The following is a 72089-nucleotide window of genomic DNA, read 5'->3' as shown; positions in this document are numbered from 1 at the left end:
GTCTTGGGCACTTACCATGAAGTGATTTCTAACAGCACATTGCAGAAAAGCTAGGGGATTTAGGATAACCTGGTTGATGCCCTAGGTTAGAAAGAGACTAGTCAGCAGCTGCTTGTTCTCTTGAGACCTTACCTGATTAAATGGAACACAAATATTGCCCAAGAAGTACTAGATTCAAATAATATGTATCATCAGTTGTATCGGTGTCCAAATGAAGGGAGTTTATAGTGTTTGCTTTATCCTTATCCTTTTAACTTTTTATTTCATCTTGTAAATCATGTCAATTGGCAGAGCTGTGCAGGAATGCAAAAAGTAAATGTAAAAATCTGCAAATGTAACAATAATATGTAATAATTAATATGTAAATACTCCAGTACAGGGATGAGTGTCTACATAAAGGGCAACCTGTTTCTTTTTCCTTTCTCAAAGTCCTCAGCTGTTTTGTTTTTTTTTTTCCCCTGGAAAATAAAGAAAGGGTAACTTGGAGAGGTAGGACCAGCTGTAGCATTATAGTGTTCCAGATTTGTAAGGGTATTTAGGCACCTAATTACCAACTTGGCAGACATGAAGTTGTGTCTCTGTTTATTTCTTAACATTTATTTATTTATATGACAATTGCCATAATATTTGTTAAAAATAATAGCAAATACATATTTTTTTTAATTTTCATGTAACTGCCAAGTATCTCTCTTGCATAAATACATCTTATAAGCTGTATTATCAGAGTAACTGTCTGAAATCATTCTATGGGAAGAAATTGGCCCTTACATGAAACCTATTTCAAACAATAAGAGGACGACCATGAACGGGGAATGTTTCCATCTTTAACACAAGCCAATATTTTCCAACCTAGCCATCAATTTTGTGCACATCCAGCCACACACAAAAGAGTGCCCATGTGTATGTTTGGATGAATAATCAGTATCTGAAGCTGACAGTACTTGCGGCAGCCATCACCTGCATGTGAAAGTCATGGTGTTTAAACAAGGGATCCTGAAGAGCTCTCATCATCGAAACAACCTTTTACGCCTGCATATGCACATGAATCTAATAGTCACAAAGGCAAGGAGAGCAGGGGACTGTGAGACCACATACTTACAGCATGGACTTGGCTCTGGTTGTCCATGGTCCCAGGAGTATTCCCCTCATATTTTTTGGGTGCTACAGGAACCTAAATAAATTTGAAAACTGAAGTTCTGAAGTAAATTCAGATGACAGATACTGAAAGCTTTTGCCTTTCACTGACTTATCTAATGCGTCAGGCAGCCAGCATAATACAGAAAGAAGGGTGTTTATGCAGCATTTTTCCCAGCTTACACCATTTTTTTCATCCTATGTCTGAAATGCTATGACACTCTTAGTTGTTTCTTCTCCCCTTAAAAAGGTTTTGAGACATTTTTTTGAAAAAAAATATGCAAAATATACAGAGATTAAACTCCAGCCTCCGAATTGCCTTATTTTATATCTTTATTTTGGTGGCTGAGAAAATGAAGGCTATCGGCTCTTGGATTATGTAAACTGTCATGGTACATTTAGTTTCATTTTCTTCAGAGTGCATGCATCAACTTATCCATAAAGTATTGATTGCAGGGGGCTGAAGCTGTCTGCACAGTGCTGGCTGATTTTATAAGAGATTTTATTCGCAATTCTGCCACAAAAGCAAGGTGTTGCTGTTATTTATAATAGAAAGTATGCAATGCTAAAGACATGCAGGTGTCTGTGGGAGAGTGGCTTGCACGCAAATGCCCAAGTTCATGTCTTTAAGCACAGTATGTGTGAAAACATGAGGAAGACACTGCACTTGAGTCATTCCTCTAGGGCAAATTGCCTTCGAAGCCTTCTTTTCCCTGCTACATCCAAACCACTGCTTACTCTCTCTTTTCCACACATCTGTATCTACAAGGGATTTTCCAGGTGGAAGAACGTACCTATATGCCAAACACTTGTTCTGTGAACAAGCAGTAAAGGTAATGTTTCGGGAATGTATGATACACCGAGCTCATTCCCAACAGATCTGGCAAACACGTCCTGGAAGCATCAGCCTCATTGAGCAGAGCTACACGGCACAGCTACAGAAGCCCTGAGCATCTCAGTGCATGCCTGGACCACGGCCAAAGCAGAGATGTAACACATCTGAGAGGACCAGGCATGTGGTAGAGACTTCACACAACTAAACATCTCAGAGGTCTGGGAAAAGTCACAAAGTCTTCGATACCAGCTGGACAAAACTCGGTCCGCTAGCCCTTGCCTCCTGTCTCGTCGGTTCCCCGGCCCTCAGCTCTTAGAGGCGGCAGCAGACCCCACCTTTCTGGGTGTGTTTCCGATAACTAATTAATGGCGAGGGTGCGGACGGGGTCCGGGTCCCGGGCTCCAGCCGGGTAAGGGCGCTGGTCTCCCACCGCTCCTCGCGTGCTTGTGACTCCCGTACCGGGTGCTCGCGCTACAGCCTGCAAATAGCTTGCCAATGTTTCAAATAATTTTTTAAACCTTCTCCGAACACCATAATAATTCCTTACGTGCATTCAGGACAGGTCAGCTATTTTACTACTGAGACGTGATAAATACGATCTTCCCTGACTTCCAGAAGGCGTTAAGCATTTCCGAAGTTTCATAATGCTCGAAGAGATTGTCTTATAACCGAAATGGACATCGCTGCCAGTTGGATTTTATTTTCCTAAGGAGCGGTTTGCTGCCTTCTGGCTCCTCGGAGCGGCCGGCCTCGGCAATGCCTCCCTCTGCCGGGCGAGGCCGGGGCGCCGGCAGGCAGCCGGGGGCTTTTTTTGGCTGACCCAGATTTTGAAGCACTGCGGAATAGAAATGTAGAGCTCCTATTAGTCCTGACTGATGACTGGATTAGTAAACTGATTATGTAGCGAGGTATCTACGGGTTTTGCTGTGTCTCTGAGGTGTGTTTCTGTACTTTGTGTCTTGCACTTTCTTTACACAGAGGATACGAAATTTTTTCTGCATCTTAATTTGTCACGCCTGTGTCACAGCTTTTTTAAAGGATTTCTCAAAACCAGAGGAGTCTAGCTGATTAATAAAACTCAGGTATTCTTTAATGAACATATATGTAAGAATTTTAATAACGCCGTTTTGCAGCAGCTTCTTGTGCTCTTATTTTAGGGAATCAGCATTTGCACCAAGACAGACAGAATCAGTCACTTTCTCAGATTTTGTAGCCCATCCTCCCTACACTGGAGATCCCTGGAGATGTCATTACTGAAGTGATGAGACATTCTGGTTTAAGTGCTCGTGGCCTCTGCAGAGCAAGGGGCTGGGAATTAAGTATGTGCCTTATGCATAGCATTGCAGAACAGCATCAATAAATGACTATTCTCCTCCTTAATGTTTGCTTCTAGATTCATGGGGACTAGAAGGAACTAGTGCCAGGCCAGAACTCATGATTTTTAACTCCTGTTCGGGCCTGGATTGGCACTGCTGAACTCAATTGTGCCTCTGGAAAATGGACATAATACTTACCATTGGGCTCTTGTGCTGATCAGCTCCTGCTCAAGCAGTTTTTTGAATAAGAAAGTGTTATATGGGAAGGAAGGTTTATGTTTGTAATGGAACAGGGCTTCAGTAATGATCCTTGGCTAAGATGAGACATCTAGAGAGACTTTACCTGCCCTGTCCAGTGAAATCATGGGTGGTTTGCCAGTGATCTCAGAGGGGGAATTATTTTGTTTTTCATGCTAATTCTTCCGCTTGCAAATGCTTCTATTTTTTTCTTTTAGTATATGCAATGTGGTACATCAAATATGTCCATGTTTACAAGACGTTCTACAATTTGTTTTTTTGTTTGGATCACACACATTAAAAAACCAGAGCAATCATCTGATAGCAAGGTAAGTCTTTGTGTTAAGGTTAGCACTAATATATAGCAGATCTCCCTGTGCTAAAAACACAGCTACCATAAGCTGAATTATTGTCCCTGTGCAGTTTTCATAGTTATTACTTGGTAGGTTGCCTCTTCAGTGTCAAATTAGAAGTCATTCGGCTAGAACCATTGCAGTGGTGCCTCTTGAGGTTTGTAGGCCCACATACTTGAAGTATATTACATATTTTTCTGAACAGTTGTGCTTGCACAGGGGTCTGCATTAGAACAGCATGAAATCTGCTGCTGTTTACCTAGGTTTCAGCTAAACCTCGCTGGTGGGTTCACTTTATGCAATGTCAGCAGCACTGAGAGTCAAACTCTGTCTGTGTTTCAGACAAACTGGAAACTTAGAAGAAAATTTTAACTCAACCTCCTGAATTCCTTCCAGTGTCTTTCTCCTTTCCATTCCTTTCTTCAAGGGCAAATTTGCATTTAGCTTTCTGATATTTTGTGAACACCAAACAGCATCTTTTCATGCTTTTCAAGAGCCATTTTATTTTGCAGTTTTGCTTCCCCTTCTGCCCTACCTTGCACACACTCATCCACATCACATGCTTGCTGTGGTATACTGAAAGCAGGATGGGAAGCAAGTATAGATTTCATTCACCTTTTTGTTTTATATATTTGTGGGCACAGAGGATGAATTTTCTGTGTTAAAGTGCTTGTTTAAATACTGGCTGCAGAGACCATGAAACAGAGGACAGGGGACAGAAGGGCTGAGGAAAACATTCAAGAAACCCCCTGCCTTTTTCAGGTGAAGAGGAACTTTAGGGAAGAAATGCTTACAGATTATAAAAATGAGTCTTATACTGGGCATAAAGGTAGAAAGTCTTTTTCTGTACCTTACTGATTAAAAATTGGGCTGGTTGGTGAAGCAGAGAAGTGTTGTGGTCCTCATTTTACTGTTAAGGAATCTACAGCTCCAATAATTGAAGTGAAGGTGGAGATATCTAACCAGCTTAAATTTGTGTAGAAACATGGTAAAAGGGCTAGGCACCAAATTAAAAATTGTGGGATTAAGCAAAATAATGATAAGTTTTCTTTAAATATTCTCCCTGCCTTGGTTTATATATGGATCTTCTGCTGTTAATTTTGTTTGGTCTCACTTTTTTTTTTTTTTAAATTACTCTTGTAATAAATCATATGAGCAGCTATCATTGTGGTATCTTGTCCTTTAGACTTGACTGAAAACTGGCCTGGTTTTTCAGACAGTGCCTTTGCCTAGAAATTATCATTACAATGTCTTCTGGCAAACAAGAGGGAGGTTTGAGTAGGATCAAAGAGAAATCTATGTATGGGATTAAATAGGAGAAGAGTTCCAGTCTTCCCATAGGATTCTTAATCTTAGAAAGGAAAAAACTGATGAGATTAAATAGAATTATACAGAAAACAGATTTAATGCTTTTGTCTAACACGACAGGAAGGTAAAATTTTAAACACAGACAATTATTTTTAGCTAAAATTTATAAAACTGAGCATTATATATATGTTTTATATTCTACAATGCATGTTAACACAGAGTCTCCAGGGAACCTCTTAGAGTTTAAGATTCAAAGTAAAAAACTGTGACTGAAAATCTAGCCTTGATCATGGTTATTAAAACTGATATCATGAACCTGAATTGGTCCTTGTACAGCTTAATTCCTTTGTCTTTGTGTAAGAAGATGAACTACCATGAACTTTGGTTTGATACTTCTTTTTCTGTTCTGGAGAAAAGATGAGAAAATTTCCCTCTATTACAGCTTGTATTTGCAAAGCATGATGGATAACTCAGTTCAAAGTGACTGAGCAGCCACTAAAATATTTTCATTACATGTTTGGTGTAATTTTTTTATGTGAAAGCATGACAGATTGTAATAATCAGCAGTGACCCCTTATAACCCCTTTGCAATTAAAAGGACAGGCATACATGTGACAGTTCCTTTATTTGTCGGACATGAGAGTAGATAAAAGCAGCACCTTCTCTAATTCCTTTCTCTATGCATCCGTATCCATACACATACATACATGCATGTATACATGTATATGTGCATGCATTTTACTTCAGAAAGACCTTTCTATAGCCCTGCCCAACTTTTTCCTTGTATATATGTTAATGAATTTGTTTCATTTTGCTGCTGGGAAGTAATATTACATCTGGATTATAAACAGATCTATCCAGAGTAGGGATGGGGTGGTTATACTGTCTAAAGGGCAGCTGTGATGAGTAAGTCTGCTTAATACTGATGGACACTCATGGACCCATCCTTTGAGAGCCTCCCTTTGGATTCACCCACACACCACTGCATCAGATACAGAAAGCGGAGGGTCTGTGGAGCAGCACTGATGCTGACAGAGCTTGAAGTGTTGTGCAGGGAAAGCCTTGGGTTTCCTCAAACCCCAACACAGACTAAGCAAGGATAAGAGGAAACCAGGCGCTCTCTCTGAAAGGCTTTTGCAAAGCCTCATGGGAGAGCATGGCTGCACCTGTGACTCTGAAAGCTGTCTAGAAAAATTTTCATACGTCACGTATGATGAGCTGGCCCAAATATTGGAAGTTATACCAAGCATCCTGCTCAGGCTTCCCAACAGGGCAAGTCTTGCTTGCATGAGAAGATGCTGGGCAGAGCCTGTTGTAAGATTAATGAGGGTAAGTGGTGGCTCAACAGAAATGACAATGAGAAGTAGCAAATAAAATCCTCTCCAGGCCTTTCCTGTCTGCACAGTGTAACACAAAACCATCAGCTACATAAGAAATGAAATAAATTCTTTCTAGGTCATTTTATTTTTAAAGATTAACTTGAGATCAGAGACTCGAATCATGCTGTGCTGATGCCTCTGTGTTTTGCAATATAGTTATTGGTACAGATTTTTAAGGACTAAATTGTCAAAATAGTTCAGTAGTTGTGTGGAATCTAATCATTTTGTACAGATTACAGTACCTCTGTATTTGAAATGGATTTTTAAATTCCAATTGCTGGAACTGCATCTTTAGCTGTTCCTAGATTGTTTGTAGATGTTACGAATGCCTTTGTATCCAGACAAAATGATAATGGCTTTGAGCATAGAAATGGACTTGCAGCTGGATTCTCAGGAGAGCTTTCTACACTGGGTAATAGCTCACATATTGAAATGTGCTCATCGAAGAGGTATTATGGGGGCAGTAAAGGGAACTAAGATTTGCCTGCAAAATGGAGATGAGAAACAGGAACAGGTAGAAGGAATCTAATTTCTCATGGAAGTTCTGGTAAAAATTGAAACCCACTATTTTCGTCACTAATTTTAGGCCAGGATCTGCAACCATTGCTGAAGGTACCCATTACCTTGTTTCCAGTGCAATCCCATTTATTACAGTATATGTCAAAGAAACATGGAAAATTTTTCTTCCCAGGGTAAGCTGCTGCTTAACATAAGTGTCAGAAGTGTCTAGCCTTTATTGATTCAAATTCTAAGTTCTTTATATGATATAACCATCCTAAGCAGAAACAGCTAATGTGCTGAAAGGCAGTACATTGTATTTGCAAAAAGAACAGCATGAAAGCATCTATGCTCCAGTGATATCTTGTTTTCTTTACTGTTGCTACGGAGTTAAAAGCCCATCTGTCCTCCTTATTATGTTAAATTCATTCAGGAGTCACTTAACTGAAGTATCCTTAACTTAGTGCTTCTGCAAACTAGTACATCTACATAGAGAATAGTTATTAAAATAAACATCTCATTATTAGCATCCTAATGCAGCACCATTGTGAGTAATCAATGAGGTCTCTGGCAATCACGGGAATTATACAATATAATTGAGTTATTTATAATAAAATTGCTAAAGAGTTGCTGACCTTCCCAGTTAAACCTTTTTTCTTTTTTTTCATACAGCCTGCTGATCTTGCTCTGAATTCTTAACACACCATGTTTTCTTTCTTGTCCTAAGGTAACTTCAGTATAGAAATCTATTAAGCTAAGCTCAGGTTTACAAAAGAAAATTATCATGGAGCCACATTACAGAATCATGTTGCGTTCCTTAAGCTTTAAAACCATCACTCCAGGTAAGAATTTTATGCTATCCCGCAAAATGAAATAGAAGCTGAAAAGATATGAGAATTTTTTCTGTGTTGCTTCCACCTCATACTAGCAGTCTGTATTTTGCCCCTTTTACCTTAGTCTCTTAGTCAGCCATGCAGTAAAGCAGGTTTGAATCCTCTGCACACCCATTACAGAGAACACGTAAGAATCAAGGTAATGCTGAAGCCTCAGCTCTGAGAAAACAAATATGGGAATAAGAAGCTTCCAGCAGATACAATAAAGGCATACAAATGCCTTTGCTTTGCAAGTGTATGCACCCCTCTCCATTTGTCCCAGCTTCTCTACTGGGGGTTATGCACATACAGAAGTCCTGGTAGAAAGCTACTGGTGGCTAGTCCTCATCTGCCTCAGTGCCAAGACTTCCAGCTTAGCTTAAACTGATGATGAAGATGAAGATAACCTTGCAGCTTTAAGACGAAAATGAGTGAAAGAGCACCCATGTTCTGCAGTTTCAGAAATGAGGGCAGTGATCTCTAGCAGGTGAGTGCTGATAATCATCTGGAGCTAGCAAAGTTATTAACCACATCCAAGACAGAGTGTTTGCCCAGTCCCTAACTGGAAAGGGAAGGGATATGCATGCAGCTGTGATTTTGCCCTCTAGACTGTCTGACAATGTAGAACATGGATGTACTGGATATCTTTAAATGTATTACAAATATTTTCCTCTCTGCATAAGATGCTCCAGAAATTATTTGGACCCTCAGAGTCAGGTTGTCATTAGAAGTCATTGTCCAGGTCTGCATCAGGACAACTCTGTTGTGAGACCACCAATATATGTGGGTTTGGGTGAGTATCAAAGGGATTGGAGTAGATGCTGTAGTTTTAATTACGTACTTCTGTGCACTGTTTCAAGAATAACAGGTTAGAAGCCATGCAAGCCACCAGCATGAAAATTAAAGGAATCATGTTTAGAAAGCCTATTCCGTGCCAAGAAAAAAGTCCAGAGAGTAGCAGTTAAAGCTTGCTTATTTATCAGGCAATTGAGTTGGTAGGTGAACTGACTCCTAGCTACACTGTAGTTGGGGAGCTTTTCTGTTGACTGACAAAACTGAGCTGAAAAAGCCACCTCCGAAGTCACGTGGGAAAGGGTTGCTTTTTGCAAGCTCAGTAGTCCTTCCAAACAGAAGACTTAGGGACACCATGTGTCTGTGGGAGGAGGGTAGGAGAGGTAAAACATGACCATGGCTGGTACAAAATAAAAGTTAGACCTAGATCCCCTAGGCTTGGAGGGTCTTCACCCTGGCCTTAGAGACAGACAAGGACAAATCATATGAAGACTTGCAGGAGGTGCTGCCTTGCACCTTTTGTTATGCATAGGAGTGATGATGGAGGAGGGGTCTGGCCAGCTCTTTTTCCTCATTCGAAAAGCTGTACTGCTGTGTTTCATTTTACTTAACCACACAAAAATGACAGAAGGAGGGAGGCAGGAGAAAAGCATCCACATCAGACACAGCAGAAGGAAATATGAGAGGAGGGTGGAGAGGTGGGTTGGTGTTGTCTGGTTTATGGCCCTTCTGTGCCATCCGAATGGTACAAAAGGCTAAAAACCAGCTCGAGCATCTGTGTCACTGTCTGCACCACTATGATAATGCAAATCCACAAATGCTTAGAGGAATAAACAGCATTTCAAGTTTCCTGAGGTTATATAAAAGAAATATTTATTCTATCTGAGAAAGAGTATGCAGGGAAGTATTGCAGTTAAAAAAAGGCATAATGTGTTCACAATGTGAGGGAGCAGAGCAGCACAATGAGCAACCTTAACTAGGTTGTTTCCAAACTTTTGACTGCCTAACCATGCAACCTGAATGCTCTGTTACCACATTCGTCATGCACACAGTATTATATAGATGTATATAATACCGACTGTCTGGCTAGATATAGATATCTTATTTTTATTGGAATTTTATCCTCAGTCTCCTTTCTGCTTCTCTTTTCACAGTTTTTCTTAAGCAGAATGTGAAACTAATACTTTAAAATTTCAGCTGCACTTTTGAACCCATGATATTTGAAAGCAATTTTTTCTCATCACAACCTGAAACTGATATGTTGTTACATAGGAAATGTTGCACATCTCAAAACTCTCCACTTATAGAAGATGCAGTACATATCCTGTCAAAGATGTGGGATGCATGTGAAAAAAGGTATCAGGATTACTTGGCTCATTGGAAATTATCATTGCAGCTCTTTTCTCTACCTCCTTTTTTCTTCACACAAATGCCAAAATTGTCTCTTACAAATGTTGAAAATTCATAGTCCATCATGTAGATCCTGGAGTTTATTTTGAAATGTGAGCTTGTCTGTGAAAGCTATATTATGTATTTTGGTATTTATGCTACATAAAAATACTAACGTGAAGTAAATCCAAGCTCAGGTACATAATTAAATCTAAGACAGCAATTATTAAAGCTCTCGAATGATCCCCAAGACCAAATCCTACCTGCTCAATGAAAGCCAATGACACTGGGCTCCTCCAAGTCTTAGATTATCAAAGCATCTTAGCACCCAAATGGTCTCACAGATTTAGGTACCTAAATCTACCATCTGAGGATGGACAATTTCTCTCTACTTTTTTAGAAAGGCAGATGATTTTGGGGCCAAAGAGGAAGGACAGAAGGTGAAGCACAATCCTGTAGCCCAGTGAGGATGAGGTCTTGAATTTGTGGGTGTTAAAGGAAATTACAAAACAGTCCCCAAAGCAAGAAGGAGAAGCCTTGGCTCCTCCTTATACAGAAGGGGATATCAGGAGAGAGATGCTGCTTTATGTCACTTCTGAGCAGGATCAGGTGCAAGATAGGCTACACCAGGGAACTTTCTGCTGAAAACCCAAGTACCCTTAGCTTTCTGGATCCAGGGGAGGTTAAGCAAGGGTTTTGTGAGTTACGTTCTTGGATTCAAGTGTATAGATGTCACAGAAAACCTACCCAGGATATCTAACTGCCTCTGCTGAATCAATTTTGTTCCTCAGTTTTTTTCCTGGTTTTATATATATATATATATATTTCTTATATATGTATACATGTTAACCCTGCAATTGCTGCCATGTTATGTATCAGTTTAAATTTTGACATAGGTGAGACTGAATTCCTCTCTACTTTCTCTTTACTCCCAGAGTTCAGTAAACTCTAGATAGAAAGCATTTGGCATGCAGGGAAAGCTCTAGTGTTGATTCTGTCTCCAGTAATCACCCATCCATCTAATCCATCATGCTTGACCAGATCATATATAAATCTGATTAGCTCACATAAGAATGTAAAAGAGTTTCTTGCTCCCTTTGGTAAGCACATCAGTCCAATAACCTAGACATCAACAGAAACAGGCTTTACACTTTATGGAGGAGAATCAATAATCCTAAGGATATGCCGACTATAAGTGTATACAACCGCCAGGAAGGCTGTAGGCAGCTGAAGAGAGAAATCCTTCATCTCTTAAGCTGGTCAGACCCAAAGATTTGTTTGGTTAGCTGATCATGCTTTCTTTGAGAAGACGTATGTGCTTAATGCAACAGCTCAATATGCAACATTAATTTTAATTAACAAATTGCTTGTGGACCGATAGTTCTATCATATTGTTACTGTAGCAGAGGTTAGGAAATTGTCTGAAGGAAGTAAATTTGAAGCAATTCAGGCACAGGTAAATAGCCTGTTATTATCTCTGAACCATTGTCATTATGGTCACTTCTGAAAAATCATGTGTTTCCCATGGTTCATTAAATCTGTTTTACTCCCTGAATAAATGAGCTACTTTGAGATGTCAGCTGTGAAAACTGAAACAACCCCAAGCAGAAGGATTTATTCCACTAAGAAAGATGGCAATCATCAGCAACATGAAAGACCTTCCAGAAAACATCTTATACAAAATTCATGGTTTTATTAATTCATAATGTTAAATGTTTTTAGCGGCTACCTAGTCATAGGATTTCATCAAGATGTGCATTCATAAACAAAGGGAAAGCATTAGCTTTTCTTTAGCAACTTTGCTCTGATACCTTTATTCTTTCAGAAAGAATGTAACATTCTCAAAATGGAAATTTTCTATTTCAGCAGGTCTGGCTACCAGATTGTCAGAAAATGTCTTCAAAACGGCCAGCATGAGGATTTCACCAAGACTTATCAACAACTGAGCAACAAAAAAAACATGTTATGGAATCAGAAAAAGGCAAGAAAGGAGCAGGGGAGCTGGCAGCATGCTCCCTTCAGCCAGGGGTTTGTGCTGCCCTTGCCACAAACGTATTTTAGAGCAGGCCAGGCTGGTTAATGTGATTGTAGTTCCTGAGCCGGCACTTACACGATAGCATGTTGTATTTATATCATGTTGTATCACTACAGAAATGCTGTGAAGAGAGGCAGCAGAGAGGAAGGCTGGTCCTGGTGACTGTACTGTGGTTTGAAGGGGAACATCCTAGAAAGAAGGGAGGAAAGGAAACCACGCCTTCCATAAGAGCATCCAAGCAAGCCAGCCTGCCGATCCCTCTGGAGGGCAGGGCAGGACAAGTGGTGGGAGAAGAGGAAAGCAGAGAAAAGCCTGAAAGAGGAGGAGGACTTCTGAAAGAAGCCAGAGGCTACCTGCAGTGAAGGGCAGATATACACCAAGCCTCAGAAATGACAGAAAGTTACCTTCTTAAGGATTCCAAAGAGAAGTCAGGGGAGAGGACACGCCCTCAACCACAGAACCACTGAAAGTTGCTAAATTTGAAAGAAAGCCTGGAGAAAAGGACCCATCCTTCTCAAGAGGAATATTGGTTTTCCAGCTTTTCATGTGTTGTTTTTCTCACTTTGTAGGTTCTGAATTTTTCCTGCTTAAATGGTTATCTTGTTTTACTGTGTGTGAGATTTTGTAATTTTTTTTTCCTAATAAATCTTAATTTGAAAGGCTGCAAAACCATTAACTTCAGGTTGACAGGAAGGATTTGCTTTCTATTGCATGGCCCTTCTGGTGCAGGGCCTGTGAGCAGGTAACCCTACATCACCAGTTGTAGCTGTCAGTAATGTCAAACCCTACAAAAGTAGAGGATACCTAAGGAATAGGTTGAAACGTCGTAGGGGAGCTGCACAGGCACAAAGGGAGGTAGCTCTTCCTCCTTCCCTCTCTCATTGCAGCACCAAAATCTAGGAGCACATATCTTGAGTATTGGTGATCCCTTGGAGCTAAGTGACACTACCTAGCCTCTTAGACCTTTTAAAAGCAGCTGGCCTTGGGCATGAACCTGCAGTAGAAAAGTGATGATGAGGAAATAAGGAACTGGTTGCTAGAAATCAATTAATGACTGCCCTGAAAGCTGCTTGTGACTTACTTGAGGGTGTTTGGTCAAAAGATTCATGTTGATGTGTATCCATATTACGCCCTCCATGATGGCTCTTTTGTACGCTCCCCAGCGAAGTATCAACCTGTCCACTACCCAACACTGCCTGCGTGGCAGCCTGCGCGGCAGCCTGTGCTCCAAACTGGCCACAGTCAGGATATTGAAGATGCTTTTTTTTCCAGTGCAACAGGGTATATGTGGGATATGTACAGCATATTAGATTGGTTTCCAGCCACCTGCTAGAATTTGATGGCAGGAAATTTGCACGGCTCTTGTTGTAGCCAAGTGACAGATAATAAGAGAAAGGTGCCATTGTTGGAACTATCAGTATCAGATTTTCTAATACAGCCCTGTTGTAATGAGATCATACACATTGCTCAAGCTGCAATCAGAACTTCCACTGAAGGAATGAGCCTAGATAATAATAAAAGCAGAAAGCATTTTAAGTAAATAGAATTTCCCAGATACTGCATAATGTTGTTTGTTATTGCTATCTTTTATGAGCCTTGAGAAATATATTGTATAAGAATGATTTCCTTCAATATAAGCTGTTATCATGGAGGTCTCCTATGTCAATTCTTATTTAAAATATATTTCCTTACAGTCTCGATATTATGAAAGCATAAATTAATGCGACCTCTTTGCTTCCATTCCATGTTCTTATGAAGCCTTGCTGTAGCTCTCCAAAGAACAGTTACTTGCTGCTTTGTACAAATGTAGCCTAAAACACTCCAAATAATAAGATCCATTTTGGCAGTAAAAATTCATTTTATGTCCAGCTTTCGCAGCCTCTGAAAAGCCAAGGTCTTTCAGTGAACATTGCACAGAGCATTTTTTTCTGAGCTCAAGTGAGAGTGAAGAAGCATGTAGATGATCTCCCCCTTCACTCTCCTAATGGAAAACCTCCATGAACCCAAACAAATGCCGCTTCTTTTGAAGAGCTTGTGGGAGCATAAACAGGGAGCCTGACAGCACTAACAGCCAGTGCAACAACAGCACCCTAACAAATGCAGAAGGGAGGGCAAGGCTATTTCCATGAGCTAGAGTACATTATTTCCCTCTTGCCTAAAGCTAGCCATTGGCAAAAAGACAAAGCCAAAAAAAACTCCTATGGTGAAATGCACATTCGTGATTAACATTTCCCTATTAAGACCATTTTCCTGTTTTGCACAGTTTGCTTTTTATTTTGATATGTATTTATTATTGCTGGCAGAGTATAAAAAACACTATTTCATTGTTTCACCCACATCAATTTCTGACCACTGGATCTTATTATACTGTTTTTTACTAGTGTAAAAGAGCTGTATGCTTTCAAATTTTCTTCCTTAGGTAGATAAAAATCTTGTTTACAGGCAAAGAGGAAATGTACCTTAAACATAAAGTCAAAATTTATCATTAATGTAATTGAAATCCTAACAGTCTAATCCAAGAATCATTATTAGTCCAGATATACTTATTACAGAAAGAGAAAGAATACATCTATGCAGGAAATGTCTCAGTAATAATAGTAGTAATACAGTTAAATTTTTACACACACACACACATTTAGTTTCTACCCCTTTTCCTGACATTATGCTCACCCTTCTGGTGTTCCTCTTAGTCCTAAGGTCAGGGGTTTCATTCTGGTGCTGGTGATGTTAACAACAAGTTGTCAGCACCTGGAGTCCCTTGCCGGGAGGAATATAATGTTCATGTTGATGTTTTCCTCTTTCTCTCTCTCGAGGTCACTTTTATAGGTTTGCTGACATGCTTTTACACCTAGCTTTTATTTCGTTGATCTGCACCTCCAAGTTCTAGCCAATTTTTTATGGTGGGTTTACATATGTTAGATACTATTTCTTGGTTCGCTTCGTTGTCCTAAAAAACGGTTTTGCCCAGCTCTAGGTCTGCATTTCTTTAACTAATCATTTGTGAGTTGTTTATAGCTGTGGGGTCTCCAGTGCTGAGCCTGTGCCCCATATCTTATTGTCCCAAGCCTGTACCCCTCCACACTGTACCCTGTGTCTCTCTTATCTTGCCCGGCCTGGATTTGTCTGTACTGGTAAAACCATGGTGGTACCACACAAAGATAAATAAAAGTAAAGCAAATCAGCCATACAGTCCTAAAGAGTTAGAGAAATTGCTGTCACAACTAAACCAACTAAAACAAGGCTGCAGGCAGGTCAAGGAAAGTTCAGACAGAGCAAGTCCTGACACCTTGCAAACTCAGTGCAAAGTTTATGGCATGTTACTAGCCATGGCAATACTGCATTACAGATCAGCATAACCACAGTAGGTTCTTGTATATCCTTTCATCTTTCTTAGAGACATGCAACAGACTTATCTTCTTTAGGCTTTTACTGTAAAACATGAACTTCAACCCCCCAAGTAATTCTGTAGTTCTTTTAAGTATCTTGCTTTCTTTTGTGATCTTCAGTAAAATGTTTATATGACAGTGGTTACAAAATAGTTAGATGATAATGTAACGTGTATAGGTTAGTGAAACTCATCGTAAAGGACAAGGTGTTGCCTGTCCAGACAGTGCTTTATGCTCATTTAGCCTCTAGCATTTTTAATTCTATCATCTAACATGGCTCAAAACAAACCTAGGTGGTGTAATATAGAGAGAAAAAGAAAAAGCTGGTAGGTGCTGAACCTTGTATAAGTAAAGGCAACCACTGTTGGGACTGTTCTCTATGCTTTATTTTAAAAAGCATCACATATCCAGACCCTGTCACTGGATTATCCAGCACATGTCCACCACTATTAGCTTTAATGAAATATCATAGCCTGATTTCCTAAGGAATGACATCTGAGATCATGGTATCTATATGAATATTTTATTTTGGTCTGTTTCCCCTTCCCTTCAAAAAGCTTTTGTACCATTTCCCGCATTTTGTCTAATTCAACACAGGGGTAAGTCATCTCAGAAAATACTGATTTCTTACTGAGGGAATCATGGGTTTCAATCATTATCAGGTGCAAGAAAATCCCATAGACAACCCAGACACAAGTCGGCATCTCACTGGTCTTCACTGGGCTGCTGCTTATGGAACAGCTTGCTGGCCAGTTAATGGCTTGCTGGGCAGAGTGTTCAGCCATTGCAACAACTTTTGTCCAGCTGAAAAAAGATTTTATTAGATAAATGAGAATAAATAGGGATAAGATAACGGCGTTTTAAGACCCTTGTAAGTTTCTACCTTCGACTTTCTTGCCACAGCATTCCCTGAACAGGACCACAATTTTTCCCTGACTCCCCATGCATCAACCCAGGAGGTGCAGAAGAGGTGTTGCGCTGTGTAACAGCTGGGGATAGAACAGCTGGAATGGGTCCTTCTGCAGCAGCAGCCCCGTGCTACAAGTCTGCTCCTGTCACTGTGTCACACAAAAAATGTTACAAGGATAAGGGAAAGGAAGAGGCAATGTAGTGCTCCTCAACCACCTACACCAATGCTATGTCCACTCTGGTGTCCATAGCAGGAGCTTTCTGCTAATTTTCCATTTGTTGCTACCATTAGCACATAGTGCAAGCATGGAGATAGTTGCAAACAACAGAACCATGAATAGGAATGGAAATGGAGATTAACTTCACTTAACAATCAGGTCAGAACACAAAGGACTGGTGCTGAAAATGCTAGCATTACCACCATTCTACTGTAGAAATATCTTTAGGGCTTTGCTGTTGTTACCAAAAGTATGACATTTTTGAGAAGTCCCTTAGTACAGACAAGTCTTGTGAGAGACAGCAGTTGTCTCTTTGAAACATAAAAAAAAAAATCTGTCTTAATTTCATATCTAGGAAAGATAGTGTACAGCCACGAAGTAGCTGGTGGATTCTTTGGTTCTAAGTATCCCTTCTGTTGGCTCAGGGTTTTTGCTTCCACCTAATTTCTACTAATTTTGTAAATTGCAAGATTTCCTAAAAAATATTTATTTTCTCTCTGGCAAATGCACAGACATCATACTATAAAATACCGTACTGCTGAACTGATCTGAGTGAGAAATAACAGTTCTTATTCTTCTGCTACTGTTTTATTTCAGTAAGATCTACAAATCCCAGCCGGAGAGAGAGGACAATACTACAAGGTGCTGTCTACATATACAGTGAGCAGCAGCTTCTGTTCTGATAAATTTATGATTATCCACTCCATTTATCTCAATGAGATGTGAACTTTTAAGTTTGCATGGTCCATTAGGGCCTCAAGTGAGCGAGGCATTTTAGCATGTGCTTAAATCCATCCATATTCAGAGAACCAATTAAGCACATGCTTAATTTTAATGATGGATCCTGTACTAAGGCCTATAAAGCTAAACTGCCATTAAACTTGGACAATGTCCCCTTTCTTTTTCTTTCAAAAAAAAGTAACCTAGGAAGTTATATGCAAGAACTCATGTTAGTGCAAAACAAGGCTTTTCAATTTCCATGTGCAAATACCAGGAACTGGTATTGAGGATTAGTTGTAATAACTTTAACCTATTCAGTAAACTAATATGCAGGGAGGCAGAAGGGTTAATTCACAAAGGCTAACTTTTGCCTAGTGAGACAGGGCAATTCGGAGTGGCAAAACAAGGCTTCTGCCTCTTCACTGGCTATAAGGGCAGCCTAGGGAGATTAATATGACTAGTGTCAAGCTAGCAGTCATGCAATACTTCTGTAACCAGACCTAGACTTCAGCAGTCTCCCATAGTAGACAGTATAAAAGTACAAAGTAAATTAGCTAATGTTACATTTCTTATCCTGACTTCTGTGCATTTTCATCTGCAGCTTTAATCGTTCCATTAACAGTGCCATAGATGCCTTTATTTTGTTTTCTAAGCACTGCTATCATAAGACCAACCAAAGCTATGAAGTTATTTCACACTGAGGTACGTTTGATGCCTATTGATGTCAAAATTAAAGGTTTCTGAAGAAACAGTGCTGTAACCTTATTATTAGTTCACTAATTGCTCATCCAATTTGGACTGGGTATGACATTTCATAATATATTCCATTTCACCCTCTTTACCACACTATGGAGGGCAGCTAAGTACTTTGAAAGCTTCAAGGAGGTCTTTCTATTTTTGAGGGCAAAGGCGATGTGTAGGCAGTTCTTAATAATGTAGGACTGAATCAGCATTAAAAAGTTAGAAATGAAGCAGCGGCATATTAAAAAGGAGGTTTAGAGAGAGCTGATTTTAGCAAAGCTATTGCTGGCATTTGAAAATACTGGAAAGTACCCAACAACACCACAGAATTTAAACAAGGAGACAAATACTGCAGCTTAACCCTGCAGGTAATGGGAACAGCGCGTAGAGTCTGGCCCATCCCTGAAAGACTAATTTTGACCTATATTAACTGCTTAATCTAGGGAGTTCAGTTTAACACCATTAGAAAAAACAGTGTACACGTTTAGCAAGTTGAACAGACATAAAAATACCTCAAAGCTCATGCTCAGCTTGTACTACTCAATATGGCTGTTAGAGCAACATTGGCCCAGGGCACATGACAAGTAGAAGAAGAAGATAAAGAGGCTAGCAATATATTTACAGATACTAAAATTATACTTCTGGAAAGAATTATGGGTTCCCTTCATGTGTGTACACATTGGCAAAAAGGTAATGATTTCTTTTAAAGCAGTGAATTGATGGGCTCGTTTTTTCGGGAGACAACTATAATAAAAAGGACTTTTTTTAGTAGCATTTGTGCCTGAAATTCAGCAGCATAGAGGTGTACAATTATTAGAGATGAGAGGAAGATGCATCCTTACCTCTTCCCATCCCCTGCCTCTTTGTTAACTTTCCATTCTGTACGCAGGTTCCCAACCACCGAGTAAATGATCCAGACCTACACGTATACTTGATTCTCCTTACAAATGTTGTATGAGTCTGGCAGCAGAAGCTTGTGCTGGCAGCCAGTGTGAGCCCACGTGTGCACTGTGGCGTACAGTTCCCCCCCAGGAACTGGGAGAGCTCCCACAATTCCCTTTTTTGCAGCATGTGAGATTTTGCAGGGTTTGCAATGTGGCAATTATTCTCAGGGAAATGGGAGAGATCTCATGTTTCCCTTTGTGAGAAATAGTTAAACATCTGCTGGGTCAAAGCGAGTGTACTGCAGAAATGAACCCAAGATACACTGGGCCAGAAAAGAAGTAGAAGGTCCCTCACTTCCAAGGACATTTATCCAATGCCGGCTTATTCCAAAGTATATAAAACACTGAAACAGTCCTGGGAGCAACTCTCGTTTTCTTGTCTGTTGGGTGACTGCCCAGACAACAAGGCTGTTGTGTGAAAAGTGGGCCCTCCTCCTTTGGCCATGTTTTAAAAGAAAACAGCTGTTGCCTCTGTATCTTCTACATGTCCTCCAGAAACCCTACAGATTAGCCCTCGTTTGGAGGAAGCTTTTGTTTCTAGGTCCCAACTGACAGGAGCTTTGCTATGAGACATTGAGGAATGCAGCAGTTCTCCATATACCTCCAGGGACATGAGAACATTGCACCTGGTATTTGGGCAACTTCAAAATTAGGATGCTAATCAGTGGGGCTGCAGGGTTGCAGTGGTGGTTTTGGGTGTGGCTTTGGATCCTGTCCCTGAGCCTGAAGGTAGGCAGGAGTTGTGCGACAGAGCTCTCCTCAGCATTTCTCACTGCAGGAACCTTCAGTCTTTGCCACAGAATCTCAGCTTTCTTCTTTCTTTCTTTTATATGTATCTGAAAGTGTCCTAAAAACATATGCCTTCAATCTCCTTTGAGTCATCAAAGAGCCTAAAACAACACTCTCAAGAGCCTGGGGATAGAATTGATGCTGTGCCAACATGAAATTTGACATTTTGCTAAGGTACCACATAAGTCAATGTTTTACTGCAGATTTAATTATTTTGCTGCTATCAGAAGTCTACATTTATTTTAATTTTTTAGGGCCTGTTCCTTAAAGAGACTGGATATAGCTGCATCTTGCTCTGCATTCTTCCTCACAAAAGAGGAATTCATTGATTGAAGTGCAGGTAGGAGCACTAAAGCTATACCACTTAGTCTAGAAAAGAAGTTGAGAGCATAAAAAGAAGAAATGGCTTTCTACTAACCATATTTGCCTGTCGGTGAGAGAGATGATAGCATAAAGTAGGGTGATGAAATTCTTTGTATACGAATACAAGGCCTGACAAGCAGAGGAGAAAACACTCCTTAGCATCTGCTATGACTGCAGGAAAGTGAGAACAAAGGAAAATCCTGTGTAACCTTTCCCATTACCCTGTATGCCCATACCCATACAACATTTGGATTCTATTACAGGTCTGTCTTCACTGCATGCAGACTTTGTTCCTTTGATCTTGGTGGACTTCTGTTCTTTGGATCTATTTTTCCTTGGGTGATAAAAGGTCCGCATGTTTCTGAGAATAAAATTTCATACGTGCCACTTGAGAGCAGGTGCTAAATAATGTTTATAACCTGAAAAGGGAAGTTTGATCCTGATAAAGGCATGAATTGGAAAAATGACCTTAAAGATATGCCCAGGAACATACAGGGGATAGATCTGCAGGCAGTTGAAAAGTGTGTAGGTAACGTGGACGTCTGTTAAAATACGCTGGTGTACCTGTGGATCTGGTCCAAGGTCATGATGGAAGAATCAGGGCAATAATTAGACATTCTGTTTTGCAATTAGAAACCATAGGTGAAGTAATGAAAAGCTTTCCAGAACATCTCTTACTATATTATTGGGTGGTTTCTTTCTAATTGGTTCTTAAAATTAATTCTGCTTAAGTGACTAACTAGACAGTCACTATTCAGCTTGGGAAGTGCAGACAGGCTGGGGTAACCAAAATAAACAGGACTGAATTGATTTTCATATTAATAGGAGAGTTCATTCTAGAGAGAAAAGGTTAATTTGCTTTTCAGTGAGTTTATGAAGGGAGTGCTCATGGCTAGGGTGATAATTTATAGCTAAATCATATGTTTAAAGGCAAAAGTGATTACAGAAAAGCTAGGGACAGCATTTGCAGTATTATGCAACAGAACTGTCAACAGTTCTCTGTGCTTTCTTCTTCCCCCGAGCACAAGGATTTGAGAAACAAGCCATCATGATAGCACTGTCAGTTGTGGTCTTATTTTTTCTTTACACAGCAGATACCTTAACAAATGCAGAACCAGAGACAACGTCGTCTCACCCAGCTTTAACGCTGCTTGTTCTGATAGTCTGAGAGTACTCCTCAAGGACAGGGGACATTTCTTGGGCTTGGCTTCCCCACAAATGTGCTGTCTGCAGGTACTGAATTTTCAGCTGGTTAGCATACTAATCCTTTGTGACTTTTGCAGAGATGCAAGTGAAGTGGTTTATGCCTGAGATGATGACTGAACATAGATAAAATCATTGTGAATATGGGTTGATTTTGTTTTTATCTTTTATTTCAACCAAGAAGAAACTGTGATATTTGTGCAACAGAGTATGAGGTAGGCTAACATTTCTCTGATACATCCAGGTTTAGTAGTCGAAATTTTGGCTAGCCACCTGCAAGGTTAAGTTGCAATAGCAGTGGTAACTGTGCTACTGAGTTAAGAAGTGCTGAGATAAATTTGGCTTGATGCAAGTGTGTGAATGGCATAGTGACTTAGGAGGAGATGTTAATATAATAAGGAAATGTTTGTAATGGCATTGTACTGATGTGGGTGAGGAGCAGTGAGAGCAGCTTGCCTGTCCTACGTTTAATGCTATATTAAAGGCTTAAACAAACATGCAAGCCTAGAGAAGCTCAACAAACAAATACCTAGCAAGGTTTGCCCTTTGGATTTTTTTGAAATAAAAAATGCTAACTCATCACCTTTAGAATTGTGATTTTTGCTACACCTGCCATAGTTTGGATGGTGGTAGAGTGAGAAGCCCAAATCAGACTGACATCTGAAAGGCCACACTTAAAAATTCTACCTCTTTTTGTGAGTGTCTGAACTTGCAGATTTCTAAGGGAAGATTGCCAAGAAAATAAGAGATTCACTCAAAATGTGTCATTTAACAGTACCTGAAATAATTAACCTATCAGTAATATTGCCACTGGCTTTCTTCTTTCGCCAAATTTTCTTAAAAAACTCAAAACTCCAATTTGTCTTTTAAAGTCAGATGGAAACTTTCTTCACTGTGAGAAGTGTTATGGTCACAAAGTCAGCAGCAGTGTACGTCAATTTATATTAATGACATTATTTCATGGTCAAATGAAGCCTATTTGAATTTAAAGTATGTTTCTATGTGGTTTTTATTGTTTCATATTGTATTAGCTGTCACTTTAATCAGAAACATATTCAATATTCATTTTTTCAATGTACTGATGTTTTCCCTTAGTCCATACCTGCCCAAAGGATTTAGATAAATAACTGCAATTGCTGTCAATGAAAGTTACCCATGCACTTCAAGGCCTCAGTCCTACAAACATGAGTTGTTCCATTAAACTGAATGAGCCTTTTTACATGCAGGAAGTTTTTCAGGCAGAGAGGTCCCGGAAAGATCAAGCCCTAATACATCACATTCATTCAGAGGAGAGCGTATACCTACATTGCGTAGCTTGTCCAAAAGGAAAATGATGTCCAAATGCACCTATGTCATCAGTGGGTTTTATTTTGGTTGGTTGTCATGAGAGGGGTTTTTTTGCAAGACAGAAGTGGATCGGTAGAATAGGAGTGTGCAACACTGAACATCTCAGTCTTAACCGAGGTGATGACATATAGGAAGAGCAATAGACAGTACAACAAAGACATGCTGGATTTGTCCAGCTCTAGTAGGATATGATTGGCATATAATCAGAAGGGAAACCATGGAAGATCGATAACACATGTTTGAACATCAGGTTTCACTCACAGCTCATAGCTGAATCAAATTGCTGGCAACTTGCATGATTGATGCATCATGTTGTCCAAAAAACGAGAGACCCTGGCATCTCTTTTGTTCCTGCCAAATTATCACTATTTTCACTGTGAAGGAAATGGTAAAACTCTATGCCTGCTATAACAGAAGAATTCGAAACAGCTTGTAGCTAAAAAGAAAGCTAACAACAACCTCTTTTTAGCATCGTGGCAGGACTGAAAGGTATTTGAGGAAGTGGAAACAGTTGAGCCAGCATACAACACTGCAGAAGCAGGTTTTCAGAGGATATTTTTACTTTTGTTACTAGCCTAGTTTTAGGACAACAATGCCCATGAACTTCAGTCATGGACCAGGATAACACGTAACAACAATAAAAAGCTTGCTTCCAAGTAGTTTGAAATTGCACCAGATAACCCTCTTTCTGTGCAGAACAACAGATCTGCACAAAAGGGGCATCTGTTTTCAGTACTGAGAGCAAATTCTTAAGGAAAAGGAACTAGTGGCATGCCTGCAGGGGCTTTTTACAAAACTTGATAGTAAAAACTAACTGGCTTTTGAGTAGTCAGTGCTATCCCCCAAAAGAACATTCACTTTTCTTTATGACAATAGCCAAGTTTTGCAGTTTGAGGCTGAACCTTGCAAAATATCACAGCTTGTCTACAGGATAATATCTGAATTTCACAAAGCTGGAGAAGACAACTAAACTGTTCTCAGTCCAAATCACCTCTTGACACATCTGAGGAGGAAAGACATGTATCAGGGAATGATCTGAGGCTGGCTTTTACGGGGATGCTTCAGACTAGAACCATTTTACACTCATCTTCTAGTACAGAGGGGTCTCTGATTCTTCTGAAGCAATGGGGCAAAAAAGAGAGTACTCCTGCACATTATAAATACCCTTGAGTGACATGTACAAAAGTACATACAGGTATTTTCACAGGCTATAAAATAAGAGTTCAAATTGACCAAGAAATAGATAAAACCTGTAATCTTCAGGATGCTATCTGCAGTAAAGGTTATGTATTGCAGATCACAAACTATGTTAAAAAAAGTATCTTCTTTGCTATGGCAAAAGAATGGTTGCATCTTCTACGTTTCCAAGCTCACATGTGGACATGATAAAATCTTAACAACATGCCATTAAATATGCCTTTACAACATCCCTTCCGCCTCAGCTAGATATATCTGTGAATCCTGCCTTTGCACTGGAGATTAAATAAACTCCCTGGACAGCTGAGAAGAATTAAAGTACGACCTGATAGTTTCTCTGCTTGACAATAATATTGTCTGTCGGTTTCTGCTGTATCCAAGATACTGTTCTCTGATCCATGCTCAGAAAACAGATATTGATGGTTTTAGCTGATTAGCATCTGTATACCATTTGGCATTTCAGTCTCAAAACATATTTTACAAAATGTTGCAGCAGGTGGTTTCTAGACTGTGCACAGTGATGCTCAATGCACATATTTCCCTGTGTCACCTAGCTAATGCCTTGAAACTTTTTTCTGTCTAAAACAAACAGTAGTGCTGTTGAGTTCAGCCAGTGGAGTACAACCTTTTGACGGAGACATGGCTTGCATCCTGTATGAAGGTATGGGAAGGTTGTCTGACCATTCCCATCCTCCATTATAGGACAGGATATCAGCTGTTAGCTGGTCAAAATGCAGGTACTCCTACACCCCAGATGCATCCAGTAATTTTGGGTAAGGCATCTGGATAGGTGACAATATAGGGAAGGAACTCACTGTTACATGCTATAAAGTATACACCCTGTGGAAGGGGCCCATGCTAGAGCAGTTCGTGAAGAACTGCAGCCTGTGGGAAGGACCCATGTTGGAGAAGTTCATGAAGGACTGTCTCCCGTGGGAGGGACCCCATGCTGGAGCAGGGGAGGAGTGTGAGGAGTCCTCCCCCTGAGGAGGAAGGATTGGCAGAGACAACATGTGATGAACTGACTGCAACCCCCATTTCCTGACCCCCTGTGGCGCTGTGGGGGAAGAGGTAGTGAAAATCAGGAATGAAGTTGAGCCCAGGAAGAAGGGAGAGGTGGGAGGAAGGTGTTTTAAGATTTGGGTTTATTTCTCATTACCTTACTCTGATTTCATTGGCAATAAATTAAATTCATTTCCCTGAGTCGAGTCTGTTTTGCCCATGGTGGTACTTGGTGAATGATCTCTCCCTGTCCTTATCTCAACCCACAAGCCTTTTGTTATATTTTCTCTCCCCTGTCCAGCTGGGGAGGGGGAGTGATAGAGCAGCTTTGGTGGACATCTGGTGTCCAGCCAGGGGCAACCCACCACAGAAGGGAGAGACTGTGAGGGTCCCTCAGGAAAACAGCAGAGGAGAGCAGGACACAGAACATGCTCCAGCCTGCTCCCTGCCCTGAGATGCCTTTAAGAAAATGTTTGCTCATCCATTGTTTATTTAATAAAACAGTGATTCAGACCTTTCATTCATGTAAGCTTTCCATCAAAATTCCCTGGAATTCCTTTAAACACGAAATATTTTGGCAGTAAGTAAAAAGAGCAGGTAACTATGAGGCATCTCACAGGAACCATCACTTATGTTCAAGGATCGTGTGGAGAAAGGGTGGAGATGCAAAGCTGGAGAAACCAAGCAGCCTCTGAGAAAAGATCACAGTTTACTTGACTTTAACTTCCATTACCTTTCTTACTGTAAACAGATGGCCCAATCCCCAAAACAATGAAGTGCAGCAGTTTTCAGAATTAGGAATAGGATCACTGTGCAACAAGTAAAATTCACTTTTCCCGTGAAAAGCTGTGGAGATTAAAACTAGTGAGACCATCCTTAAAGACTTTCCCTCCTCAAACAGTCCATGGAAAATGGACAAAAATTTTGGGAAATAGTGCTCAGTCAACAGCACCAGTTCAACTCCCTCCAGCCCCCAGATATAACAGAGCTGAAGCTGCGAGTCACCCACTGATACATGTCTCCAGACTGGCTCTGAGGATGCTAAGCACCATCAGGCCGAGGATGGGTGGCACCATCATGAGCTGCCCAGGTCCCACACTGACCACAGGGCAGCTGGGGAGACATTCAGTCACTGCTGAGCCCCCGCACCCTGCCACCCCTCAGCTCCAGGCCTCCAGAGAGACCCAGGACAAAGGGTGAGAGAGGAGACAGCTGTGGCGTTTTGGCTCCTGACCAAGATGCCCTGTTTCAGCTTCAGGTCACAGAGCACGAGCCTGCCGTGCCATGCAGATGGCATCTGTGTGGCAAGCAGTGAAAAGAGGATAAATTAGCCAGAAAGTGTGTGGTGGCATAACAAGGATGATGAAGTACAATCATGGTTGCATAAGAATAGTATATGTTCTAGTAGGTGTAACAATGAATTAAGGCTGCTATGAAAATACATAAATTCTCCTTTTTCTTTTTCTTTTTTTTTTTTTTTTCATTTTCATTAACTTCTGCTGGCTTGGGAGCCATTCCTGTGCACACTTCCAAATTCCATAAAGTGATTTATGGACCACTGGAAATGATTTTAGATATTCAGGCCTATGTTACAACAAACTTCAAGCTGATGACTGAACTATAACTTTGGAATCCAATTTAAATTGGCCATTTTAACACAAAGCTACACACATTCTTTTTATTGCAAATTGATAGAGGAGACACTCTCTGTTGTAGAACAAATTGTATTTTGTTTATCTAGCATTTAAATGTCCAGTGCTAAAGCAATAGAAAAAAAAGAGCTGAAGTAATGAATAAGACAAATTCCAACTCAGTTTGACACTTTCCTCCAGCATGGTGATTTTCAACCTTTTTTTTCTCCATTTTCAGACACCTTCTAGCCTTTCTTTGCAAACTGCTGCCTTTGAATTCATCTTTCTTAGATATGGCTGATTAAAACTGGAGACAGTATTGCAGGTGAGGTCTCAGCAGTACCTTGTAAAATGGCATGAACTCTCCCTCATCTCTACTGAAACTATCATGTCAGAGGCATTTTTGGATTGCCATCGCCTTTTCACAGCACTGGTGGCTCTCAGTTGTCCCACGGCCAATACACCCAGATCCTTCTCAGCGTCAGTCATCCCTAGCTAATGAGCTCCCAGTATAAAGCAAAAAAGTGGTAATAGTCCCCAAGCCCATTTACACTCTGTACTATAAAATCTAATTCCACTTCTATTACTTTTTCCTCTGAGGTCATCCAGTTCTCCCCCCATGACAGCCTGATTCTCTTTACACTGGTGCCTCCTCATGGTGTCATCAGCAAATTTCATTTGTGCCCTTTGTGTTACATTGCATCATTTGCATGCCAACATCGCTAAAATAAATATTAAATAACAACAATCATGTTCTCTATTGTGTTGCTCTGAAAACACCCATGAAACTAAAGTGAGCCCAGTCTTTTAACAAGGGCACAGATGTACAGCCAGAAAAATGCTTAGCCAAGTACAGACATCCCTATAAGGGCTCCCCATGCTGTTGCAGCTCCATCCCCATCAAGGACCTCACCATAAAGCTCCTTTGGAGGCACACTCCAAGAAGGCTACACACCGTGCAGCCCCCTGTACGGATGTGCCAAAGCATTCAGGAGAACAGCCGTAGGACATGGCTGTGTGCCATTGGGGCAAGCACGGGCCTCCCTGCTGCACCAGGGCTGCTGAATCCCTGCTGCCATCCTGGGGGCCATGACATACCCTCACGTGCAGCATCCACCAGGGCAACATCACCACTGCTGCAGCCCCCGGGGCAGCATTGGCCCCACCAGGCTGCCAAGAGCAGGGCCAGCCCACAGCAGCCCCAGGGCATGTGGGAAGCAATAAGAGAAAGAAGTAGAGGCAGGGTATAGGCCCTCCAGGTGGTGAATACAACAGACGTCTCAAAATTTCATTTTGAAAATCTTCAACTCGTCTTGCCAGTGGCTTTAAATGCCCATGTGCAGGTGTCACATCTTTGTCCTCCAGCTCTCTCCCTGGTCATGTAATACACACAATTTTATTTGAAGGAAGCCCAAGTAGGTGAAACTCTATGGCCTTGACTTTCATTCTCAGCACCCCATGCAGGTTTTCTGAAAAGAACTGTTATAAAGATTTTTCAAAGAAATTGGGGTCACCTGCAGCAGTGAACTGAACATAATTGGGAAGTACTGCAGATATCCTCTGTTTGGAAATGCATTGCATGTGGATGATGGCTAGTTCAGCTTTGTATGAGTTTCTGGCTTCGCATGCTATTTTTAAGAGCTGTAAATGGAGCAGGTCCTGCCCCCCCGCCTCCTTCCACCCTCTCCTCCTACTCACTGATTTCTCAAATTAAATTGGGTACAAATACTGTAACAAATAATTTTCTCTCTACACTATAAGAAGATAGGCATAGACAGAAGTTCAGACACATACAGCATGTAGCACCTTTACGAGATAAGATCAGCGGTGTGGCTTTCTGTCACAGGCTTTGCTTTTAAAAATTGTAATCATCAGCTTAGCATGTTTATCATCCTCTAAGAGGGATACTCTTACCGCTGCCTATGAAGAGAGATGGCTGTGATAAAAGATTACCTTTATGTTTATCAGAACCTTTTAATTGTCCACAGCATTCAGGCCTTGAGGATCTAAACTGTGGCTCTTACAAGCATTTGCATTAAGAAAGCAAGCAGTCACTATCATTTGAAAAGATGTTCTCAGAGCTGCATGTTAAAATGGATTCATCTCCTTCAGCCCAAGTTTAAAAGGGGAACAGAGAGGTTGCTGTCTTTCCCAGCTTCCTTTGCCCTCACAGGAGAGAGGAGCTAGAAAGCAAGTATCCCTTCCCTGCCGACTGTTGCTGTTTTCTGCTTTTGCACTACTGAGATGAGTAGACCAGTGCTGGTGACTTCATTTGTTTTTCTTGAATCAGGAGACCCATAACAGCAAAAGCAGACTGCCCTCCTGTCTCCCCCAGCCTTTCCTGACTGCTGGCCCCAGAACTGTTTGCAGAAGCTGACAGTTACATCTTGCTGATGCAGCCCAAGCTCCAGCTTTTTTAACTTGCTCCAGATATTGGCTGTTCTATAGAGTCAGATGCCAGCTGGAAATGGGATGCCCCAAACCCCACAAGTAAATGTTCTTCTTTTGCTGTTTCATACAGCAAAAAGCACAGCATGAGAGATCCTACTTTGAAGTGCAGAGAGTAGCTCAGGGCATCTTTAGAGCAACTTGTTCAACACACAGGTTGAGATGATTGGGTATTATTGCTGTAAATCAGACCTTCCAAACAGCTGTCATTTTATAGCTCTTCCCTGAATTCTTGCCACTTTATCTTCCTTCTATCACAGGTCTCAGGACCATTTCCCCGCTTGGCCAAGTAGTTGAGCAAAAGATGCAGGGTCTTACTGTCTTTTTCATCCAGGAGGAGAACTTGATGAGGATACACGATAACTTGTAGGTAATTGTGCTCCTTCTCAAGAACAGGCAAAGTCTCCCTTTCTACCACTTCACGAGAAACTAAAAAACATACACTCGTTCCATTGCTGTCAGAATCAAATCTCCTATCTGAAAGGGCCTCCCAGGGCCTTTCCTTGGGCTAGACTTACCCTGCATACTTGGATTGTGCTGGAACAATCATCATTGCCTACAGCGTGTGTTTGTGTATCACCTACACACTCCAGCTCAATACAGTATTGAAACGAAAGTCCATTGTTCTGACCAGTGGGGTTCCAATTGCATGCATCTTTGGACTAAACAGGGAGGACTATTTTCTGGGGTTTGGAAATGACCATTAATTCAGCCATCTGCTTTCAGAATTTCTTGCAGTGAACCTGAAGGACTATGATTTTTCCCAACAGTTTGACCCAATCTGCAACAACATCCTAGGTGCATCTACCCAAAACCAGATGGCAAGAGAATAGTAATCCCTGGCTCGTAACATGACTCTTTTCCATACTGCAGCCAGCTTGCAAGACATGTTCTTAGCAATTTTGCTGTCTACTCTGCTGCTTCTAAAATGTAAACTGATTCTAGGTAACAGGAAGATAATTCTGGATCTATCCCATTCATTTACTCTTTTTCTGAGGAATAACTGGACAATTCAACATAAAGGCTCTTGCTGAAATCCCATACCAATCATTGCAAAAGTATTCTTATCAAAAAGTTATTCCTTTGCTTCTTCTCGCACATACCGTGTATATACTCACCATCTTTTTACCCTTCCATGGTTGGCATCTGTTACTATATCAGCTCAGCAAAATACAGGTGGAACTACAGCAGATGGTGGCATATCCCTGCAAGATTAATCTAACAATAGTAACATTAAGGGCACCTTCTTCAGGAAAAGCAGATTTTTGCTCAAGGAGTAGAATGTGAAAATGCCCAGATACCAATGTTATGAATCCAGCTATAACATAGCTCCCCTGATAATGACAATGGTTTGAATATTTTTTTATTTGAATAGATCTGCCTGCATTACCAATAACTACAGTGTTGCTTGGTGACTATTTTCTGATACCAGGACACTGAAAAAAACTTTTTCAAAACTAAATTCCAATTCTGATATTAAGTTTTGCATTTTAGTGGTTTCAGTCTGTCCCCTGTATTGCTGTCCAGCTACAGCAATATTCTTGGTAACGTTTTTATGTTACATGCACATTTTTTTTTTTTACTTTCTTTCCTTGACTATATTAGAGAAGATGCCAAGTGAGTTTACAAGTAAGTATTTTACACTCCCTCCTTAAAAATATGTTGATGTTGTAAAAAGAGTCAGTGAAACTGTAAAGTGAGAATGCAGGTGATCTCAGACCCCAGCTGCATAATTCAGACTGAGTTTAATGATGTAAGTAGAAAGAAATTCTAAATTATCAATGGACAGAAATAAAATTACCACATGAAGTAGAAAACCAAATGATATTAAAGTGTCATGTGGAACAGAGGTGAACATGTTTAAATATTAGTCACACCTCCATGTATATATTTTGCTGGTGGTGCAATGCCAGCATTCACTTATTTTCCAGAAGCTGCATTGTGTGGTCATGAAGATAAAGGAATGTAATAATAATAATAGTAATAACAATAATAACAAATGTAACACTGTTGATAGGATCATAGTTCAGTAATGAATAAAATACCACAGTGCTCTACTAAATTACTTGTTAAAATTTAACTCAGACAATAAAAAGGATAATTAAAAAGAGGAATGAAAAAAAACCCCACTGTGCTATAGTTTTAAAAGTGTATCTGCTTATTTCCTCATATGTTGCAAATTTCTGTTATAAAGCCATTTCTTTCCAATTTTACAGGGATTAACAAGGTCGCTTCTGCCTTCTATGCTAACATTGACAGTGCTACAGAAGGTGGCAGAATGCTTGTAAATGCCATGGTTTTGTTGATTTGTGGGTGCTTCTATGAGTAAAGAAAAGTAACAGTTCTTTGAGACATCCCCTAAAATCTCTTTTTGCTCTCTGACAATGCCAGATTGTGCAGGAAGCTGCCTAGGGAGCTGTGTTCGAAAATGAAATTCCCACCTCCCCAAAAAATATGCACAGTGATTTTCTGAAACATGACTGCTTTTCACAACAAGTATCCACTGTTTGTTCATTTGCTTTCTAAATGTTCTCTTTCGACTGAAGGCACAAAACTGGTGGTTCAGGACCATAAGGGTAGAAGATCAGAAGAAAGTATATAGCATTTATTTAACACCTATCTGTAGTAGCACAATTTTAGCTGATAAGTGGGTAAGTGTTTACAGTTATTCCATAACTCTTACAAAAGAAGATAGAGCCATAAAATCACTTTAGAACACCCTTTCCCTGGCTTTGAAGGAACAGCAAAGTCTGCACAGTAGATGGTGGAGAAATTCTGATTCCCATAAAAGTCCACAGCCACTGAATGTACTTCCTATAAAAGTCCTTCTCAAATTACAGCCAATCAGGCAATTTGGTGGAGCCTGCGAGTTTCAACAGTGTCCAGGTTGTAAAACGTAGAAATGGACAACGTCTGTAGCAAAAGCAGCTGTCTAAAACTTCCCATAGTTTGCCATGTGAAAATTGTCTTCTCAAGTTTTAAAAGAAGAAATGGAAGGTTTGTTTCGTAGCACTGGCCTTAGTATGTTCCCCAGGGCCCAACTGTCCCCTACGTGCTGCCTTCCTAGGGAGGCTGTGGAGCCTCCAGCACTGGAAGTCTTTAAAAAACCAGGTTAGACAGAGGTGTCTGGAGTAATGTAGGCAGGTGCAGCTAAGCTTGCTGTTGGCCAAGGGAATGGCCCAGAGGTCAGTCACCTCAGAAGGTCTCACTCCCATCATTAGATTTCTAATATTATTAATAGCGTTCAGTAATAATTGTGCTAACAGACTTGTGCTTTTTCTGCAAACACTGGAGTACTTAAGTCAAGATCAGATATCTTTCAGAAGGAATGCTGTGCTTCAGGTATGCTGGGCTCCAAGAAGAGACAAGTGGGTAGATTTTTGCTCTGTGCTATGGAAGATGTCAAGCCAGGTGGTTGCAATTATCCCCAATAATTCTAAATTCATGGAATATGCCACAGTGGTTTTTTCTTCATTGTTTATCTACAGAGGTACTTAATATTGCCCAAAACCAGACATAATGGGGGGGGGGGGGGGAAATTCTTCACTCCACCCCCTTCTCACCCAGAAATATAGCATCTATGATTCTGCAAATTGCTGTGGTGGTGGTTTATTCACTCACATGGGAAATTACTGGGAGAATAAGGGCAGGATATGGTCTTCATGGTATTACCATCCCCAAATGCTCAGAAATTACGACCTCCATGCCAAAAAAATCCAATTGTTGAGAAATTATTGGTTCTCTTTATTTGTTTTTGCAGGGATTTGAACTTCTAGGGGTCACATCAACTTTTTTGTCAAAACCATGAAGTTCTGAGATTGTTTGACTCAGTCTGGTGGAGCTTTTCAAAAAGCAGCATTCTAGAGAGGGCAATGCTGCTGATAAATTAAAAAACAGGTTCTCTTCTTGCTGAGGGAAAAAGAGCATATTGTTGGGTGGTTTGGCTTTTTATAGGTGTGATACACTAAGAACTCAAAACTCCTCCCAAGCTCTGGGAATTTAACATCTCAAGGCATCAAACCCATGCAGAACCAGAAATTACTGTTGCTGTTACTTTGGTGATCTTTTACAATTAGACATTTTCCTGAGGTGTTTTGATGCTTTTGATCACTAGTATTGCACTGTTTATTTCTCTCCTTTTATTACTGTCAAGGCTAAAATAACATGTGGGGGGAAGTGCACTCAGAAAAGACAGATTCTAGTTTTATTCCCACGCCCACACTGCAAAATACAGCATACAATAAATTTGCGAGTGAATCTGGATTCATGACTTATATGGGCCATTAATATTTAACATATGCAGTACCTACTCTTTTGCAGGTTTGTCCATACCCTATTCTAATGTCCTGTAAACAGGCTCCAGATAATTTCTGACATCTCTGGAGCAGGAAACTGCTATGTATACAAAACTCAAACTGTGCTGAAGATGAGAAATGATGGCAGAAATAAGTGTTAGAGCCCTTTGATCCCCCCTTCTTCTCTGCAGCAGTAAATATATTCAGAAAGACAGCGCTGTAGATTTATAAATGTTAGCACTCTGAATGAAGTCAAACTAATTTATTCTATAAACTTCTCTGACATTATGAAAACTTTACAAAGAGATCATTGCATGTGAAGTATTAAAATACTATAATTTTAACTTAAACACACCACTCACCAGACATTTAAGTGCCTTTCTGTATATCTTCTGTGTTTAGAAGTGTTTTAAAAATAAGTAGGAACACCATAAAGATGGCAAAATAAATTATGCCTCTTGAAGTTTAGGAATAACACCAACATAAAATAAAATTGCATGAATCCATTTTTCATAGATCCAGACTCAAGAGGTAGACCCAAGCAGCTAGGAAGAAGTGAAGAAGGAGCTTGTTCTGAATGAATCAATGGTGACAAGGGAGCTAATGATGCCACTGGAAACATCTAACATGGTCGCAGATGGGTTGAGCATAGATATTTTGTGGGGCTGGCTTTGCCTCTCAGATGATAATCTAATGCGCCATTTGTTCTAGGGGAAAACTAATTTATTGCTGTCAATTCAGGACGTAACTAGTTGCAAAGCTGAGAGCGACTGAATGGGGTGCATGGGCATCTCATTGTCAGCACTGGACTGGACCATTTTTGAGATAAATGGCTTGAAGCTGTAAGTTACAGCACTTTGCCACACTGCTCCACTCTGAAAGGCATGCACTCAGCACCCCTGCCTGCAGAGGCAGATCGGCCTATACGGTAGTACAAACTGCAGTTGCATTTTCAGACCTTTTTCTCCACTTATGCTCCATGCTGAGAGCTGGAACAAAGGAAAAATCCCCAAAGGAGACAAAGCCTGGAGGCTGGACAAGTTCTTCATCACATCTGAGCAGATGAACACGTCTGTCAAGGAAGAGGATAAATAATGGGAGGAGGAGTGTTTTTCCTCCTGATGTGAAGTGCTCTCTTAGCAGCAATTGTAGGTACAGCTTTCATAGCATCTATAACAGGCTAGGAAAACCTTGATGCCTTAATTAGTTCAGAATGGTGCTCTGCGTTTCTTTGGCTGCAACAGACTCATAAGACCTTTGCTCTACTCTCTACGGTGATTTTCCATAGATTTTCAAATCCCGTCCTACTTTCTGGTTCTCATATGAGCACATGTGGCAGCAGCTGTCTGTGACTCTGAGGTAAAGGTCATACCTGACACCTACATTTTTCTGGCATTTGCCTGGGGGACCCGACCTCTCCTGGGTACTGGTCAGATGTTGGTTCTCACCACTTTCCAGTCCTAAAGGAAGTAATCCAGTGCAATCCTGAACAGCAATGTATATCTGCTTTATACAGTTTATGAATGTGCTTATGCAAATTTCAGCACCCAAGTTAGACTGCTGAAAGGTAGCTCAGATCTTTTTCTTCACAGCACCATCTAGTGCTATTTATGCAAGCCACAACTTTCTTTGACCTTGCCTTCTCTCACATAAATACACAATCACATATACATTTTAAAACAAATACAGAATGAACCCGAGTCCTTTCCAAAAAAAGTACTTGAATAAATACTGTTATTTTCCCTGGGGAAATAATAAGAGGGAAAATATCCCAGCAATAGATGTGCAGTGACTTATTGCACTCTAGAAACAATGCTGATGAAGAAAGATGTTACAGGAACCTGAACAAAGCAGGATAAAGTAAAGTAAAATAGCAAGTTGTTTGTTTAAAACTGCGTGTTTTCTCTGGACTAAGAAAGTGTTTGTGGTTAGGTGTGGGTTTGCTAAGATGGACTCCTTTGGCCTTAATATGCCTTGCCCACTTTTACTAACCTCAGACAAAGGCTTTTGCTTGACATCGTTAAAACATGTTTAACTTCACTGAATAATGAATGCTGAAGATAAAGATTGTCTTTGCCAATAACTCAACAACCACCATCAATTACAGTGTGAGTTCATACAGTAAATGTTCCCTGAGCCTCCATGATGATCATTGCCGCAAGAGCCAAAGACCCCAGAACCTCTCCCCCAAAACTTGATTTGCCCTTTGCTGTGGAAAACGAGAAAAGGGAAAGAAAGAGAAAAGGGAAAGAAAGAGAAAAGGGAAAGAAAGAGAAAAGGGAAAGAAAGAGAAAAGGGAAAGAAAGAGAAAAGGGAAAGAAAGAGAAAAGGGAAAGAAAGAGAAAAGGGAAAGAAAGAGAAAAGGGAAAGAAAGAGAAAAGGGAAAGAAAGAGAAAAGGGAAAGAGGAACATAGTCCAAAAAAGGGGGGGAAAAAGGGGGGAAAGGCAACCAAACAAGCAAAATGCTTCTTTAATTATATTTTTTAAAATCCTGATTATAAATAAATAATAAAACACTTTTCCAATCACCCTGAAAATTGCCAACATGTGGAGGAGGAAGCTATGACAGCAGCCAGAGGTTTGCCCAGGGATTTTTTACATGATCATCTTGTCCTGCTGCAATAAATTTTTACACAATCTTCTGGAGATCACAGTGGGAACCAGCTGCCCTCTAGACAAAGCAGAGACGTAGAGAGTCGTAGTGAATACCAGAACACTAGATACTTATAGGATTTAGATGTACAAATATTCCCTCCCCCCGCAAAAAATAATGTCTAATCTAGTCTCATATTCATTGATTGTAACTTTGTAATTTGACCTTGACAGCTTGTAAATTTTCAGGACACTATTCTTAAAAGCAATTCTGGCAGGTTATGCTTTCAAATCACTGGTTTCATGGTTGGACTTTATAGGGAAAGGTACATGTTTTAAATAGCTTTTGTGTAAAAATCCCACAGGGTATGCCAAAGGCAAACTAATGACCACTGGTGAAGCCACAAATGGAATTGGGTAATATATTGATAGAAGCAGTAAACAGTATTCGATTTTAACAGCAACTAGTATAGAATAACATGTCTAATTTAATTTATGAACCTAATTTAAATGTTGGAGAGACTTGACACAGAAAAACTGGTTGCTGTATTGTTTCTGTATTTTTATTTGCTGCCCATCAGAAAATGGGAAGGACATTATAGCGCTTGATGTTAATTTGTTCCTCTGCTTATGCTGTTGGCATTTCTTGCCTGCTTGTGGCATTTTTGCAAGTAATTCTAGGTGTTCTTAATCCTGATTCAAAGAAACAATTGATTTTCTTGTTATGATTTATTATCATCGATCAGTCTGCGAATAGCACATTCTTGCTTTTGGCACATTGTACAGCCACAGCTAAGGTTACCAACCTTTTGCTATTTCCCCCTGTAGGGAAGTAACTATGGCTCCAGAAGTGCAAATGCTCTTTCTTTGTGAGCAGGTCTGCCTGTGCAAGTAAATCCCAGTGAAGTCACTGGGATAATTCACGTGCACAAGGCTGTGCTGCCCAGGACTGTGACACTCGGGTATATCTCAGCTGGAAAGCCTCTTACTCCTCTTGTCTTTATGGCATACATTTTTAGAGACTTCCAAATTGTTTATATTAATGACCATGAAAGCTGAGGGTCTGAGCATGCCTGAAATGTAGTTTTAGTATAACCCTAAGATTAAGAAAATGTTTTTTATAATGAACAAACAAACAAACAGCTTTGGGTTTTGGGTATTTGAATGCTGACCTTATGAAGTATATTTAAAAGAAAGAAAGAAGCTTGCTGCTAAGTTCTTTGCACAAAATGAAATAAGCATTATTAACTTCTAGCTCTGTCTCATTTTCAGGTCGCTTAGGCCTGTCTTGTTTCACTTTTACTTTCACTAAATAAAAATTATCATTATATTGTTGTAAAACATAGCTAAAAGGGAAAGATTTCACTCTGGCAGCCACTGAAAGACAAAATGTACCATAAAACATATATATATACGCTCTAGAAGATACGGTTTACTAACTAATAAGAAAAATATTTCTGACCTTCACAAGGACAATTATATTTATGCTTTTTAACATTCCCTTGAATAGTATGGCTTTCACTTGACTTTTAGTATTAAACTTTTGCAAGAACTCTCCATTCCGTATGAGAGCAGACTTCCCCCTAGTCACCGAGGGTGAAATGGAGGATGGGTTTTACCCTCTGTGATCCCCCCAAACAGTGGATTAGTCAGGTTTTCTACTTGGTAACAGTGGCCCCTTCCTCCAGAACATTTGTTGGAATCACAAATGTGGGTCAGGACAGTGCTAATAAAGCAAGCAGCACCACAGCACAATCTCTGTTGCATTATTGGTGTGAAACATTTTTCGTAACAGGGCTCGTCTTGTGTGTGGCTGGATATCTGCAAAGCAAAGCATAGCAATGCATTGCAAAGCAATGCCACAGTGTTTCTGAGGTTTAGTAAAGTTGCTTTTAAAAAGAGATTTTCAGCAAAAGCTGGATTTGCTGAAATCAGAAATGGATGACCAACATCTTGATGGCTTTAATGATAGCAGGGTCTGGCACAGCAACAGGAATTCTCCTGCAAGGGTTAATTTGTGGAATCAGAGCTTCCTGAACAGCAACAAATAAAAAAAAAAATAGATTGGGGAAATGATTTTATAGCTTACCTATTTTTGCTTTCCAAACTGTACTTAACAAGAAAAGAAAGATGTCCGTTATTCACATTCTGGAAACAGGAACTTGTGACATTAAAAGTCTTTTACCTTCGCAAATTTATACTCTGTGAATGAGTATCCAACTAATGTTTCAAGTACACCGTCTGAGACAACACTTAAAACCACAGGTATTGCAGGCTTAGTAGCAGTGTAAAAAACAAAAGTCAATTTTTTTGTTTTTACACTGAATCATCGATAGCTAAATAGCTGAAAGTAGAAATTGTTTACGTGCAGAGAAAAAAATAGATTTGCAGTGGAAACTTTTTTGGCAAGTATGAGCCTAACAGTATTTGAAGTAGATGAGATATTGATCCCTAAAATAAATAAATAAATACGAATGCCCAAACCTTTTAAACTTCAAGTATCTGCAAAGTTAACAACCTCACTTTCAGAAAACTGATAAGAGAGTCCCCTTTCTATAAAATTGCCATGAAATAGGACTTCTCTTGCCTTTCTATTCTGAAGACAACAGCATGCCTGTATTTGCATGTGGCAAGAGGAAAAGTGCACAATCTCAAGAGTGAGAAACCTTGTGGTCCAGGCCAGTCCAATTTGATAAAACAAATATGTTAAAAAATTACAATCAGTGTCCAGACTGGCTATTAAAATACCAACAACAGCAAAAAATCCTAATATTCCAGCAGCAAACCTCATGCAGGTTTGGAGCTCCATCTTTTTCCTTAGGCTATTCCTGGGAACTGAATATTGTTAATTTGGTAGCATACAGTTGACCAGAGCCACAAAGAGATGTCTTAAGACTAATAGCAGGTCTAAACAGCGCTGCACACTCCCAGCTCTCCAGGTTTGAATCAGCTTCAGTCCACATAAACATGTCTCCAAGCCCTAAGCCAGTGTACCTTGCCTTTCAGCTGCACTTTTAATCTTACATGAAGTACCGCTTCCTCAGGTTGCGGGGCTCAAAAGAAGCTGTTATGTCCAGCTGCCCTAGCTCACAGGAGCAGCATTTTTATTAGCATTTTGTATTATTCCCTGGTAAGCTCCTACTGTTCATGCAGAGGCTACCCTGTGTGTAATAGCTCTGGTTACAGCTGAGCAATGATTTGAAATCAGGAGCAGCACTGATTTGAAACCCATGAGCTGACATTCCTGTAGGTCATAGCTGGCCCCAGCTCTGCAAGACAGAGTATCGCTTCCTACCTCCCGTGAAGGGCTTGGCAAACTCCAAGCACATCTGCAGAAATGTCTCCAGATATGTGCCAGTTTTCAGGTCCAAGTTGAGGGCTCAGATGAAACAAGAGAGAAATAGAAAGAAACTGCGTGTAAAGCTCAGTAATCTGAGAGGGTCGTATTGGGTAGCCGAGTCAAAAGGATAAATGAATCCTCCCACGTTTATTTCACTAAAAGACTGCAGGAGTATTTCAGCGTCAAGAACTGCAAGCACAGGATGGGAACTCTGCTCTTCGTGCATCGGCTCCTGTAAAGCCCTCTGCTGTCCAGCACCAGCAGTGCAATAGCACAAAATGTTCAGCCTGCCTTTCTGGCGGGGGAGCTCCTGCTGCAGCCTTGGCTCTCAGTTATTTTTCAGTGGTGTCAGGCAAAGCATCTCCTATCTCGTGAGTCACGTATGCTATCTGCCCAGCTTTCCCCAGGCTGGATCAGAAGTTCGGGTCCTGCTTGTTTGCTTTCTCATTTGCGAACATCAGGAGACCCACATATTTTTCAAGCTTTCCTCTAAAATGACACAAATTTCCTCTTCAAAAAAATTTCAGAAGTCTGAAAAAAATGTTATCTTTACAAGTGGGCTGAATACAAACACAAGGCATCACAAAACAGAAGATAAACTTTTAAGAGTTGGCTACACTGGGATATGATTTTGATACACATTTTGAATAAAACAGAGTATGTCACTAATTTATCTCCCAAAAGGGAAGAAGCTCACTTGTGGGTCATAAATTCTCCTTATAGCTTGACACTGAAAATGTTTATGGAAAGAAAACTTTGACTTATAAACAAGATTCACTGAATTGGGATTTTTTTTTATTATTATTATTTTGTGCCTGTGTGACAAAAGTAAATTTAGAACTGATGAAATTAGTCTATCTGTAACACATAACTTTTACAGAGATTAGGCTTTCCAGTTCATTTATTTAGTAAACCTGAACATAATATACTATGAAAGAGAAAGCAGCCTTGTATCTTAAAAATGTCATTTCTTCTAAAATAGAAGCTTAGCCCCAGCCTACACACAAGTACAAGATGTCACAGAAAGACAAGCAGTTATTATGAAGAAGTATATCTGCATGCAAATACAGTGCAGATTTTCTGGAAAGACAAGAATAACTCACATAAAATCCCTTTTAAAGATAAACCATCACTGCATTCCAGCTGGGGAGAAGGGTGGGGGAGGAGTGGGGGAGAGAGGTAAAGTCTGAACAACCTCTAAATCCTTCCTTGCAGCCTGCGGTCCACTCTTCCACCTCTTATGAGTATCTGGTATTGATTTCCCAGTCTTAATAGACCATTATGGATGAAGCACTGCTGCACTCTGACATGCTCATTGGTAGGAATGTGCAGTGGCTTGTGAACAGCTATTTGAAATTGTGCTACCAGATGGTTGCAGCTTTGCAAACCACCTGCCACAAGACTGAGCCATTCTGGCGCTGGTTGGAGCAGGAGCAGTAACTGCTGCAGCTCCAGCTTCCCCTTCTGACTGCATCAAGAGAGTGCGAGATTGCAGATAAAGATGGGAGGGTGGAGGACATGGAGCAGCGTCTCCAGTAGGGACATATCTTGGAATATCTGCAGTCTGTGCAACAAATATCTTACTGGACTTGGGGGGGGGGGGGGGGGAGAAGAAAGATCAGCTAGTGGGTCCAGATGAAGTTACAGCATGCCAATCCAATGACAGATATGCCAAAGCAGCATATGTCTCTAAAATCTGATTTATTAATAAAAACTCTCTCAAGTACAAAAATAAGTATAAAATCACTGACCCCACTGCATTCTATTCTCTGCATTTAGTGTATTCTTTACTGACCATATCTGCCTAATCTAAATTTCATTTATCTTATCTGTAGAATACAATAAATTATTTCTCTCAACATTCTGACTACATATAATTTATATTTCTCTATAATAATCCAGGAGTAATCAAAACATATTACTCTCTACCACTTTCCCCTTAAATCCCACATTAGTGACTTTCAGATTTAGCTTATCAATGGAATAGCAGTGTTTTGCCATATCCAGAGGCTTGGTTAAATTGTATGTGATAAATGTGTAAAAAATTGAATTTACACTTACAAACTTGAATAAAATAACATTCATAAGTGTGAGCTTAAAAGGTGCTACAGAGCCCTGTGAGGGTTCTGTGGCCAAGGTGAAAAATCCAGAGTTCACAATTACATGCTTTATGATCAGTAAAGTTAAGCAAGCAGTAAGGCACCTGACAAATCATGCCCTGAGGATACAAAAGCTTTCTTTTGACAGTTTTTTCCTTCAGCTTCAAAAATTGAAGTCTCTGTGTCTCAATTTCTGAAACGTGGTCTTCCCAGAAATACATTTTCCCAAAGAGAGAATTAAGCCAAACAAGCATTTCAGGTATTCTTCTTCAACAATCTTTTCTAAATACCTACAGTTTTTCTGTCATCAGCTCACTGTAAAGCAACCTGGAATGTCAACTCCAGACTTACTGTAGCCAGTAAGCCTCAAGGATAAGTTCATATTGAATTGTGAAAAATGAAATGAAAAACGAAAAATATCCATCCAAAAATGCATCAGAAGCCCTTCTTCAGCATATCAGTGCTACTGTGCGACAGATTGTGATTCACAGTGAGTGGGCTGGTAAAGAGTATATGTATGTAGATTAAAAAGTAGATTATATGAAAGAACAATAGGTGATCCAAAATGTGTAGCAAGTAGTGCGTTTTTTTATTTATTTTGTTTGCTTTTGGTTTTTTGTGGGGTTTTTTGTTTGGTTTTGGTTTTTTTTTTTTATGAGAGAATTAGAGGGATCTAAAAAAAAAAAAGAGAGATCTGACACAAAGTTTCAGTTTTCTTGAAGAGTTGGATTCTATCTCCCTGGCTTGTTACCTACATGTTGCTACAATGTATAATAATTTAATTAGGTGGTCACTTTACCAACACTACAACTCTGATTTATTTCAAAAGGTTTTTCCTTTGAGATGATGGTATTCAGCATCATATCCACTAGATGTCACTCAATAGTCATAATAATTCCCAGCATTGACATTAACAAAAAAACCCCCAAAACCCATAAAAAAAGCAAACTAATTCTATGTTGATTCATTTTTTTCTTCAAGCTCAGAATTACATTCTTTCAAAATTCCAGATAGTCACTGTTTAAAGTTAAGATGTGATGTCTGAAAGGTTGTCGTCATCACTTCAAAAATGATAACTTTAAGCTGGTATGCTGATCCCATTTAGAAGCCCTGGTTGCCATCTGGAAGTTACGTATTTCTTTAATAAGTCTATTTTTTTTTTAAGAAAAAAAAAAAGAGCATTTGGAGGGTGATAGACTTGATGCTAATAGGTAATTGTGCCTCTGGACCGTGAACACACTGCTCAACATTTTGATCTGCACAATGCCTAATGACACTGATCTTCAGTGAAGTTGTTTTCTAGCTTACACGTTCATGCCCTCTGGGTTTTTGCCATTAAGAGATGCTTTGAATCCACATCCCCCCAAAAACATCCACTTACCAGGATGGATGGAGTCTCTGTTATGCTGCTTGCAATGGTGTGTTTGTACCTGGCGATTCTCTAGCTCACGCTTCCAGGCATTTGTTCTCATATGGCTTTCAGGTACTGTAATCACATCACAATGCAGTTGGCTTTTCTTGGGAAGCTAAACAATGAAATTTTTTCTCTAGCCTTCAAATGATTTTGTTGGCTTTTTCCGTATTCCCTCTGGCTTCCAAACAGCCTTTTGAAAATATGGGTACTAAAACTGTTCCCAGTATTGTAACACTGGAAACATCGCATATGGGGAGAAAACGGTTTCACACACCCACTTGTTACTGTTTTATATTGGTTTCATTCAGAAAGAGGTCTATAACATTTTTACAATATATTTGGTTCTTAAATTATTTCAGGGATATCTTGCTGTCCCACCTTGCACTAGATTTGTCTTTTCCCTGATGTGACTAGTGTCCCTCATCAATTCATACGTTCAGTATATATTGGCAATTCAATTATTCCCCCAAATCCCAATGGAATCCTCTGTCTCTAAGGAAGCTGTAAACCTTTACCACCTCTTACCCTGATCACCAGCAACAGTGACCCTGATCACCAGCAACAGTGACATTTTCAAATATGTACTGCAGAGCCATGCAACAAATTCTGCTCAGCTCCATATTCAACCCTAGTGCTCAGAACAAGGAATGCTAAAAATATTTACTACTCAGTGCAAATTAATCCTTATGTGCAAATTAAACTCGCTATATAATTTACATAAAGAGCCTTTGTGAAAGGATGAGCTCACTGTTACTCCAGAATGGGCTGAAGTTCCATAAGAAAACAAACCCTTGCAGCTTCTGAAGAAAACCTCCTCCTACATTTGATAAGACATCCATAGGCTAACAACTCATTCCCTGGGAAGCTGCACCTCAAAGGCAGATGCTGTTGCTGTGGCTAGAGACACAGGTCACACATACAGGCCACAACCAGGTGGGCTCCACTGTACCAGAACTCTTCAAGCATACAATGAATGATACTTTGGGGCCAACTCACCTTATCTTTTAGCAAAAGACACTGGCTTACTCACAAACATCAAAGCCGAGTTGATCTTAGTTCTTCATAAAACTTGCAGTGGTTATAAGACCCACAGTCTCCCTTTTATTTCTTTCCCACAGGGTTAGAAGATGACATTTTAATCTCAATAGGTTTCTCTTTTCAAATGTGTTTAGAAGCCTTGATGGATCTAGACCCATACCATGAGATGGAGTCTAAAGCTATGAAATGTTCTGCATGATTTAAACAGGCCCCAAAATTACCTGTCCCTTCTCAAACTCTTTCCAAAGGCCAAATAGAGCTATAATTTTTTTTCATATTTATTATTTGTAATGACAGTCCTGCTGAATGGAGGTGGGCCATGTTCCTGTAGCAAATATAGAAGCTTATTTTCTACCATTTGTCTAGTGCTGTGTTGGAGAAACTCTTTTATGAGACCTGCTTCTAACCTCTGCTTTGCTATGGTCAGCTATAGAAATGGGCCAAGAGAGTCAAAGGTGTTTGTGTGGTCTTGTTTTTGGACAACATTAAATTCTTGCATTGATCTGAGGTTCCAAGAGCAAAGACTTTAGCCTCCTTAATCACGTAGAAAACAATCATAGAATAATAATTTTCATAACTGATTATTACAAGGGCAGGACAAAAAAGAAGGGAAAGCACATGGAAGTTACAGAATTAATTTTTTTTTTTTATCAGCCTCTGTTAATTCCTTTCTCTTTGCCACCAGAGTTCTAACAAAGTTTAACAAAACATGCTGTTTAGCAAATCTATCAGAGGGTGCTAACAAGGGAAATAACAGGCCTTTTGATGGCAAAGAAAAACAGATGCTGAAGTGAGCTGGAATTGTTGTTACTGCTGTTTCTGTTGTAGCTTGATCCTCTTTTCTCAAAGACAAAACAAGCTTGCAAAGGGCAGAAAATAAAAAGAACTATGGAGATTAAAAAAAAAATGCGGCTTCTGTTTCCGAGTCTGTCTCTCGCCATCAGAGAGTGGCAAGTCCCCAGCACAAGGTCTTACCTGTTGTGGTTGGATCTGACAAACCTCTACAAGTCTGGCTATTTCAAACTTTGCTGCAGCAGCCTTTGTGATCACAGGCTCTCTGACATGCTACAAAACAATCCTAGCTACCCAAGCCCAACTCTTGAATAAAAGCAAAAGGAGAGGAAGAAAAGAGAAGAAATACACAATACACTAGGAAACAGGAAAAAAAAAAGTGAGAACAGGACTTCAGGTCTCATAGTCTGGCACTGACTAGGATTTTGCTGAAGCCGATAGAGATGGTGATGACACATGGGTCCCTTTCAGCTACCCAGTGCAATAAGAACATGGTTCAAGAGGAGGATGGTGTCCTCCGTGGTGCTGGATTTCTGATGCAAGAGCTCACTGTCCTCTGGCACTCTCCAGAAGCACTGTTGCTTTCTGGACATGAAGAAGGGATGAGGGACAGAACAGTTTAAGCTTTCATTACTCTGGTTACTGTTTAAGTGAATGCCTAGCACACCGGGATAACTCCATTAATTTTTATCCACAAGCCAGTTATTTACCCACCTTGATATCACTACATTTGTTTAGCCCATTTTGACTGGACTAATTCACATTCACATTTGTTGACTTTCAGCTAATAGGTTGAACGGAACCATTTTTTGCTTTAGAAAGCTTAGAGCAGAAGTTCCCAAGGAAATACCTCCTGAGGCCACATGATATGACTACTGGAATTGCACATCATTTTAATCCAAACCACAGGACTGCACTTGCTATCAGGTGAAGGAATTTGGAAGGAAACAAGTGGGAGCTGAACTGCTCCACAGCTTTGTTTTTAAGTGAGGCATATTTTAAGTTACCTGGAGACTCCAAGCAAAACAGAGATTGTACAAACAAGTACAGAAATGGTTTCTCTTCTGCAGAGTTGATATGGTACAGAAGTAGGCATACAGTCAAGAAGCTCAAGGAGAAACAATCCAAGTTGTCCAAGGTCAATGAGCCATTTGATAGATTTCTGACTTCCACTTCAATGCTTTATCCATCCCATACTGATAGGAAATTAGTATTGAGAGCAATCCTACCATTCTTTGAAATAGTGGAGATTTGCTTTTGTAGTGGTTAATTCAATGCAGAATCTATTTTCTGAACAGCAGTAGATGTGTCATCTGGCTTACCTGGCTGATGTATTTGATCAGATACACACATTGTCCTAAGAAAGATATGGTACACATCTCAGCATGGCAGGGGAAATTACTGCACTTATAAGAAAAGTAGGCATATAACAAGGAAAGAGTAAAAACCAATTACTTTACTATAATTCCTTTGTCATTACTGTGCAAGGTTGGGAAGAACAATTGATGATGTGAAAGTTAGCATGTAAAAATAATTATCGAATGAGTCCAAGTCCAAGATGAAGGCAATAACTGAGTGAAAACTCTTTCCAGTGAAGCAGCTGTTAATTGTGCTCATCAGTGCAGTGAATGTAGAGGAAAATAAAATGAACTCCTGACCGACTGCTCTTTGGAGAATTTTTTTCTTCTAGTCGCATTCACTGTGCCAGTTCTGGGTGCCTGCACTGAAATGGCACGCTTGTTGCAGGCTCCGAGCCATTAATACTGTCACTACTTTTTGGACCTGCATAAGCTTTTCAACGCTTGTTCTCCACAGGATTTATGATAACGGAAAAAAATCCAGCACCAAGACATAAGCCCCCTGTCTCTTGAAAGTAATGCCTAATGCCTTCCCTGTGAGCACAGAGAGTGCTCCAGGGGCTGAGACCAACACAGCTCAGAGAGTCTCTGGGCTGGTGCCAAAGGAAATAACTCAGCCTCCTACTCTCGCCTGTCTCTATTCAAAGTGGAGACAGTACAGAAGAAACACATACAGCTAGTTTAAGAAGTGTTCAGAGAGAATTAGATTTTGTGGTAAACCCCATTACCCAGATGCTATTATCCTTTTCTTCAAAAAAGGATTTCCCCTTAGCAATATTCCTCTATTGCTGTTCCTAGCGTGTTGTTCCTTTGCAAAGGTTTTCTTCCTTTCTTTCTTCTCCCTCCCCCCCCTCCCTTTTTTTAATTTCTCTTTAATCTTCCTGGAACAAGGACTTCATAATCTTTTCCTAATCATATCAAGATTGGCCTTGTTTCCCTTATAAACAGCACAGATGTGAAGACATCCAAATTGAGAATAAGAGAATCTGAAACCATGTTATGTCTTCAGTGATTGCTAAAAACCTTCCCTCAAGACAAGACTCAGCTGCCATCACCAGGGGACCCTGAAAGCTCACACCTGAATTCAACCAGGATGCTCCCTGTGCAGCATATGAGATCCACACATCCCAACTCTCCTGACCAGGTAAAAGCACCAGGCACGCTCAAGCAAGCTATCCACAGGTAGTCTATAAACTGTCCAAGGAGACCAAAGGGGGAAGGCATTGCATTAAATACTTGCAGATGCAGTTGTTCAGGTCACCTTTATTTTTTCCCCCACCTCCAGAGCAGTGCGCACAGCCACTCTGTGTGAAATAAGTATTTGACAATGGAAAGTATCTCAGACCAGAGAGACAGCTTAAAATGTGCTTAGCTCAGGTAGCTATTGCTAATCTTAAAGGCTATGCAAGCGACGAATCAAATTTCCATTTGTTTTTCCTGAAGTCAGAGAAAAGAAATCACAAGACTCAAACATACAACTGCTTTTAAAAGCTTTACATAAGAGAAAGGGAGTCAGCCTCTAAATAAAGTCAAAGCCCTACAACAGTTACATGAAAGGGACTAGAGTGTTCTCAAAACCTGAACCGGCTTCTTAAGAACTGCAAAATTGATTATAAAGGAGATCCTGTCAAAAGGACAAATGTATGAAAGGTAAGACTTTCTTTTGAAAGGCAACAGGTTGGCAACTACAAAGGAGCTTTTAAGGAGCACTCTGAAACTCTTACACCACTGAGCTTTGTACAAGGGCAACAGAGATTCACACAATAGGGTGCACTTGAGGCTAACTGAAGTATTCAAACGACAGTTTTAAAATTCAGATTTACAGATGATTTCATTAGCTGCTCACTGAGCAAGGTATACAGTAGATTTTAAAAGGCTAACTGTACTAGAACTACAAAAGAAAATCTCTTAATGCTTCTTTTGGTTATAGAATCATAGAATAGTTTGGGTTGGAAGAAACCTTTAAAGGTCATCTAGTCCAACCCTCCTGCAATGAGCAGGGACATGGTTAGGCAAATGTGTATCTTTTCCATACTCTGCATCTCTGCAGCAATAAGTGGTAAGGGTAATTAAGTAGTAGTTAGAAAACTGCTGAGTGTTGCATGTCCTTAATGTGCTTTAAGGAAATTCTAGCATTACAGATGCATGGCATTCCTATTACTTGATAATTGCATTTTAAAGTTTGGCATTTTAATTATGCTAATATGCATGGGGTCATATTTTAAATTTAGTACCTTATTTTATGTACCAAGTGCTGTAAGTCCTTTCTCCTAGATTAGTAAAATTTCATGGAAATCTGGACCGTAATATCCCATCACTTTATCCTCATATTCTAATTAAATGCTGACATTGTTTAAATGAGTTAAATCGAGTATGTTGTTTTTGTGTGTGTTTTGCCAATTCAAAACAAATTTAAATTAAGAGCCATTATGAGAGTTTCATGCTCCTTCTGGCATGTTGCATTATTATATCATAATAGATGTAATTTAGAAGATTATGTCACTCCCTAATTCATTCTCCCAGTTGTTTAGGAGACAAGTTTGAGCTCATCAATTCGGGTTGAATATTTTGTTTCCTGCCTTAGCTATGCAAGTAACAAAGCAACTCGTAGCGAGTCACTTCTGAAATCTGAACAAGGACAACTGCAAGATGCTGTGGGAGGGCCTGTATTTTTAAAAGGGACTGCTGGTCTAAACACCAATTCACTTTTTGAAACACCTGCCTTAAGACACATGTAAACAAGCCTCATTTTCAGAATAGAGGTGCTTCACATTTTCTAGAAAACCACAGTCCTCTGAGGTTTCTCAAGTCCAGCAGCAAAAAACATTATCTGTTTTGAAAGCTTAGGCTAAAAAGTAATTAAAACAGAAATTCCCAGAACTCATTATCCTCCTTAAAATGGCTTACCTACTTACAAGCACTGACTCTAGGCTGTACTCTACTATCTACATATAAAGTCTGTCTATAACCTATGGCTGAAAAAATAAATAGGGACAATCAGTTGTACCCTGTCTATTTTAATTTTGTAATTGCATCAAAACAGATGAACGGATGTGCATTAAATGTGATTTGGCTACAAGACTATGGCACCACTCCAGTGACTCAGGAACCTTCAAAGGAGAGAGGAAGTGCAAGAGAAGGGGAACTTACTCTCCAATATTAATGGGAGAAAAGCAAAATACTATAAATCTGAGATAGTTTCAATAACACCAAAAAAATTGATTAAGCCATCTAGGCAGGAAGGAGTTGAGAGAAATTAAATGAAAGTACAAGGGAAAAGTGACTAAAAAGGGAGGACAGTGAAAATCAGAAAACATTCTGAATAGCAAAAATAGCATCCACAACAAATGAAATAGAATAGTAGATTTTGATGTTTCAGGTACATTTTTACAAACTGATCATCAGCTCCCAAGACCATTTAGCATCTGAAACATTATAGTGTATATGAGATTCTATTAGGATGATTAAGAGATCCCATTGTTTCTTAGAACAGTTTGTATTTATTTACCTGTAACTTTTGTTTCTCTAAATGTTTACTCTTGCTTTTGTTTCGGCAACTAAGCACCACACAGCCACTCATTTACTCCCTCCCAGTGGGATGGGGGAGAGAATCAGAAGAGTAAAAGTGAGAAAAACTCGTGGGTTGAGATAAAGACAGTTTAACAGGGAAAGCAAAAGCCATGCATGCAAGCAAAGCAAAGCAAGGAATTCATTCACTACCTCCCATTGGCAGGCAGGTGTTCAGCCATCTCCAGGAAAGCAGGGCTCCATCACACGTAACAGTTACTTGGGAAGACAAAGCGCCATAACCCCAAATGTCCCTCCCTTCCTTCTTCCCCCAGCTTTATATGCTGAGCATGACATCATACAGTGTGGGATATCCCTTTGGTCAGTTGGGGTCAGCTGTCTCAGCTGCGTCCCCTCCCCGCTTCTTGTGCGCCCCCAGCTTGCTCGCTGGTGGGGTGGGGTGAGGAGCAGAAAAGGCCTTGACTCTGTGTAAGTACTGTTCAGCAATAACTAAAACATCCCTGTGTTATCAACACTGTTTTCAGCACAAATCCAAACCATAGCCCCGTACTAGCTACTATGAAGAAAATTACTCCAGCCAAAACCAGCACAGTTGGTAAGGTTACATAGCATTAGAGGAACACAGTGAATAAAGGTAAAACTAAGAGGGTGCACTACCAGCAGGTAGACTTGAGATGAAAATGCAGTCCAGCACAGCCATAGCTTCCAGTCCCACACATATCTTAGAAGGTGGGAAACATAACCGGCGGTCTACAAAGTGTTGCTGTAGGGACTAACGTCCTTGGTTTTGAGGGGAAATGAGACAGTGAAGAATAGAAAAGGAGAAGACAGCAGAAAGACACCTGATGGCTATGATTAAATCAAAGCAAAGTCCCTAAGGGGAGATGCTGGCATGTATACAAATAGGCTAGAAAACACCTGCTTCATGAATGCGCTTGAAAGGTATCACACCTGATAACCTACTGTGCTTCCTCTCCAGTAATCAAAAGATAATCACTATGCTCCCGACATGATTAGGATTATTTTTAAATTCTATTTGCAATTGCTTGTCTACAAGAAGAATGTTTAATCAAATTAAGGCAAATCAACTGCTGGCATCAAGTCAATGCCTGCATTCCACTATAATCTCTTATTTTCTGATCCTTTTTACTGACCTGAGCTATGTTTCTGAAAGTAGAGGAACCAAGGGAAAAAACCAAAAATTTCAAAGTGTCCACTATTATGACACTTTGAATTTCCACATGCACAGGATCTCAGCTATGCCTTACTCAGTAATTTGCCCTCTGCCCAGCAAAAGAGCTGAAAAGAGGAACCCATAGCCTCCCCCAAACCTCAAAAAGTACAACAATGATTTCTGAACCACTTTCTTGTTTCTGAAAAGTATCTGACTCCAAACATTTGAATCATTACAAGGTTACCTTTGAGTTTAGGGCATTTTTCCTGTTCTCCACACTACCAAAAATCTGCAGTGCCTCCAAGCATGACTCTCTAAATAGCTTCCTCCTGCCATCTCAGCATTTAATAGGGGTGGGGAGACTGCAGAACCAGCAATGATTGGGCATCTTGATCACATGATTTCTCACCAAAAACCTTAAGGAGGAGAACTGGGAATAGGAACATTTAGGGGCATAAAGTCATTTTACTTTTCCTCACCACAATGAAGAAATTGCAACCAAAGTTGCAGTGCTTTTATAGAGACAGAGCTGAGATTTGCCTTCCACCTGACAACCTGGTAAGCCAGAGAAAGGTCTTCCTAGCACAGAACAGAGCCATTCACCTCCTGCCTGCTCTGAATAAGGCGACATTGGCATCTGATTTCCTGAAAGAGGTGTCAGCTCTGCTCCCATTATGGCAAATCACTCTGGACTGTCAAGAGACTTGCACTATCTGGCTTCAAAACCAATTAATCCTAGTGACCAGCTTTTACCTGTTAGCCTTTTCCCACTAGGCGACAGCCAGTTCAAAGCCAGACCATACTATGTCCTTGTGAAAAAGATTGCATATACTTGTACAATTAATGCATGCCAGGCAGGGACAAAGTGGAACAAATTGAAATTCCCAAAGTACTCAATTCTAGCATTTCCTAGTGTTTTAATATTTGGCAGACATCTTTAACCAGTATGCGATGGTAAACGTTACAAATGGTACGTTAGAAATATCTGCATCCTAAGCTCCTGGGAGAATGCAGTTTGAACTGCACTGATGGCTGCCATTTGTGCAGGGGGTCTAAGCTCCCCGTCACTTGTGGGCTTACCTTATCCCTGCAGATACAAAGAGTGTGCCTCTACACATTAATGAAGGCAAGAGGTGCATTACTTGTCGCATGACCCTACTGGGGCTATAAAAAACTTCCTATGCTTTCCATCTCTTACATAGCCGCACCAGGGCCAGCTGTTCTGTGGCCTTCTGTGAGGCAAGTTGAAATTGTATTCTATTTCAGACTCCATAAGCAGTGAAACAGTCTAGTTTGTTATGTCTGTGCGTACCAACATTCATGTATCTTGCCTAATGCAGCTATTAAATTAAAAGATCCTACTAGTTCTAATTGGTCTTCCTGAGTCAAAGTGTTTTATCCGTTCCTCTTTAGGTAAAGCTCCATAGAGAGTCTATTTATAAATGTTATCAACACGTGGTTAATGCTTTTGACCTTTGATGGTAAGCGATTCTAATGGTTGTGTAACACAGCAGCAACATTTTTTGTTACCATTCTGGATGTTCCTGTTTGGGAACAGTCTGATGGCCTCTATTTCCCTCTCTCTCTTTTTTTTTTTGAGGTCTGCCAAATAAAAGGAATTATTTGCTCAGAGTGCAGACCAACTGAGTTTTGCAGCAGCTCATGAGCAATAATCCACAGAACAGCCCACATGTCAGCTTCTGAGAAAGACATTGACATCCACCCCATCAAAACGGACAGTCCTTGTGCCAAGCTTTTTACCGTACCAGAGCCAAAATGAACATGAGGAGAGGAGGTACCTGCACTTGTGTTCATAGGATAAACTATATGCAGTTGCAGCTTCCTCATATGAGCGATGCAGTTACCTCCTGGATTCTGAGTTAGGGCAGCTGAGGGGAAATTAAGGAGGGCCAACTTAAAATACTTAAAATAAGCAATTGCTTACTTTATAAAGGAGGACTGGGTCTACTTTAAAGAAATGGTAACTCAGACTTTGAAAAAGTTATTAAATTGTTCCTTTGTGTTTTCATCAACCCTTGTATTTATTTTAATTCACTGCTTTAGAGGTGTCCTACAACTCTACCCTAGCTATGTTTATTTAATGTGTGATGGACAGACTGGTGCATGCATGATTTCAGAGTGATAGGAAGTAATAGTGACCGGTCCTAACCCTGACTGTTTGGAGATGCTTACTTAAATGACAGCTGTTGCTGTTATGGGAGGTATTTGTCTTCAAGCACTTACCTTCACAGCTTCACAATGACCTCCAGGTGAATCTGTCCCAAAAGATGAGGACCAGGTGTGCATCTGATGCTCTCCAGCTGCTAATGAGCTCTCTGCACACAGGCCCAGACTGGTGCTAGTCCAGAGGAAAACCCCTCAAACACCTGCTGTGTGACTGCTGGCTCCTCTGCACCAACTGTTTTGCTCTGCAAATCATCTCCTCTTGAGCTACAACTTGCTGAGAGTCCCTAAAACACAGCTACATGGCAGCTACAGGCATCTCCCTGTTAAAAAGAAATGTTCGGAAGTGCTAGAGGCCTCACCTCTTGCAATCCTGAGCTCTCTGTCATCTTCAGCCTGAGGTGCGTTCACAGTTGTGCCAGCTGCCTCCCTAGAGAAGAGCGTAGCCACAAGTCCTCCTGAAGTGCTGGCACTTTGAGGAGCTGAAACATTCACTGAGAGGATAGTCAGGAGTATTATGCAGGAGCCAGGCGGTAAAGGCACTTCCCTGAGGAGAGGCTCTGCTCTCTGCCGGGAGGTAACTTCATATGCATCACACAGCAGGAGGTATTAACCTCCTTGGCATTAGAAACCAAACCCCAGGATTCCCCACCTGCCTGAAATGCTGTTCAGGTCAATGCATCCTGGGACTAATGAAAATAAATCCATAAGCAGATACTGCACAAGGGCCATGGTTCCTGCAGTCACAAACCACACAGATGGACTCTCCTGCGTCTCCCATGGGCTGTCTGAAGTGTATCCCCCAGCTAGCTTTTGGGGCACGTACCTCCCCCCGTTCACTGCACAGACAGTTTCAGCACCCGGCTGGGGTTTGTGAACGCCCCTCCTGGAAGCAGCTGCCGAAAATTCAAGTGTAGCAGTGCTCAGCACGACTACTCTCACACTCACTGGTGAATCTGGGCCAATGTGACAGGTCTGGGGCCAGAGCCAAAACTAGGAGTGGAACTCAGGCATTTCTTTTGTGTATTTTGACTATCTAAATTACATTTTCAGAAACACAAGTCACAGACCAAGGTGAGTGCAATAGACACACACTACTGCCCTTTCATTGGCACCAACAAAAAAAAAAAGGTATTTTTAAGAAGTCAGACTATAATTTGGGTGTTCTTGTTGTTTATCACCACCACAATAACAGCCTTTAATTTTGTGCTAATTTGAGTCAATAAGAGATTGCTTATGCCAGCAAAGGAGTACAGATTGTGAGTTATTCTTGACACACTGCTTGCAATATATAGCCTCCAAGGACACTTCTATCCAATGTCTTTTAACCTTCTTCAGTTGTGAATTACAGTCTAGGAATTTCATTACATGTTCATCTGTAAAGTTGCATACAGCAGAGTGAATTACTCCACATGCCCCAGTAATGGGACTGAGAGAGTAATTAGGGTAATGTGTTAATGTATGGCCCTTGGAGGACTTACCTGACAAAAAAAAAAAAAAAGAGGGTCACAGAAAAAGGAGTAATTGACAACATATCTTCACACCCCTAGCCAGACAACATCTGTTCAAATTAGACTTTGTGAATTTGATAATATCTGAAGAGCAAGTCTGCTCCAAAAGCCACCAATAACTTTTTCCCGTCCTTCTCTCTTTTCTACAGAAATAATCAGCTCTAAAACAGATTCCTTGGAAAGGGATATGCGCAAATGCATTTTTTTATGCCAAACAGAGCTTTATTAACATCAGTAAAATCAACATGGGTATAAGGGATTGCTCATTAAAAGGTGGAATCTTCATATTCTGCTCTTCCAAGAACTAAGATATTTTAAAAACAAACATACTTCTTATTCACCTTTTCTTCCTGGTGACAAGTTGCTGTTGGACACCTTATTTAATAGTTTCGCAGACACTCCCTGCAAAGAAGAGTGAGAAATTTTATTTCATCTGCAAATGGATTTTCTTTGAGTGGGAAAATCCACAGATCTAGCTCACTTGGCATGAGGATTACCATTCTGAGACAAGCTTAAACTGTCATATCCATACAAACAGTTCTTTTTTATTGGCCAGAATGTTTAGGAATAGAAGAAGGGGAAGGGGTACCTTGTGGTTAAAGCTTCTTAAGAACTGTAATTCTTCTGCTGAGTATATTGGATCTATGGAGCTGGCTACTGAAAGAAAGGAAACTTAAAGCAAGAAAAATCTCTATATTTATTTTTTCTACTAGAATTCACAAAACGCAACTTTCAATGTCCTATGCAGAGAATTCCTGCAGATAAAACTGTAAAATCTTGTGCATGAGTATTTGAATCAGAAATGCTGGCACATTTATCTAACCACTGTACAATGCCCAGTGTTCACAGCCATACAAGAAGAGAAGAACAGTCATAGCAGGCCAGATCAAAGATCCATCCACTCAGCATGCAGTTTCTGATAGCAACACACAGGGGATATCTACAGGTAACACACAGAGTAACCCTTCCTGAATTGTCTTTAGAAAATCAGCAAACTGAGAGCAGTTAAAGTAATTCATGAACTTCATCAGATGCTGCTAATAATAAAATTAAATTAAGCTGTGATCTGGCCACTTGCATTCCACAAGCAGAAAAATAAGAGGCAAAATTAGTCATTACTCATCCTAAATTATTTGGTCACATCTAAAACTATTTCAACAGATGAAATTATTTACAGATGTTTTTCTTTAGCTAATAATTGCACTTCACACAAAGTAAATTATTTGCTTAATGTTTAGTTACAAGTTAGAAAACTTCTGGGACATCTGTAATTTTAGACTAACTTTTAAAGACAGGGACAGATACTTTTAACAGCTTTAACAGGAGTTATTTCCCCTTCTAGGCTGATCCAGAACAGAAAATCAATACCACAAAGGTTATGTTATGCCTCCTTTTGCTGCAGAACAGCAAGCTGTTGATGATTTGTTTTTTGTAAATGGCTCATTATATCAGTAGAGAAGTTGTGCATTGTCTATTTCTGAAATCACTATGCCTTTAGGATTTTTCTCCCTTAATGAAGTATAGTGGCTCTTGAAGCTAGTGTTTAGAAGAAAGTTTGCTTTATGGAAAAAAATCTGAAAATTTACACATGATTTCATATGCATGGCATCTTTGTCATGTTAGGATTGAAAATACTCCCCCACAGCTACCAATGAGAGTTCTTAGCTTTTTTTAATGCCGTTCAGTTATTCACTTTTTATGCTAAGTAAGGAATGTCATATAACAATAAAATTAAGCTGCTCACAGGAAATGTGCAATAATCCATCCTCACTCAAGATAGCTAATGAAAACTGGGATTCATCAAATTCTGCTGATATAAGAGACTAAGTGCATCCAGAACACATTTATCTAACATTCTGGCAACAGATAAATATACAGTCTCTCTTTTAATTAGAAAATCTGTCTCTCTTCATTTGATTCTACAAGGCATAAGCATGAATAAAATGAAGCTGAACGCTGCATGTACTGACTTACAAGTTCGCTAAACAGAAAGGATGCTTCCAAGATCATTTTAGTTGGCAATCAAGGCCCCTGTGCTACAGCCCATCCAAATGGGGGATCCCTAACCAAGCGCACAGTTAAAAGGACAAAGCAATCTGACCTCTCGCTCTGCTGGTCACTGTACAATGTCCCCAGTGCCCCAGAAAGAGAGGCGTGTACTTTAATGGGACTTCAGAAACGTAGGCATAAAGTCAACCTGCTGCAGGTGGCAACAGCAAGGATAACAAGTGCACTGCAGGCGAAAGGCTTGGAAGGGAGCAGCAGAGCAATCATTTGGGAATGCACAGAGGAGGGGAAGGCTTCCCTGCTACTGCGGCCTGCGGTGGAGTCAGCGATGGAAGAGACATGAGCACTTGGATCACCCCACAGCCAAAAAATGAAGCACAGGATCTGTGCAGAGGCACTTGGCTATTTAAGCTGCGGCTGCTAAGGGAGCACAGTGTTGCTGCCCCTCTGCTTCTGCCCGCTGCATTGCTTTCTCTGGCAATCAAGGAGAAACAGGGCAGTCAGATGTAGGTGGCTCTTATCCTCTGGCTCTTCTCTCCCTTTTCCTGCTTCTCTGCATGTATTTATCCTTCCCTCCCTCTTCTGCTCCTGTAAGCTGTTCTTGTCTCTATCCATAATACAATATTTTTCATTAAACTGTACTGAAAGGCAGGATATTTGTACTGCTCAGGCTCAGGTGGGGATGAAAGAATAAATGAAGCTGGAGGCCATGTGCTCAACAACTTGACAATTTCTATTATAGATCTTATTGTTAGGAACAATAAAGAGAAACTCTTTTTGTCCTTAATGAAAAAAATAAATAAAAATAAAGGAAAGTCAGAGGCATATTACACTTTAAATTTGCAGCAAGTAGACTAGGGAAAAAAAATAAGCAAATGATGAAAAACAAACAAAAATGGGTTTTGCTTTTCTGTCATCCATGGCAAATCAAGCCCTACTCTTTTTTATGCTTACAGACCCTAGAAAAAACACACTTTTATTAAAAGATAACTTATTGTACAGAAAGAATTGACCATCATGACCATCAGAGCACAAACAGAGGCCGCAGTGATGAGCCAGGCTGGGCCAGGGATGGCCACCAGGGTCAGCCACAGTCCAGCCATTCCCTGGCACTACCGCAGGCCCCAGGCACAGCCAGGAAGGCAGCCCCTGGGCCGGGGCAGGACTTCCCAGGGGTCCATCTTAAAAGCTGTTAACCTCTTCTTGCAATCTCCTGCCACCCCTGTGAACATGCTTTGGTTTTCATGGTGCTGACTGGAAGACCCACAGCCCAGGTCTTTCCTTCTCTACCTGCGCTGCTACATCTACAGACACAACGAGTGTGGCAGCCCTCTCAGCTGCAGCTCCTAGGGGGAGTGTGCCCTGGGGAGAGCAGCCATGGGCCCGATGGCTGAAGAGCACCATCTGGATTATAGCATTCCAGCACACACAATGCTAGACCAGCATTTCAAAGTCAAATCTAACTCTTTTTACGCCCTCTCATTCAACACTTCTTATTTCCCTCAGAAACATCTGCTGGAGGCATGTGTTTATAGCTACATTTTGAAGCCACCTTTGCCAGTCTTCTGCCAGGATGAAGGCTGTTGCTTTGGCACGGCTGGCGAGGGCAGGGAGATGAACCGGACGGCAGGGGAGGGAAAAATGGAAAAAGTCTTGTCTCACACCCCTGGGTGCAGGCTGAGACTAAGCCGATCCCAGGGCTGCGGCAGGTACCTGACAGCTTTGGTGGTGCTCAGATAAATTATTTTTGTCAACACCTGCTCCAGATGGCTTCCAGCAAAGAAGCAGTAAAATATAGCCAGTATGTTAAGAATATTAGAAATTAACTTACTATTTCTGGCTTTCATGAGCCTTTTCCTTCTATATGTATCAGAGGAGTCTTTTGAACAGGAAGTTTTTGTGTACCCATATGCGCACCCCTTAAAAGCTTCCTAAAGCAATAGGGCCTCTTTTCAAGCTGTCTCCTCAACAGCAGCTTGTACGCTTACTGATACAGAGGGAGGAAAGTTGTAGCGTGGTTTGAGCTTGTACTCTTTCAGCTGAGATGCTTTTTCTCTTTCCTGTCCATTGATCCTCTTCATGAAAAAAATGTTCAGCTTCATTGTAGCTACTCTTCTAATGATCTTTAGGCAAAGGTATACTAAGGAATGTAAGAGATTTGAGTATTTTACCTGCATGCAGTGGGGTTTGAGAGCCAAGATATCTTAAAGCTTATTCTTACATAAAATTTATATAATTTTAACTACACTAAAGCAATACAGACCCTATAATGTTGTTATCCTTGTATGAACGTATCTCTCTATCAGTACACCTTTGTCCCCCACAGGAAAGCAGTAACAACAATGATATAAGGCATTTCTAGACTGGTATAATTAAATATCCCTTTGACATTGCACTGGTTTAGCTGTATTAGCAAAACAACCCTGTAACTGACTGACAGCACTAATACATACACAAACTCCTTTGAAAGTCTTCTGAACAAGGCTATACATTTTGGCAACCAATACAACATATCATATTAGCACAGGAAATGTGCAAATATACTGTTTGCTGAGCTATGGAAAGATTTCCATATATTTTCTTCCCCGTGACACACACAGAAGATTACAAATATATTTGCAAAACACAAGAAGGAAGCAGATGTAGACAATACTAGTCACATATTTAAATGGAAATCTGCAGTATTTTTTTTTTTTTTATTTCTTTAAGCAACTGTGGATTGCAACCTAGTACTCACAAGGTCAGCCCTAATCTGGAATGCTGTCTCATTTGAACATTAAGTGTTTTTTTCAATTCACATATCAGAGTGTTTTTAAAGAAATAAATCTTGGTTTCTATGCTTTCGATATCAATGAAAAGCTGCAAATCTCACTTCTCCTAATGTTAATTTCAAGTGGCTCTTGCTAGGAGACAAGGCTTATAAACCTGTCCAATAAAGTATTTGAAATACTCAACTACACATAACATTTTCCCTATCTCCCTCTTTACTGACTAACACAAATTTTATGTAGTGACAGAATAATGCCACAAACACTATGGCATTATGCCACATGCTACAAGAGTGCACGTGCTCTCTCACAACTCTCGAGCACTGCACCTGTAGGTTTTTGGGATGTAAACCACCAAAGCAATACTTTTCATCTGAGGTGAGAAAACTTAAATTCTGGAAGATGGAAGTGAGTAAGGATGCCAGCCTTAGCGGAAACTGGAATCAGTTTTCAAATCCAGATTCTTTAAATGCAGCTCAATAACTTAAGTTTTAAGCATATGAGTTTGCAGATATTCAGAACACAAACTCAAAGGGAGAGCCAGGCACAGCAGCGGTGTGTACCATTTTCACATCACGTCTCTGCAGATTGACAGGGAGCCAGCAAAAAATTATTTTTAACAAAGAGAAAAGCATCTTTCACTTGATAAAAATTTTAATGACCCTCAAACTGAGAACTCTTTAGTTTATTTCCTTCTTGCCCCAAGTTTTTCTCACCCAAAAATGTCCATAACCTTGGATGTTTCAAATATCTGGTCTGTTTATTTCTGTATTACTACTACAAAAAGCATAACATAAACAGAACATAAAACAAAAAGAACTCTTCTGCACAAGGCAATACCAATTTCTTATAGAAATATAATTATTATATCTTACAGATTAAAAACAAAAGCATCTTTACAAAGAACTGCAAAGAATTCAAGGTAACTCAGCTCCTCAGGTGCAGTTCTGGCCCTGTAACTCCACAGTCTGACAAGGGCTCCTAAGAACATGTTCGATTGCAACGTATTATTAAGTCCTCAGGTTCATTTGGTATTAATCCCTTACAATGATATTACAACTTTTAACCTCAGTGTATTCATGTAGAGAGAATTATAGATTTTGAATCTACAATTCAAATTTTGAATTACAGAATTGAAGACTTCTCAGCAGTGTACTTGCAAGCTAAAAGCCCTATCAAAGCCAGAAAAGGAGCTTTTCTCTTCTCTATGTCAAGGCTTGGTTCACACAAGTGCTAACCTTAGGAAGAAGAAAAGCTCATTAAAGAACGTTGTGGCAAGGTACATGCTATAATACTGTGAGCTTTCTCATGACAGATAGGAAGGTTCTGATGCTGAAGCATCAGGCCAGAAATCAAGATCTGAGGTTGGTTTTCAGCTCAGTCAGACTCCTTTCTGATTTTGTGACAGCTAGTCATTTTTCTATGCCTTTTTTCTGCCACACTATCCATCTCTATCTCCTTATGAGAAAAACAGACTCAATACTCCTGTTCAGTGCTTCCAAATTGTTTTTCTTTTAGAAGTGCTTTATAAAGAGAGTAGATTCTGTTTAGCACATCTCCTCACATGTGTTTCACCAAAGGTTTTTTCATTAGGTGATGGTTAAAACTATGGGCCAAACTCTCTCTTTTGAGAGAGTCCCTGACACCAAAGCATGTTAACCAACCCATTGAGGCATGGGAAGTTACCTAAAGTAGTATTTCTAAAACTGCAAAATACCTCCCAGTTGGCTGATCATACAGGTGACTGTTGCTCCACATGTACAACAGTTACATGCTACAGAAACTGGAAAAATTTGAAGTTGCATCCCTAAAGAGGAACAGATGAAAACCAGGTTATTTCCCTCTTTCCTTACTGAAAGAGAAATTAAAATTTTAGGTCAACTCAAAACCAGACATGGTTTTGTTCTAGCTCATTAAAAATCTTTGAGAAGATTTGTAAAATTTCACTTTGGCAATATCACATAAAGATAATTTCTACCTTTTCTTTAGCATTGAACTGTTTACCAAGTTTACTCTGAGTTGACGTAGTACTTAATTCCTCCAAGAGAAGCAATTTTAGGAGGTAAATCTACCATTTCTATGTACCTCAGTTTCTACCATTCCATTTCCACGTCAGCAGTAGATACATTGGCCTAAAAGCGTGTTAAGTGCTCTATCAGTAACTCTGAAGCAAAGCTAATCAATCACTGGGACACAGGACCAAGGAAAGCTACACACTCATGTTTGGCTATTTTTCTCTGAGATAGAGTATGGTTCAAATATAAATTACAAGCTTGATGAACGAATTACAAGACAAGACGCTATGGCCTGAGTGATACAGGAGGGAAGACACAATTATGTTGGTTCCTTTGAGTGCTTCCATCTCAAAGTTTCTGTTAATTGAGTCTTTCACAAAATGCAATGTCATAACCGGTAAAAATGAAGAATATCCATGCCAGGGAAACATTCTAGAAGATGATATAAAAGCCACTGTTACCATTTCACTAGCTAGTGGAAGGCAAGTACTAGAAAGTATGACTTTTAAACTACATGGCAACATACTGGTGAATATGAAAACCCTTTGGAAGGTATGAACCAATACATTGTCTTTCTGGAATATAATAGCACTAAAGACACACAAGAGAATTCAACCAAACTAAATGGTCATGCTAAGGAATTTTAAATTTTAAAATAAAATCTATATGGTAATCCAGGGAGATAAATTCATTAGAGCAGATTCAAAACAACAATAGGATCAATACATTCAGAAGGCATGTGGTACAGTGCTTATTTATGTACTGTTGTGACTTCAGAACATAGAGCATCTCTGATGATGTCAGTTGCAAATAATGTCAGCAGAAGTGTTTACAGCCACTCAGGATGCTTAGGAGGGAAATTAACTTGCTTTTTACCACTGGCAGAGTACTACAAACATTCTTCTTGACTGTCGCTTCAGCAACTAGCATTCAAACATGGTGGTCAGATTTAGAATAGAAAGCATCTCTGCATCTAAGTGCATGTGAGTGCCACAAACTGCAAGGCCAGGTCTGTAATGACTGCCATTAAATCCACACTGTTGTTTACCCCTCCGCAGAATTTTCTGTTTACTTTAGGGCAATTTACAATAAAACTTAGCCATTAAAAACAGCTATGCCTAATGTTAGGACAAGGATGTCCCGTGATGTGTTTCAAAAGCTAAGCATCTACACATTTAAGATTTTTATTAAAAAGGCTGTTCAGGCTCTACGTTGCTGTTCTCTTATTCCAGTATCAGTGAAAGGCAGCACTATCTCAGGTAGGTAATTCGCTATTTAGGACTTGAAAATTTTGTGCTGAGGGATTTTACTTTCACTTGAATTAAAACATTTCATTTTAGTTTTCGGTGTTTAACTCTGGCGTTTGAGAGAAGCTTCCTGGGGCAGAAAATTAACTTATGGCATCCTACTTATTAGTGTATGTTGAAAAGTTGCTATCAGGGAGGCGAAGAAAATTTCACAAGTCAAAGTCGTGTCAGCGCTGTACTTCCTCAGGTTTTAGGACTAGAGTGGGAAAAGCTATTTATAATGATGTCCACGAGGTGGCAGGAAAAGTTAACGAAAGCTTCATCGGTCCCTTCGTGTAAAGTTGTAATGCAGGGGCAGGAACCTCTTCCACTGATTAATAGACCCATTATGAGCTGGGGAGCAAAAGAGTTACCATAAGTAAAGGTGACAAAGTCTGGATCACGCATGGGTTACTGAAAAATAGAAAAGCCTCTCGCTGAATACTTGTTTTTTGGATCTAATATCTATGCGTGCGTAATACGTGCACTTATAAACACATTCCATTTTTAAGGAATTCTGATCGGCAACAGCATTCCAGCACTGTAATTAATATCTAGAGTCCAATTTAATTCTTATTCCAACTTAGTTTCAGCTACATTTTATAGAAGACAGTTTTGCAATACTCAATTTATCTGAAAGACAACAATTTAGAGGAATCCAGTGGCAAAAAAAAAGAAAAAAAAGAAAAAAAAAGAAAAATCAGTGACTCAACCAAAAACCACCCATCACTGATGTTCACACTTTGTAACTGGAACATTGGAATACCAAGTATTTTTACTGAGAAATCTCCTAAGTACTTTCATATCTATCCATAGTGCAACAACAAGAGAGCCCCGGCCACAATATGAGATTTTGTACTGAAAAAGCCGGTCCCTAATTTGGAACTAAAAATAAAAAGAATGAGTAATGAAAAAATCAGCCTCTGCCCATATTTCCTAGAATTGGTGCTTTGTTCATCCTCTTTTAATTATTTCAAACTCTATTTGTCAGTCAGTTCATTTTCCTTTTCTTTCACAACCACTGTGCATAGGAAAAAGGATCAGTCTCTCAGGAATTACATACTGGTTAAGTAACAGCCATTAATTAAAATGAAACAAAGTTTTCTGGCTTTGTAGTGATTATTAAATGGTATTCACTTAATTTTGCTTCGGTAGAACACAAAATAACATTAGAGAAATTATTCAAATTTGGCCAAAATACCAGCCTTAAGAAAAAACATCCAGAAAAATGTTTTTCTAAGTTGGTAATTCATGTAAATGGACAGCCTGGGGCAAGAATGCCTAATACTATTACTTATTCTGGTGTTTAAGTGCTAATTTTTTGTTTCTAGAAGCACAACTACCACACTATGCAAGTTACATGTGGAGAAGAGGCATGAAGTAAACAAGTTCTCTTTTGTTACATGCAGCACAGAAAATAGCTACCCCAACACACAGCGAGCAGTTTAGGAAGCCAAAACACTTAGCAAGTATCAAGCTTCTACCATAGCAGATCAAACCATGCCATAGGCAGCCTGTGACAGAGCTCTGCTGCAGATTCCTGTGTGCTCTGTTAATAGAAAACTTCTTAGGTGGTGGTGTCTTAGTAATTAGGAACTTTCACCCAAGTTAAATGGCAGTGCTAAGTGCAATGGAGAATTAGTCTGCACTACATTTTCACAAACTTTCCCCTCGCTTTTTCACCTTCAGCAGGGGGGAGCATTTTCTGCAGAAACATAAGGAAGTCCTGGGCAAGACCTCAGGACTTTTCTGGCTGATCTGGGTTCTCTCTAGTGTCATTTCCCAAACTTGCTGAATCCTCCACTAGCCTGTTAAATGAACAGTCATATCTGTCATTGCAGAACAGCTGTAAGATGGCATGCAACGTTACAGACCATATGAATTAAGTGACTGCAGAAAGTCAGTATTCTCCATAAAACAACAGAAAGTCAGTAGGCAAAATGCAACTTTAACAACAGCAAGCCCGCACTGGGCACAACAGCCCTAGATTTTATCTCATTCAGTATTTACACCTCATACTGGGATCAGGAGAAAAGACCTGCTGGGTCAAAGTCATCATACATGCACACATGGGCAGAGGCACTGGCTGTGACGACGTCGTGAAGGCAGCAGGCACAACTCTAACCAAAGCAGAGTACCCAGACATCTTCCCCATGCCTCAACTCTGTGAGTGTTTCACAGCCAGAGAGAAAGCTCAGTGCTGAGCATGTGTGAGAGCAAAAAAAGCAGAGGTAGAGAAGCCAGAGATGGTGGCAAGTCTCACGTCTAGAGCACAAGATGTGACTATTTTCTTCCCTAGCCCACCCCCATCTTCAGATCTTCAGATGCTCACCAGCATTTTATTACATCAGTCGTACTTTGCTTCTAATCACATGGATTTAATTCTCTCATTAGCACTATTTCGATGAGTGCTGTTATGAAGCATTGAAGTGCCAGATTCGCAGTTATGGAACAATGCACAAAGATGTGTTTGCCATTTACTGATTGCTTACAGTGTGGGCCTTTGATCCTAACTAAAGACAAATCCATCACTTCTGTAAATGTAAGGATCTTGATTTTTTTCCTTTCATGGATTTGCTGAGGATACTTAGAAAGGCAAGAGCTCAGCCTCATACTATACTGCTTTGGTCTCCTAAGGACACCGACAGGCTAAATTCAGTTCCAAAGAGAAGGAAGGTCATGAAATATTAATTTATTCTTCAAAAACAGAATGAAAATGTTGGCTTTTTGAGATTTTCTTCACTTGCATCAGAATTGAGTACTAAAGGGCAAACTGTTTTGCTTTGCCATTCATTTTAAAAATTTTAGTACTCCACCACAGCAGAGAGGCTATAAATCAGCCTGTGTTCAGCAGGGGAGTGATGGCCTCATCTGAATTTCTCCTGGCTCCCGCATTCATTAGTGACCTCTCTGCAGGTGCTCCTTGGATCAGTACAGAACAAACCGTATCAACCCCATCTAATTTCCCCCTCAAAATGGGTAACAAGCCTTGGGACTAAGAGAGAAGTAAACTTTGTATCTATCTTGATGTTAGTAAGACATGATGGTGTCCTGAGTCACATTCTTATTAAGGAGGAGGGCTATGTGGCAGGTTCAAAATTGTGTATGTGTGTGTGTATATATATATATATAAAGGAGTTATCAGTGATTTGTTTTCAAGTGGAAGGGAAAGGGGGAGGGTTATGCAGGGAACTGTTTTGGATTTGGTACTGTTACAAGTTTTCTATACAGACCTGAACGAGAAGGGACAATGTCCTTAGTTTGGAAATGGGACCATGCTAGCAAGGACTTCAAATGTAAAAAAGATACAAGTAACATTAAGAAGGATTATGCAAACTGTGGAAAGAAGTCTGAAGAAAAACAAAACCAAAACCAAAAAACCCAAAACCTTCAAGATACAGTGCAAAAATTCCTTCTAGTGACAAGCACAGGGTTTTGTGTTTGGACAAGGATAAGCTAGTGCACAAGACAGGATGGGGAAACTGGTCAGGAAGCAACTTTGCTGAAGATGCCATGGGATTAGAGCGGATTACCTGATTAAAAAAAAAAAAAAACAAACCACACCAAAACCATACAAAAGCACAAAAAAACCAAACCTGGGATGTATAAACAGGAAGCCTATTAGCCTTGTACAGTAATTCTTCCATTTTATTCTGAAATGGTAAAGCCTGTGTTGGAATATGTAGTTTTCAGCATCACACTAGAAGAAATAATGGAGGTATGATAAAAAAAGAGATCTGTCAATTATTACAGGTACAGAATACATGACTTATGAAGAAAGATTACCACTTTTCCTTACCTCTCCCCTTATGAGCAGCTAATTAAGTCTTCAGATACAGAATGGTTTTAGCAATGTTATTTTGCCACACTAAGGCATTCTGGGAACAAGGAATCACAAAAGTATAGATCCCTTATGCGAGGTCAGAAATGCATTAGACAGTATAGGTAAGGGTCTGTTACAAACTTCCCCCAAAATTAGATATGGGTATGAATAAAGAACTTCAGACACAATCACTAAAATTCTGTTATTAAAAGACATTAACTTCCTCTATGTAGAATGGAGAGTGTAAGTAATAAAATGCTTAGAAGCACTTGAGCATAATAGAAAGTTATCTTTGGACATTCAGTAAAGCAACAGTGATTTACGTTAAGACAATGCTGTTTTAGACACAGTTTTGAAAGGTAGCATGGACCTTAGAGAAAAACTGATCATAAAAATGGTCCTGAACAGAGCTACCACAACTTTATAACATAAGAGATCTGCAAATCAAGCTTATGATTTCAAAAAGGCAAATCTAGAAAGTCAGGGAATTCATCTGGACTGAAAACTCAAACATCTAAATTGGAATTTAACCAAGTATGTCCTGATGTAGGAGACCAGTGATGTTGCCACATCCTTGTATGAATATAATACAGGACCAAACATACTTACCTCCAAAAAGAGAAAAGAACTAAGATAGAAGAAATAAGGATATAGTTACAAGATTGGCTAAGGGACTAATCACTAGGGAGAGCTTCATGTTATTGGTCATCAAGCGTGGGAACAACACAAGCATTGCTAGAAGCGGAGTCAGAACTTATGAAGCAAATGAATAGAAATAACAAATGGTTCAGTAGGCATATACTGGGGAAAAAATTGTAAAAGACCAGAAGTTAGTTTATCATGTAGTAGGCAGGGTGAATTTAAGAAAAAAATGAATCCACTCAAATTCTAAGGCTTGATTAATATTCTGCCTCCATTTTCAATAAAGTAATTTTGAATGCAGAATGGAGGATAAGTAGCTAACAAGACGAGGAGTCATTACATGTAATATAGAAGCACATTGCCAAAACTTTACACACAATACATTCAAATCAGAAGAGCTGGGTCTTTTCTTTCCTAACATGCTGACAGATTTTATACTTGAAATCACAGGTCCTGTAAGAAGGGTTTGAGAGGGGTTTTTTTGCTTTAAAACATGTCAAGCCAAGGTAGCTGAAGAATAGTATGAACCTGTAATACTTGTACACACAACGGAGAGAAGAGATACCCATTAATCTGCATTCAGTAATATCCAAGAGCTATAAATAAGTTTTGGAGGAGGTAATTAGAAATAGACATAAAGAGGAAAAAGGGAGAAAATGCAGCATGCATTCACTGAAGATATCTTACATAAGCAACTTCTTTTCTATTAAGATAGCAGTTTTACCAGCAAAGGAGTTGCTTTAATCCAGAACATGCTTAGTCTATTTTATCTGGTCTAACATGCACAAAATGTATTTATTATCCCTACTATTTATTAAAAGAAGAAATTTGTAAAGCAGGTTAAGAACTGGCTAATGGAAAAAACAAGAATAGCATTCACTGACAGGAAAACTATTGACATGGAGGAAAGTTAGGAGTGAAACTCCACAAACATGTGTGCTAAATATTTATTTAAAGGTGGTGGCACAAAAATGCAACAATATAGTGAATAAGTGGTATGGATGAAACAGTTATTCACCAGCAAATTGAAGGTCATGCAAAAAGGTCTGGAGAAACTTGAGGACTGAAATAAATGCAATGGAATAGAATATTAAATCAAAGATCATACACTTAGCATTTGATAAGAATATTTTCTACATATCCATGCTTATGGATCAAAATAGACCGAGAAGAAGGAAGATACAGTTTCCCTACAGAATGGTGAATCAACCAGTGATGTATCGCTGTGAAAGAACAAATGTGACATATCAGGCTACATTTTCCACAGAAACAGGAAAGTACAAAACACTGGTAAGGTCTTCCCTGGAGATACAAGACACATGAACCATAAGTAAATTCATCCAAAACAAAACACGGCTGTAAACCACTCAGACCACTAGCATTATAAACAGAAAAATCTGTAGAAGAGAGTAATTCACTAGGCCTATTAGGATGAAATGGTTGCTATCTATCCTGACGAAGTAAAACCACCAGGGAAGTAGAAGATTCATTTAAGCTAAAGGACTACATCACCCAATAAGCTTTAGTAGATCATTGATTAATTTTGACCAGAAATTTGAAAAGAGCCAAACACAAGGGAAGTTATATTCTGGAGCCGGTACTTATCAAAAGCAGCCAGGACAAGAAATCACAGTAGTATAGTTCAGAAAAGAGATCAATGACATGAATGCTCATGGCAGCAAAAATGGGACCTCTTTATCTAGGTGGTCATTTAGGGTACACACTCCAGACTGGAATAAGAACCTGTGCACTTTTGTACTAAGAGCAGCCAGCAGAGGTGTGAAAGTTTATCTGAACGAATCCAAGTTTTATAGGTTAATTTTGATTTGGAAGTTGGGTCAATCTTCTGGTCAGAGTTGTTTTTCTTCTCTTCTCCATCTTAAATATGATTCACTTATTGCTAACATGTGCTGTGTCTGAGTAGCAGGAGGAAACAGTTCTGCCTCTGAAGAACAGGATAAAAAAAAATACAGCTGGCTTGTGTATACACTTGAAAAAAAAATGGTCTTGCCGTTTTTACTCCTTTAGAAGTGTTGGGCAGCTTGTACTATTAATGCCATATCATTCTTTGAAGGCAGATTCTCATATCTGTGCCAGGAGAAGAAATAACTTTCATCTTTTAAAAGAATTAGTTGCTGGTGCAAGAGGTCATTACAACATTTCCCTGTGAATCATGGGCTGGATAATAAAGCCAATAGTCTAACAAGACTTTGCATCCCACTATTGCCCTGGGACTCTGAAGAATGCACACTGAAAAACTCAAATGCAAATTATCTGTGACTGCACTCCACACAATTGCTATTGTTAAAAGAAAACAATCAGTAAAATTCCAGAGATAGAAATGCTTATCACATTAGCGAGAGTGATGCACAACAAGAAACTGACAGGATAGTACACTTCTTTTTTTTTAATTCAGTTTTTTATATAACTGGATATGATCAGAAGTATTTATACTGCATTATCTTGATAGCCTGCAAAGTCACAATGGAGCTGTCTTGGACCCTAGGAACTATATGTTAGAAGGTTTACCTATTCATGCAAACATTCAACTACACATCATCATATTCACTCTATGGCTGCCCCCTTGTCAAAAATTCTGATATCTCTCAACATGATTCAAAAATTAGGCCCCAGAAGAAAAGAGTCCAGCCCAGGGCTGAACCTGTAGTAAAATATATTTGTGAGGCACAAGGTCAACTGTTAATTCCTTCATGTTTGGGAGATGGCATAACTAAGATGTAAAAATCAAGAAGCCATCAAAATAATAAGTACCAAACCTGAATTCTTAAAAAAAGCAAATGTACAAACTATACCCACCCCCCTCACGTTCTCTTTTTGTTCTGCAAATACAGACCTAGACATTGGTTGAAGTCAACAAGGTTGATTAAACACAGAACAGGTTGCCCAGAGATATGGAGGGATTTCCAACATTGAAGATACTCACAACCCACCTGGTTGAGACATTGAGCCACCTGAGCTCACCTCAAAGTTAGATCCAGCCAAGTCAGCAGAAAGCCTGGAGCCCTGCCCGGGGTTTTAGTAGGGTCACTCAGCGCTGCTGTTTGAGCAACGTCCCTGCCATGGGGCATGCCAGGGACACACCCTGCTCTGCTACACAGTAGGACACCACCACCTGTCTCAGTAAGTACAAGGACTGCTTTCCGTTCCTTGACTTCACCAGGAGCTCTCACTTCTCTTTCCCATGCCCCTGCAAAATAACCTTTGTTTGTGACTTTATCACAGGTGCCTCGGATCCCTTAATCCAAAGTGTTAAGGAGGTGACTAAAACCACCAAGTCTCCCTTGCAAAAAAACTCAGAAATGTGGCCACATATATGCTGTAGGAGAATCCTGGATAGGAGTCAGAGACGACGTCAGCTCATCCTTCTCTCTTCTGATTATGACCGGTTGTATCAAGAGTCAACCTACACTACAACACTCAGCATTTTTTCTAAGAGTAAAAATACTTGGAAAAATGCTTTGTACGTGAGCCATTAGAAACCAGATCGCCTTAGAGGGATGTAGCAAACACTACACATCAAGGTTATCCCCCTAGATCTCCAGCCGACCCGGGCTTTATACCCCCAGCAGTAGGTGTGTCATGTTATAAGGGGCGGAGACAAGGGAGGGTCGACCCTTAACTCTTTCCGTACAGCACGTGATCTTCCGGTCGCCAGCCCTTATCTTTACTACATTTCCCCCTCCCTTAGCTCCAGTAGTTCTGGATCTTGCTGGGGAAGCTGCGTGTAAAATAATCGATATATGGTAAGACTTATACAGACACGCATCCGTTACGTTCATAGATTTTGCCCAGTCCAGCCAGTAGTTCGTCGCGGCTCCCTCATTACTCCCCCACACCATCAGGATGCATAGGGAAATGGTAACCTGTCAAGATAAGACTCAATAGATTGATTAATGTCTATACGGTCGAATATTTCGACTGGGTACCCATTCTAGCGTCCCTTTCTCGGTTTGCACACACGCATACCCACGTCCCAAGCAACGGAGGGAATAAGGGCCCCCCCATTCACGGGTTTGCAGGTCCCGTACTTGAACCAAAGGGTAAGGCCCTTCGTTCTCATCGAGCCGGAAATGTGCCTGGGTTGCAGTCTGGGTTTTATAGGTGTTCCCTCGAATGGTATGATTTAAGGTAATTAGTGCCGTCGTCAACAGACGCTGTGCCCGAAATAAGGGAGGGTCAAGGGGAGGGGGAACCCCTGTTCCTGGGCTTATCTTTATCCCCTCCCTAAGTCGGTCGAGTAACTCTTTTAATGTGCGGTGCGCGCGTTCTACAATGCTTTGGCCCGTACTGTTATAGGGAATGCCATGACTCAACTGAATATCCCAGCGCGCGCAAAAGTCCTTTGTCTTCTTGCTGACATATGCCGCTCCATTATCTGTTTTAATTTTTGTGGGATGCCAAGTTGCGCCATACAGTCCTGCCAATGTAAAATAACTGAGAGAGCATTTTGTTTAGCATGCATAGTCCTAAAAATAATTCCACTGCAGGTATCAACTGTGACATGCAGATACTTACGTGGATTAAAGGGTTCATAAATCGTAACATCAGACTGCCATATTTGGTTGGGCTGCAACCCTCGAGGGTTTACCCCTGCCTCCCAGAGGGGACCTTTGGAACACACAGGACAAGCAGCAATCACAGAGCGAGCATCTTGCAACGTAATGCCAGCGAGCCTAGTTAAACCGCGAGCTCCACAGTGGAGGAGCTCATGCAGGCGGAAAGCTCGCCTTAGGTTAGAAGTTTCTTCAACCGCCAGTACGCTCTTTGCTAAGCTGTCCGCTATTTCATTCCCAGCAGAAAGAAAACTCGGTATGGAACTATGACTATTAACATGGATAGGACAGACAGGAGCGGTTCTCATTTGCAGTGCGGTGAGCAACATTCCGGCAATCTCTGACGTTGCCCCAAGTGCCCATCGGCACTTCTTCAGTAACTTATATACATAGCAAGAGTCTGTGATTAGATCCAAGGCCTCTTCGGGCCATTGAGTGAGAGCCATCCATACCGCCTTGGCCTCAAGATACTGCACGGATTGCCCTTGATCTTGATAACTAATGTGGGTCCACTGACCATCCTCCTGCCATGTAACGACAGCTTTCCCAGTAATCGATGACGCGTCGGTAAAACCGTGCGGCCTCCGGTGGGTTGTTCAACTA

The 72089-nt window shown here is 40.2% G+C and overlaps 1 long non-coding RNA gene across 1 annotated transcript; it reads right to left on the bottom strand.

Annotated features, from left to right (window-relative positions):
- Positions 1-35850: 35850 nt before the first annotated feature.
- LOC148055677 (uncharacterized) lies at positions 35851-50994 on the bottom strand. Its single transcript, XR_015704411.1, has 4 exons — positions 50921-50994; positions 42754-42858; positions 37553-37754; positions 35851-36012 (listed from the first exon to the last, which is right to left on the bottom strand). It is a non-coding gene; the product is annotated as an uncharacterized LOC148055677 (long non-coding RNA).
- Between the last annotated feature and the right edge of the window lie 21095 nt (positions 50995-72089).

Source organism: Nipponia nippon, unplaced genomic scaffold, assembly GCF_047370975.1.
Source record: "Nipponia nippon isolate SJK-2023a ecotype South Korea unplaced genomic scaffold, ASM4737097v1 scaffold_2, whole genome shotgun sequence".
Taxonomy (NCBI): domain Eukaryota; kingdom Metazoa; phylum Chordata; class Aves; order Pelecaniformes; family Threskiornithidae; genus Nipponia; species Nipponia nippon.
The sequence above is the reverse complement of the archived record's forward strand: the minus strand, read 5'-3'. Positions and strand labels throughout refer to the sequence as shown.